Source organism: Cololabis saira, chromosome 5, assembly GCF_033807715.1.
Source record: "Cololabis saira isolate AMF1-May2022 chromosome 5, fColSai1.1, whole genome shotgun sequence".
Lineage (NCBI taxonomy): Eukaryota > Metazoa > Chordata > Actinopteri > Beloniformes > Belonidae > Cololabis > Cololabis saira.
The window spans coordinates 36,202,819-36,268,589 of record NC_084591.1 but is presented as its reverse complement, the minus strand read 5'-3'; the positions used below and the strand labels follow the sequence as shown (position 1 = coordinate 36,268,589).

Here is a 65,771-nt window from a genome sequence, read left to right as displayed (position 1 = left end):
TGTGTGTGTGTGTGTGTGTGTGTGTGTGTGTGTGTGTGTGTGTGTGTGTGTGTGTGTGTGTGTGTGTGTGTGTGTGTGTAAATTATTACAAAGGTTTGTTCCAGAGAGTAAGCTTGACTTGGATTGATTGTTCTACTTTAATAACCCCCTTTAGATGACGGATTGAGGATTCAGCAAGGCTCTAATTTCTTGGTGATTGTGAACTATACAGATTGAGAGCAAAGGTGGTCGTGGAGGGAAACACGCAAAGAGAAAGGCAGTTTCAGAGAAATGCAATTCCACAATATACTGCAGCAATAAATAAATAAATATAAAACAGGGAGAGAAAAAAGGGTATTAAAGATCACAACCTCAAATATCAACTCTGCACAGTGTTGCCGAGTCTTGTTGCTATGGCGATTGCATCCCACTGCAGGTGTGAGTAACAGCAGAGGAAGTCAACTGTGCTTCCCTCTCTTTTGTCTCTTTCTGCTTCTCTGTATCTCGTATGGTCCTCACTGCATGTTTCAGCACATGTGACCTTTTTTCCATCTCATCAGCATTAATAATCATTGTTGGGCTACATGTAACTACTCCCGCACACCGAGCACTTTATAAACTTTCTGTGGTCAGCTTGTGTTCAACGTCAGAGCCGAGGAGATCACAGTAATTGTCATCCAGTCTGAAATCTGTTTCCACAGCATCAGAGCGGTCGTTCAACAGGCGACAGTGGAAGACCTCTGGACTGTGCAAATGTAATTAGCCCTCAGGCAGGGTGTGAACAGTCGAGGCTGAAATAAATAGAAGCAAAGCATCCAAATACTGCCAGGAGATCTCCACTGAACCGAGATGTCATTGCTATTCATTAACACAGTGGGAAGAAATCCAGTCTGAACAGCAGAAAACAGGAAATGGTAAGATGTGATGTGACAGCTTTTAGGATGTGCATAAAAAAACCCTCAAACCTCACTAATCTATTGTAAGCTTCTGTCCTCTGTTCCTTCATTCCTTTGTTTATAGTAAGGAGTTCCTACAATATAAGTGATAACACGACTTAATATTGCCTGTGACTTGCAATTAAGTTTCCTGACATTTAAAATGTAATTCCTTGGAAACTACAGTGTAATTCCATCATATGAATCATTTCTTATAAAATGCTTCCCATGTCTCGTTGGTTCTTAAACTTAGTGTAGGTAACTAACTGCATTGTCTCAAGCTAAGATGAGGTTTAGATTTTAACACCGGTGTTAAATTCCCATGTGGGGGGTAATAAAGTCATGTACCTCTGAAACCCCTGTTGCACTTTCATCAGCATCTGTGTGTTGACCTGCAGTTTCACTTGAGCTGAGTTAATGTGTCCTACAATAGGATCACAGCGAAACCTAAGAGCAGCATCACATCAGCCATGGCTCTTTTCTTGCATGTTTGCTTAGACCTGATACCGATATGCTTGTTTTTTTACTATTAAGTAATTTCTTCGACAAAATGAGACATGTATCATTCCACCACAGCAAATGAATTGCGAATGAAAATAGAACAATACATTCCCTGTAGGTTGCTCTAACTCCGAACTAATCTCAGCGTATTCCACAGCCCCAAAGACGGCTTCCAGTTCAGTAGCGTGCAGAGGGTCCAGCTTCGGCTCTTTGTGTAGGTTACTTCTGGTTTCCAGCCAGTTCAACTGCAAATGAGCCAAAAGTGAGGTTCGGCGAATGTGATAATAGAGGACGGGGTCTGGGAGGACATGTGTTTGAATTGCCATTCAGGTATTAACAGTAACATGTGGAAAGAATTCGAATGGAAAACAAAAGTCAGATTTTTTAGGACCCCACTAGTACTTTCGACATTTTATAAAGATTCAGTGTCTCCACTATGCTGGAGGAACTGTGGGTTGGTCGGTGATCATTCACATGTCTTCTGGGACTGTCCAGTACTGGAAAGGTTTTGGCGAGATGTGAAGGAGGAGATTGATAATATACTGAACATTGTAATTCCTATGGATCCTCTGCTATTTGTACTGGGAGTATTCCCGGACAATGTAACAAATAGGGACAAGAGATATATGCTACGTATACTTTTGATGGTTGCAAGAAAGACTGTAACTGTGAATTGGAAGAAGACACTCCCACCAACAAGAACTCAGTGGAAGATGAGACTGAAACAAATCTATGTTATGGAGCACATGACAGCTAAGCTGCAGATGAGAATGGACTTGTTCCTGCAAAGATGGACACCAGTGAAGGAGTATTTAAACGTATAATCAGTTAAGTGCTATCTTAAAAAATGTGACTGAAAAGCCAAGGATTGTTCGAAAATGTTTTGATTTGTAATTGTCTTTTGAATAAAGTTAAAAAAAAAAAAGAAAAAAAAAGAAAAGTGAGGTTCGGCTGATTGTAACCAAGGGGTTACATCTGATTTTCAAAGCCGATGCCTAGTAAAGGTACATGTATGTTGGTTGGTTATATTCCGTGGTGTAAAACGGCTATCTTCATCTAATATGATTTTTGTCTTTTTAAACAGCAGAACAAACATAATGGACTATCAATAAAACAACAACACAGCCCAAGAGCAGTCACACGTTTCCATCGATCAATGAGTCTGTGTGGCTCCAACATGATAGAACATCCACGCTCTCGCTTGCAAACCTTGCAGGGCCACTGTACAACCATGCTCAGACCTTAATTAGGTATCATCCAATCCAACACTATTCGCCAAACAACAGAAAATTATAGTTAACGTTCTATTAGAAAACCTTAAAAGTGGTTTATTTTTCTTTTCCAGCTTCTTGATTGTGGACATTAATGCATCTGTTAATTTTATGTTATCACATTCTGCAAATCTTTGAAGTTTGAAGCGTTGATGGGATACAACAAACAGTCTTAGACCAACACTTTAAGCTACAGCAAATCATATTTTAATATTTTCATTTAATTGACCCCTAAAAAAAGGACATAAAAAAGGACAAAAATTAAATGCAAATAATAATAATCTACAACTCTATAAAGATATAGTTGGCCTTTTTTTTTAAATCCTCTGATCTTTAATGGCATCATGCATGAAAGCTTAAAAGAAGAAGGATTTTTCTACACACCCTCACACTGGCTTGTCCATTTCTATCAGATTTGGAGTTGCTGTTATGCACTGCAGGCGGCAACTGCTCAGCTTCCTCGTGGATTTGAGTCTAACCGAAGCAGACTGCAAGAGGCTCGTTAAGCCGAGCGCTGCAGCCTCACTGTGAAGGCCACAATCAGGGAGGAAAGCATGCACTCACTGTATGACATAAATAGACTTATAATGCTGGTCATCTACATATACAGCACGAAGTGCAGACGTTGCGATCCATCCTTTTTATTAACGGAAGCTGACAATTTCATGGTTCATGGCTCAACCACTCCGTGTAAGCCTTGGTGAGCCTGAACATTTGAATGAGGACACATAAAAGCTCCCTCAAGTGTCCAAATTTGTTCATAACTGTATTTTGAGGGGAAGATAAATGCTCAAGATATCCACCATGTGCACTGGACGTAAGTAAAGCAGCTTGCTTTTTCCTAAATGTACAGGAAAACAATTGAGTTCACAATAATTCCTCAATGTTGTATGATAAAATCTCAGGTTTTATCAACACATGCTTTGTTCATCTACATCTGCATCTTCAGTGTCATTGTTGTAGCTGGATTCACCAGGTATTTGCCCGTTCACCCACTAATAGGGAACAAATTTGGTATTTATTTCGGAGACAGGTTAGTTCTACCCTCCTGACAGTGTGGTTACAGTAGGTGTTGTGTGTACCTCAGTGGATTCATTGGCAATGGCAGAAAAAAAGATAAATAATATAATAAATACAAATTCTTATCCTTGAAACCTCCACAAAGAGTTAGAGAGAAAAGAAAAGGACAAGTACAGAGGATAAGCACGGTGATTTTTAGGTCAGTGGGGCTACAACAACAGAGATAATAGCGTTTTATTGAGAGCACTCGTCAACCGTTGTTAAACCTTGTCTGGACCCGGTGAGCAAAGTGAGCATAATTTTAAGTGATGGCGCTCCGCCAGGATCAAACCATTAAGACTCATTAGCTTCTATTGATCGCCCTGGTGATAGGCGCTCTGAACTGAGGCAGCAAAGGAAAAGGTCAGCTCATGGATCTTAATTTGACCTCACCAACCTGTCACTGATTGGCAGCAACTGTCATCTTTAAATTTTATTTAACAATGATTGAGTACTGCGGACACGGTGATGATAACAGACCTCGAGGCATCCTTGCAGCTCAGCTTCCTCTATATACTCGCCAGCCTTCATCACACGACTTCTACTATTCCTTCAAGTTGTGAATTCATGATGGATGATTAGTCTGCAGTGCAATTTCTTTTTGTTTCTCGTTCTCGTGTCGTTAGTCCTATGGATTCACTTGATATAGGTCAGTCTTTCATTCATTATGTGTATTTGAAACAATGCAATTTCCCTTCTTAGTTGCTTCTGCCACGATGTCCTGTTCGGATCTGGGCCTTCGCCCCTCAGGAAAGGCATGCATACGCTTGTGTTTCCACCGACGGGCTCCTACTTGTAATCAGCTGACGAGACACAACGTCTACTAACCACTCCAGGATAAAACCATTGGTTTCCATCCAACTAATCGCCAGGTCGTTCAGTGTTGTCGTTGGGTACAGACTTGCTGGGCTTCTCATGGATACTTTAGAAAAATACTCGATCACTGTCTTTGTGTCCCAGGATTCCACCCCCCCTCTCCACATCTCCAGACCTATCACTAAAATGTTCCATAATAATAAATTAATCAAATTAAAAAGAAAGGGATGGGCACCATCGTAGCCATGGAGAGCTTTGTTTACCCTTGCGTATTGCCTGGGCGGTGAGGCAGATCTAAAGGGTGAAGAGAACAGGAAGTACGGGATCTCATTGTCAGTAATGGTCATTGAACAGAGGGAAAACATGAGGATAAGACTTCTTGGAGGAAGGGACCCATTATGTGAGGGGGGAACTTGATCACCTGAACCTCCTGATTTCAGAAGCTAAAGGAGGACATCCTGCTTTTATGTCTTGGTCACATAGCATTAATACATTCATTACATTTACTACTCTGGGAACAGTGTTTGTATCTTACATTGTCTTTCTGAAATTAAAATCAGCTGTTAACATTTTATCTGGGGGGTTTTTGTATTTTTGTTTCTGATCTGCAGAGCACAACATAAAGCCGCTGAATACCAAGACAGAGGTGAGAGGAGCCGACTCATGTGCCTGGAGTGCAGAATTTTACCGTTAGCTTGCACAAGCTGTGAGAAAACAATGAAATAAGAAGTTAGCCCATTCGTTGCCACTAGTAACTTAATTTATATTAATTTCTCATTGAACTCATGAAAAGAATGATCGATAATAATAGTGTTCCTGAAAACAAAATTATTCCAATTTTCTCCAATAGTGAATGTAGGTTTGTTGAGCCGCATTTTGTAATAACGGTGCATCTTGTAATAAACGTCCAAAATGTAATAACTTTGTCATTTCATTTTGTAATAAAGCCGCATTTTGTAATAAACTGCCGCATTTTGTAATAAACTATACCCAACGCATTTTATAATAAATTTTGCCACATTATGTAATAAGTTATTACATTTTGAGAAGATTATTACAAAATGCACTTGCAACTTTTTTATTCTCTAGAAAATGTAATAACATGGTGCATTATGTAATAACAATTCGAAAGCATAGTTTATTTGTTTGTTATTGGCCTATATAATTCTAAACTTCAAATATGTAACTAAAGTTATATTTGTAGTATTATACATAAATTTATTGGGCTACATCGCTCTAAGGGAAATTGCATAAAAAACAACAAAAGTCACTCTTGTATAAATTCATTGTTAAACAAACAACAATAATAGGTATTATTCCTAGAAAATAAAAAAGTTGCAAGTGCATTTTATAATAATCTTCTCAAAATGCAATAACTTATTACATAATGTGACAAAATGTATTACAAAATGGGGCAGTTTATTACAAAATGCGGCTTTATTACAAAATGAAATGAAAAAGTTATTACATTTTGGATGTTTATTACAAAATGCACCGTTATTACAAAATGCAGCTCAACAAGACTACACCGGTAATATACCATTATTTCTTATGATTTGGGTTTTCTATTAGTCCTGGATCAGTATTGTTCTTCTTCTTACTACCTTTTCAAGTTCAAGTTCAAACACTTTAAAAACAACAAAAGCTGACATCGCGCTGGGAAAACAGACATCTCACTCACAAAATTACAACCCATTTAGGGTTTAAGTGTCATTTTGGGTGTACAAACAAACCAACATGCAGTAGAGTCATTTGTTTCAAAGCATAAAAAGCTGAGCGTAATGAAAGAGGTGGTGTTTCTTAGGTTTTCTACCTGGAATTGGTACATGCAACTCTTTATTAGGTACCCTCGGTAAGGGAGTGCTCTAATTTCACCATATTTAAGAAACACTTGAAGATGTGGTTAAGAGGCAACCAAACCTGTGATCATGCATAATTCAGATTGGGCTTGTCTGGGGTATGTAGACATGGGTATGGATATGTGTGTGTAGGTGTATGTATATATATGTGTGTATATGTGTGTGTGTACGTACTGTACATGCGTATGTGTGTATATATATGTGTATATATACATATGTATATATTAAATACAATTAGTAGAGATACGGTAGAGCAATGTGCAATTTGATTATGCACTTTATATTAACGACGGGTTTTGTGCAATATGTATACTCCATTTTGGTTCCTGTGCAATATAATTTATCTCCTCGCACTAAGCACTTTAAAATATAAACACTTTAACATATATCCACTATAACTGTACTCTACTGTTTAGACTCGTTTACACACTGGTCGTTGGTCTCCTGTTTTTATACTTTGTACTGAGTTTCGTGTTGTGTTGTGGTATTATGTGTTTCTGTCTTTGTTTTTTCTGATTCGTTTATGTTCATGTTACCATCAACCTGCCAGGGGACTACAGATGGAAATTAGCCTGAGGCTATAATCTGGCATATTTACATGTAAATGTTCATTAATATGCACTGTCCCATTTTAAATAAATAAATAAAAAAATAAATAAAAAAATCAGGTGCACCGAATAAAGTTGATTTAATGGTGATTTAATGATCTTGGTTGATTCTCTCTCATTGGCCAGTGTGTGAATGTGATGTGTGGGTGGGGCAATATTAACGTACTCTACGTTGAATAATGTAAAAGAAACAAAATCCAGGACCACAGGTTTTTCATGTCGTTCAGAAGCAGAAAGTCTTCTGAGAGAAGATATAATGTCCTATCATGTGGACTTTCAGCTTTGTAACTTTGTAGACTTTTAATGAGTGCAAAAAGTTATATAAATGAGAGGGGGGGGCAAACAAAAAGAGCATGATATAAGCCCTTGAAGGGACTGATAATTCTGCTCAGCTGCTTTTACATTTTCAGGACTCACAAAATGACTAAGCTTTTGTCCGTTCTTTTAAAGACTATTGTGTTTTGAAGTTCAACAGCTCACAATGACTCACTGCTAATACGAGAGAAAAAAAAACACTTGGTGGAGAGCTTCATGGAGCATTTATCAGCTAAAGCGTTAGATAACATACTTACCATAGGAGGAGGTACAGATCAAATCAGAGCTTTCCAGACTTTACTCAGACTCATCAGTACCATCAGTGTCTAATCATGGCGCTTTCTCATCTCTCAGCTCATAGTTTTGTTGCTTAAACCTAAATTAGTATTTTTAATACATGAATTTAAACAAGCCGCCATTAAAGGAAAACAGGGACGGAGTCATTTGAGGTCTTGTTCATGGCTGGGTGAAAAAATGAAGCAGGAGACGAGGATCCTGTACCAGTCTGTTGTGTCTTAATGGGTTGCTGTCAGCTGAGAGCAGATCTCTCACCCAATCCGTCAACCTATGTTGCTAACCAGGGCTATGGCCATAAACTAAGGGTCGTGGTCAGAAGAACAAGATTGCAAGTACAAGCAGCTAAAGTTAGTTTCCACCAATGGCAGGCTGGATCTCCCCCAGAGACGTGCAAGAAGATGAGTCACTTGGGAGGTGTCTGCTCCTCTATGTTGAGAGGAGCCAGCTCAGGTGATTGGGGATCTGGTTAGGAGGCCTCCTAAATGCTCCCTAGAGATGTCTTCAGGCATGTGCAACTGAGAGAAGGCCTCGAGGCAGATCCATGATATGCTAGAGAGATTATATGTCTCGGTATCCTTCTAGTCAAGCTGAAGGAGATGACTGGACAGAGGGAAAAGGAGTTTTAACATGTCTGTTAATACTTTAGTACCTGTTAAAAGGTCTTGAGAAAAAAAAGAAAGCACGATTTTCTTTTAAAAGCAATGAAGTATGAAGCATTCAAGGCATCTGAAGTCTGAACTTGATCATTTCTGTTATCCTCCAACATAAGACGATCTGTCTGCACACCTTGCAGAAAACACAGTGAAACTGGCTTTGACTTTTATGAAATTCAATTACAGACTTGCTGGGAACGCACCCCGTGTAAACCTGTGAGATTGGAGAGAGTTGAGGTCAGGTGGCAGCTCAGGCAGCAGTAACTGCGTACCACAACGGCCTGGGCTGCTGCCAAGAGCAAGGACCCTGCCATCATGCAGTCCACCGGCAGTCCAAGAGCAGCTCATGGTCGCTAATCACAGACGCTGTGCATCCCTCTCTCTTCTTGAGCACTCAGGTCAGCAGAAAGAAATTCCAGTACACGTTGTGTGCAACTTCTTCCATAATTAATGTCTTATTCCTAAAATATAATACTCCAACACTATGCGCTGCTTCGTCTGTGCAGAAGTGGATCTGCAGAAGTGCATGCGTGTGGAGTAAAAAGCAACATATTTTCAGACATTCCCACTGCTTCTTATGTTTAAGGTATGTGCGCTTCATTATGCCAACGTGAACTAAACAATGTTGTGTGGCCATTATTTTATTTACACATCTTTAGACTATGAAAATACATCAAGCAGATTTGAATTAATGGCCGCAGAAAAACACAGAGAGACAGGAAATCTGCATTTTTGTGAGCTCAGACCTCCTGCATGTGAGCGAGACCCACAGGGATCCTCCAGCACTGTTGTGCTGTGACACAGCAGTTGTAAATGGCGGGAGTGTTGGCATAACATTTGGTCTCAACCAGTGTATTTTGCCCCCAAAATGTAACTCTTTGCACTGAATATACGGTATTTGAAGCTAGTGGTCTTTTATCTTCCAGTTTCCACTATCTCCAGCTCCCCCACTTCTAACCTGTGAATGGCAGGCATGTTAACCAGCCTTGATGTAGAAATATAAGACTGAGTTGACAGGGAGCAGCCATGGGAGCAATGCCTGCCAGATTGGAGACCATCAGTGCAACATGCCTCCTTTCTAACTAAAGTCCCCAAAAATATGTTGATCTGTAAAGTGATCAGGCAACGTCTGCTAAGCATGGAGACAAATAGTAAATATATATATATATATATATATATATATATATATATATATATATATATATATATATATATATATATATATATATATATATATATATATATATATATATATATATATATATATATATATATACAAGCCCCTATAACAATATACAAGCCCCTATAACCTATAATAATGACAGTGATGGGAGAGAAAAACTAATAAATAGTCCTAAGAATAATTAAAGCTGCAAGCAGCGATGAACGCCCCTACATTCCTAGGTCAATAATACTATAAAAAGTGCCTTTGCTGTTCACATAAAACTCAACTTATCATCATAAGCATATCAGAAATGACACCATCCATGACTATCTATGTCAAACCATTCAAAAGTTATGGCAGAAAGTAGGAACTATCATATATAGACCAATCAGATGAAGGGGGGGCGCGCTTTTTGGCGTCCATCGTCGCCACGGTAACGCTTTTGATTGAGAAAAGTAATGTGCATCGTCGAAAGGATTTAGACGCACATTTTGATGTATAAAACACCTGGGTTTATGTTACGGTTCGGGCCACATTAACGGCCGAAGAAATGGCATAAATTGTGCCAAAATTACACAATTAATTCAAAATGGCCGACTTCCTGTTGGGTTTTGGCCATGGCACCAGGAGACTTTTCTTTAAGTTGCGACATGATACAGATGAGTACCGATTTTCGTGCATGTACGTCAAACCGTATTGTGGGGCATGAGGCACAAATTTTTCTTGGGGGCGCTGTTGAGCCATTAGGCCACGCCCATTAATGCAAACCATTAAATATCAAATTTGGAAGAAAAACGAGGATAACAAAAAAAAAAAAAAAAACTCCTACAGATACAATAGGGCCTTCGCACTGTCAGTGCTCGGGCCCTAATAATAACAATGATTCCAATGATAATTTGTGACAATAACAACGGTAGTTATTATCATTTTCAGTTACTTCCACCCACTTCCTTCTCACATCAGACCGTATACGAGACAGCCCTGGGGACAGTGGCACCAGCTGTACCCCTCCAACCGGGGAGGATCAGCCCAGGAGGGGCCCGCAGGCACCAGGGCCCCCACCCCCCCAGTTCTGCACCACTGCCAACCAGGGGGCCAGGCAAGACCCAAGAGACAAGCCAACCCATCACAACCCCATCCACGGATAGTTTTTCAACCCATCTGTTTGGCTTTTTCCCCAATGTGTTTCTTTTGGTTTCTATTTCTTTTTCCAGTGACCCCCATCTTCATATTTTTCTGTGGATTCCTGCAAGTGCAGTGTATTAATTAAAAGACTTGGTTGAAACTCTTAACGCCTCAGTCTACTGCGTTTGGGTCCCACTCCACTCACCATACAACAGTGTCTAAACAGTTTTTTCACAAATGGGGGAGGTTTTATGTAACCTTTTATACATTTATTTATTCCGTTTTTTTGCATGTTAGGGTGGAAAAAAGTTGTTTTGTCTGTCTGAAGAAGCTTCTGGTTTCTGTTGTAACGTTACTGCAGAGCAAAGTTCTCTTTGCATTTGAACTTAGTTTAATATCTGACTCCATCCAATCCAGATTGCTTCACACAACATCGTGGTGAAACAAGATTTTAGGATGTTCATTTCGTTTGCTTACAAATGGGATGTGATTGCCACAATAGTCGACTTGTTTGTTCATACTTGACAATAAGCAGAGTGTGTGGGGTGTGCGTTGGTGGGGGGGATTCAGAAAGCTGTTTCTAAAAAAAGGAAAGTGTAGGGTCCAACCCCAAAACCTGAGGTGAACCCGAGTAGCCAACCACAAACAGGCAGGAGACCAAACAATTGAAATAAAGAGCCAGATGGCTGTTTATTAAGGTGAAGGGGAAAAAACTGACTCAGGGGTTGATCCGGAGGGGAAGGCAGAGGAAACGGGGGAGCGATGGTTGGGGGTCCAGGAGACCAGGGTCAGTCCTGAGTTGGCAGCTGGGGGGGGGTCACGGAGATCCACGAGAATGGCTGCGAGGGGAACAGAGGCGTCGAGGAGGGGTCCAGGGAGGCAACGTAGACACAGGAACAAAAAAGCCTTGGGACAAAAAACAAAGAGGGATTAATGTAAGCACGACACAAAGGTTCAAACTCGAGGGCTGAAAAAAGCTAGAGAAAGTTTCTCGAAGGGCCTGATTTAGTTACCGCATGGGTTCAGTACAATCAAGCACTGAGTGAAGGTCCAGGTCTTCTTTTAAGCCTGGGCTGGCGATTAGTGGCAGCTGAGGTAGATGGCTGATCAGCAGCACCTGTGCTGCTGGCTCTCCCAGCCAGAGGAGGAGGACTCCTAACAGGACCCCCCCTCCTACGGGAGACACCGGGCGACCGTCCGATGGCATCCGGGTGGGCTCGATAGAAGTCCTTCAGGAGGGCGGGGTCCGCCAGGTATGAGCGAGGGACCCAGGTGCGGTGCTCGGGGCCGTACCCTACCCAGTCCACCAGGTATTGATAGCCCCGGCCCCGACGACGGACAGCAAGCAGCTCCTTAACATCCCAGACCAGGTCACCCCCTTCCAGGACCCGTGGTGGGGGGGGAAGGGGAACTGGGGCAGAGAGAACGCTGGAGACTACGGGTTTGAGACGTGACACATGAAACACGGGGTGAACCTTGAGTGAAGCTGGAAGGTGGAGGCGTACCGTCATGGGGTTGATGATGCGGTCAATGGCATATGGGCCAACATAGCGGGGTCCCATCTTCCGGGAGGTGGCAGGAAGTGGCAAGTCCTGGGACAACAAGTACACCTGTTGACCCGGCCTGTAGTCTGGTGCTGGCCTCCTCCGTTGATCGGCAGTCCGCCGAGACCGCTCGTTAGCCCGTAGCATGGCCCTCCGTGCAGTCCTCCAGATGCGCTGGCAACGATGGAGATGAGCTTGGGTGGAAGGGACCGCCACCTCTAGCTCCTGGCTTGGGAACAACGGGGGTTGGTAACCCAAGGAGCATTCAAAGGGAGACAGCCCTGTAGCAGAACTTTCCAGGGTGTTGATGGCATACTCCACCCAAGGCAGATACTTGCTCCAGGAAGCGGGGTTGCTGGTGGTAGCGCAACGTAGGGCCGCTTCCACAACCTGGTTAGCTTGCTCCGTCTGTCCATTGGTCTGTGGGTGGTATCCCGAAGAAAGGCTGGCTGTGGCCCCAATTCCACTGCAGAAAGTCCGCCACACCTTAGCAGTGAACTGGGGGCCACGGTCCGAGACAATATCCTGGGGAATCCCGTGGAGGCGTACGACGTGGGTCACCAGGAGTTCTGCGGTCTCAGCAGCTGTGGGGAGTTTGGGCAGGGCAACAAGGTGAACAGCTTTACTGAACCGGTCAACAATGGTGAGGATGGTATTGTTACCTTGGGATGAGGGGAGCCCAGTCACAAAATCCACCCCCACATGAGACCATGGCCGACTGGGGACTGGGAGGGGGCGTAGGAGACCTGCTGGGGGCTGATGAGAGGCCTTACTGCGGGAGCAGACATCGCAGGCAGCTACAAACTCCCTTGTGTCAGCCTCAAGGGAAGGCCACCAGAAGCGCCTGCGGATAAAAGCTGCCGTGCGACGAGCACCGGGGTGGCAGACGAACCGACTGGCATGACCCCACTGAAGTACTTGGGGCCGGACAGCATTCGGTACAAACAGGCGATTACGGGGTCCATTGCCAGGGTCAGGTTGGGTGCGTTGAGCCGTTCTTACCACCGTCTCGATTCCCCAGGTGACGGCACCCACAACCCGGGCTGGGGGGGAGAATGGTGTCCGGGGTAGCAAGGGCCTTGGTGGATTCCTCAGATTCCAGGCGGGAGAGGGCGTCAGCCCTCACATTCTTGGAGCCTGGGCGAAAGGTGAGGGTGAAATTGAAACGACTGAAGAAGAGCGCCCAGCGAGCTTGTCGGGGGTTAAGTCTCTTGGCGGTCCTCACGTAGGTTAGGTTTTTGTGGTCAGACCATACAATAAAAGGTTCCTTTGCCCCCTCCAGCCAATGCCGCCATTCCTCCAGTGCAGCATGAACTGCTAGAAGCTCCCGATTACCCACATCATAGTTCCTCTCTGCTGGGGAGAATCGCCGGGAGAGGTATGCGCATGGGTGGATCTTCTGATCCTCCTCCGACCGCTGGGAGAGAACGGCTCCAATCCCTGTGTCCGACGCATCCACCTCCACAATGAACTGGCGTGAAGGGTCAGGATGGGAGAGCACAGGCGCCTTAGTAAATAGGCCCTTCAGTGTCCTAAACGCTGACTCTGCCTCAGGGGTCCAGCAAAAAGGACGAAGGGTGGAGGTGAGCGCAGTGAGAGGGGCAGCGACCCGACTGAACCCTGGGACAAACCGTCTATAAAAATTAGCAAACCCCAAGAAGCGCCGGAGTTGGGTCTTGTCAGTAGGGGTAGGCCAGTCCTCCACTGCCCGGACCTTCTTGGGGTCAGCACAAACATGACCCTTCTCCACAACATGGCCCAGAAATTCCACTGAGGCGGAGTGGAACACACACTTCTCAGCCTTAACAAACAGGCGATTCTCCAACAGCCTTTGGAGGACGAGGCGGACATGTTGTTGGTGCTCCTCCTCAGTCCTGGAGAACACCAGGATGTCATCCAGGTAGACCACCACGAAAATGTTCAACATATCACGGAGGATGTCGTTCACCAATGCCTGGAAGACAGCTGGGGCATTCGTCAGGCCGAAAGGCATGACGAGATATTCGAAGTGGCCCAGGTGGGTATTGAAAGCCGTCTTCCACTCGTCTCCTTCCCGAATGCGCACTAGGTGGTAGGCGTTGCGGAGGTCCAACTTTGTGAAAACAGAGGCGTGGGTCAGGGGTTCAAACATGGAACTCAAGAGGGGGAGTGGATACCTGTTCTTAACTGTGATGGTGTTTAACTGCCGATAATCTATGCAGGGCCTCAGGCTGCCATCCTTCTTCGCCACAAAGAAGAAGCCTGCGCCTACCGCGGAGGACGATGGCCTTATGATGCCTGAGGCGAGGGACTCGGTGATATAATTGCGCATAGTCTCCTTCTCAGGGACAGAGAGGTTATACAGCCGACCCACCGGAAGAGCTGCCCCAGGAAGGAGATCTATGGAGCAATCATAAGGGCGGTGAGGGGGGAGTGAAAGGGCCTGATGTTTACTAAACACGGAAGCTAGATCGTGATAGGCAGAGGGGACACCAGAAAGGTCTGGAGGAGAGACCGATCGCCGAGGGCTACTGGACGGAGAGCGAGCAGAGCGAAGGCAGTTGGCGTGGCAAGCAACGCTCCAGCCCAAAATCCGTCCAGCTGACCACGAGATGTGGGGATCATGTCTCTCCAACCAGGGCCTACCTAACACCAGGGGAGCAGTGGGAGCGTGTAACACCAAAAAACGTGCAGTCTCCACGTGATTCCCAGAAAGCGTCAATGTGAGAGGAGCAGTGCAGTGCGTAACCTTACCTAGAGAGTGGCCATCTAAGGCTTGGACGGTGCAGGTGGAGTCAAGGGGAACGAGTGGGATACCAGCTTGACGGGCTAGGGAGATGTCTATCAAACACTCGTCCGCCCCTGAATCCACCAGTGCGCTAACCGAGAGTGACTCAGTGCCCCAAGAAAGAGTGGCAGGGAAAAGATGGTTCTTGGGTTGGGGTAGTGTGGTCTTGCTCACCAGGATCCCCTTAGCTAGTGAGCCAGGTATTTTTGGGCAGGCAGGGCAGGCTCTGATGAAGTGCCCCTTCTTCCCACAATAGAGACAGAGTCGACCCCGCATACGCTCTTCTCGTTCCTCAGGCCGGAGGCGTGACCTGGCCACCTTCAGGGGTTCATCAGAGGCTCCTCCGGATGATGGTTTAGGTGAGAGAGGGAATGTGGGGCCCGATGGGTAACTTCCACCATCGGGGTTAAAAGGGGAACAGGCTGTGTATGCTCTGGGTGTAGCCCCTGAGCGTTGAGCATGTTCCTGGCGTCTCTCTCTCAGGCGTGCATCCATCTGCAGAGCAAGGGTGACCAGAGCGTTGAGGGTAGTGGGTGGGTCTCTTCCGACGATCAGATCCTTTATTGCGTCACTCAGACCTCTCCGGTACGCGCTCCGGAGAGCCAGGTCACCCCACCCACTGTCTGCGGCAATCACCCGAAAGTCCAGGGTGTAGTCGGCGACAGAGCGAGTCCCCTGCTGGAGGGTGTGTAGCCGGCTGGCCGCGTCCGCCCCGTCCGCCGGGTGATCAAACACCAGTCTGAACTCTGCAAGGAATCTCTCATAGTCCTTGGAGAGGGACCCATCCTGGCCAACGGCTGCAATGGCCCAGCTGAGGGCTTTGTCCGAGAGGAGGGATATGATCAGGGCGATCCGGGCCTCGTCGGACCCATAACGTGAGGGCTGGTGGGTAAACAGGAGTTGGCACTGACCGAGAAACCCCTTGCACTGGGCAAAATTTCCAGAATAACTCTTGGGACATGGGAGTTTGGGCTCTGTGCTAGGTTCAGGAGGGTTATGAACAGATGAGACCAAGGGGCTGGGCTGAGGGGCTGCAGAAGGGCCGCTAAGCCGGGAGACGACCTCGTTCAGGGAAGCGAGCTGAGCGCCAATGGTCACCAGGGCAGCAGCGTTGGTCTGGGAGGTGGTCTGGAGAGTTGAAACCTCCCCTGTGACCAGGGTGAAGGCCTGGGTGAGCTGGTTGTTAAGGCCTGCTAGCTGGGCATCATGCTCGCGGACTCTGATTTGGAGGGTCTCGGGGTCAGGGAGCTTGGGCATAGTGGCGGGTGGGGCACCCGCCTGTCTGGGTTGGCTAGGGTTCATATTTGGCTTGATTGTTCTGTAGGGTCCAACCCCAAAACCTGAGGTGAACCCGAGTAGCCAACCACAAACAGGCAGGAGACCAAACAATTGAAATAAAGAGCCAGATGGCTGTTTATTAAGGTGAAGGGGAAAAAACTGACTCAGGGGTTGATCCGGAGGGGAAGGCAGAGGAAACGGGGGAGCGATGGTTGGGGGTCCAGGAGACCAGGGTCAGTCCTGAGTTGGCAGCTGGGGGGGGGTCACGGAGATCCACGAGAATGGCTGCGAGGGGAACAGAGGCGTCGAGGAGGGGTCCAGGGAGGCAACGTAGACACAGGAACAAAAAAGCCTTGGGACAAAAAACAAAGAGGGATTAATGTAAGCACGACACAAAGGTTCAAACTCGAGGGCTGAAAAAAGCTAGAGAAAGTTTCTCGAAGGGCCTGATTTAGTTACCGCATGGGTTCAGTACAATCAAGCACTGAGTGAAGGTCCAGGTCTTCTTTTAAGCCTGGGCTGGCGATTAGTGGCAGCTGAGGTAGATGGCTGATCAGCAGCACCTGTGCTGCTGGCTCTCCCAGCCAGAGGAGGAGGACTCCTAACAGAAAGAGTAATTAGCAAATGTCATTTGAGAGAGGTATGGAGAATTAGAAGCCTGGTGTGTCATGTAATTAAGACTGAAGCCTTTTCAAAGGAGGGACAAGGACATTACAGCAGCTGAACACTGACAGCACAGTTGTTGCAAAACTCACCATTTGACACACACCACACGCACACACATGCACAAACACAAAACTTCTCTCAGGCACATTCAGGCAAACATCAGCTTCAAACATATTTGACAGTGTGGCATGGTTGGTGCTGGGTTTGTTTGCTTTTTTCTCATGCACTCTGTAGATGTCATGAATCCAACAAAATAGTTTCACGATATACAGCCTGATGGCTTAGAATGTTAATAAAGTTTACTTTTATTTATATTAAGATTCTATGCATTCGTTATTTTCACTCAGATTTTGAGGATCACTTAAATTTTGTGTATATGACTTGCAAGACTCCAAAACCTTGTTTGCTTGTTTATTTGCTTGTTTGCTCAAAATCTTGGAGGTTTGCTAATACAAATAGTTTCTCATGAATGCATATAACCCTTTTTAACCCCGTTTATGCTTTGATGACATCTGTTGGTTTCCTTAGCTAGATGATAACTATTGCTATTTTTTAGGGCCCGAGCACTGACAGTGCGAAGGCCCTATTGTATCTGTAGGATTTTTTTTTTTCTCGTTTTTCTCGTTTTTATTTTTATTTTTCCGACGAAATGAGGGCCTTTTTGACCCCTAAACGGGCCCCAAAAGTCACCAAATTTTGCACACAAGCCAGGCCTGGCGAAAAATTTTATATTTCATGGTTTGCATTAATGGGCAAATTAATTAAAGGCAAAATGGCTCAACAGCGCCCCCTAGAAAACTTTGCGCCTCAAGCCCCACAATACAGTTTGACGTACATGCACGAAAATCGGTACACACCTGTATCATGTCGCAACTTAAAGAAAAGTCTCTTGGCGCCATGGCCGAAGCCGAACAGGAAGTCAGCCATTTTAAATTAATCGTGTAATTTTGGCGCAATTTGTGCCATTTCTTCGGCCGTTTCTTCGCCTGAACCGTAACATGCACCCAGGTGTGTTATACATCAAAATATGCGTCTCAATCCTGCAACGATGGGCATCACTTTTCTCAGTTAAAAGTGTTACCGTGGCGACGATAGACGCCAAAAAGCGCGCCTCCCCTTCATCTGATTGGTCCATATTTGATAGTTCCTACTTTCTTTAATATTTTAATATTGGCTTTATATTTTTTGGACTCATTTGGAGTTTAATTCTAGTTTTGGATGCCGTCAAAGCTGAATTAAATTAAATTATTAGATTTTTAAAGCACTTTGTAAATTTTTTTTTAAACGCTGTACAAATATAGTTTATTATTTTATTATTATCATTAATACTGTTATTATTATTACTACGATTTGTATTATTATTATTAGTAGTAGTAGTAGTAGTAATAGTAGTAGTAGTAGTAGTAGTGGTAGTATTAGTGTTTTTATTATTATTGCCACTCAGACACATTTTCAACACATCAACACTAGTTTCAAAACCTTTTCCATTGACTTCCATGCCGGGCAGCATGGTGGCTTATTGGTTAGCACTGTTACTTCACAGCGAGAAGGTTTCCACTCCTTTCGACTCCCAGGCCTGGCGGGGTCTTTCTGTGTGGAGTTTGCATGTTCCCCCCGTGCTTGCGTGGGTTCCCTCCGGGTACTGCGGCTTCCTCCCACAGTCCAAAATTATGCATGTGAGGTTAATTGATGATTCTAAATTGCCCGTAGGTGTGAGTGTGCCTGGTTGTCTGTCTGTATATGAGGCCCTACGACAGACCGGTGACCTGTCCAGGGTGTAAGCCCTGCCTCTCGCCTGTAATTAGCTGGGATAGGCTTCAGCAGACCCCTGTGACCCTGCAAAGGATAAAGCGGGTATATAAAAAAGATCAGATTAGATCAGACTTCAATGCCAAAAATCCTTCCATATAACTTCAATTTAAAATATGAATGTGCGGCTTGTTGGACCACGACTTCAAATATTGCAGCTGGTTATCTCTGTTTAGTAAATACTATGCTCAATATCTGCTGTCATTTAATATTATGGATAATGTTGACTTTCAGTCACTCTGTTTAAACATAAAGTATGTGTTTCTCTGTACACACACCATGTTAATAGGTATATATTTTTAAAGTCCAGTTAAATGCAGACTGAAAGAAAATATCTGCAGTCAAGAAATAAAAAATAACAGCCACTTACAAACACAAACTGCACTATAAAAACAAGCTGGAGATCCCCTCTTTATTCCACCTCCATATCCCAGCTGTGCATTTATAATAACATAAAATACCTTGTGAATTGTGCTGTTACAAATCATAGGGCCAAAGAGGTTATCCAGTTCTTTAAGACCCACATTTTATTGATGTATTTATTGGTGGAAAATGGACAATCAGCAGCACATTCTGAGCACAAAGCATGATAAATTAACATGATTCATTAAAACAATTCCCTGATTTATACAGCCTGGAAGGGAAAATCCATAAATAAAGATGCAACAAAGACCACTGTGTCCACATCTGCTGTATCACACAGTAAGTTACCACTGTGTCTGAATAGTGAATACACAAAGATCTTAAAAAAAAGAAGCAAAACCATGGTTGTACTTGGTTGTACACGTACAAAGCTATGCTAATTCTGCCCTGCCCCATAATGATCATTTGATCTCAGTGGGTCTTAATATTGGGCCAATAATATTGTAAAATCTGCATGTATTAATTTAACAAAAAATGAAACCAAAAATAAAAAACCATGTGGGCAATAATAAGTACCCCTGTCATTCAATAATGTGTGGCTCAAGTGTGCAGTCGACAAATGCAGTACCACCCCAGAATTTGATCAGTGTTCTTGAGTGTCTATTTCAGTAAAACAAGATGTTGTGAATCATTATCCAATCCAACTTGTCAGGCTCTAAATTGTGTTTGTTTCAAAAGTGAACCCATACAGGGATTCATGAAATCAGAATTGTGTAAGGGTAGCATGTTTGTGTCAAACTTATAAAAGAGTTGCATGTTATGACGTAATGAAAATTATTGCATCTTCTAAGATTACAAACAAATATTTTCAAGCATTGAGACAGCTTCCCTTTTACACAAATCCCTTTTTGTCAATGAATTTACTGCACTTTAAGGGTCAGAGTTACAAAGACTATAGGAAAGATGTATATATTTCCACATTTAGCAGATCTGTTGTGTTCCCACTTGGCACATATAGTGCACATGAACAATACACACAGTGTTGTCTTTCTTTCACATGTAAGCAAATCTATTCAAAACTGAGAGGCTTTAATTGCTTGTACCTGATACTGGATCAATTTATGACCAATCTAACCTCATTTGGACGATCTTTAACAAGTGATTAACTGAATAAAGGAGGGCCTCATTGAAAAAGAATGTGCAACGCCCAGAGGGATGACAGGACATGTCAGAGAAAGTGAAGATAACAATTGTAATGTAACAGTAAATACATTTCCTTTCTAAAAGGGAGCTGGAGGATCGACAACAGCAGATTAGAGCATGTGCCGTTTAATCAAATTGCAGACTCAAGAGGCATTTTGGTTTTATGCTTGAACAGGACGAGGAGCTCAATCACAAATTCTTCAGAACAATTTCATATGTATCACCTAGCGCAGGACTCAAGGCACCCCAGGACTCAATATTTATCGGATGGCTGAATGCCTCAGTGTCTTCTCGGAAGAGTTTGAAACTCTGCTCACATGTTCAAAGCATTTAAACAGTGTTTCAGCATTGGGCATATAACAACTTTTTCAGATGTTGCTTTGTCCCATTCTTCCTTCAATCGTGTCTCAGGGTGCACAACCCTAAGAACTGTCAAGGATTCAAAGCCGCCCGCTGTAAGCTACTCTTTTAGGCTTTGTGGCTGGAAATACATCCATTCTTCCTAAACGTTTCAATGATTTTCTCATGTATCTGTGGAAAATGTACAGATCCTGAGATGTCTCCTCAGCCTTACATGGATATGGTTATTGTACCCAGTCATATTTACAATCATCTCTTGATATTACCTGTTTGATGTGATTTTTTTCTTTCATTTCTTTACTAGGACTTAATTGCACCTGGCAGCTCCGAAATGCAAAAATGATGTATACTGACGAATGAAATGTAGTTAAAGAGAGAAAAAAAAACCATTAAACATTGAAATTTCTCTTTCACATCCCCTCTGGTAGCCTACTTATTATAAGGCTGGAAAGTCAACTTATGCCGCATCTTGTACAGACGCCCCTCTCCAAGGTCCTGAAATCTGCTTTCCCAAGCAGGCGTCATGTGACTTCACTCAGCTGCCGAGCTCAGCACCAGGCGGACTGCTTTCTGGAGATTTCATGTGAGAAACGGACCTCAAACTCATTTCCCCTCATCTTGCGCATGTGACTGTATTTTTGGGCCGCTTCATCCTTTTTTTCCCCCCTACACAATAGAACAACGAAGACATTCAAAGTGCAAGAGAATGACAAAAGATTTTTAGGATGCTGGACTTGTGTTCCTCTTTTTCTACTTAAACGCGGTGAATGCGTCGGGCAGAGTGGACGAGCTTGCTGGACCGCATTTAGAAAGTCACCATCGAGTGGTTTTGTTTTTCTTTTCTTTTTTTTTTTCGTTTTTGACTCCAGAAAGGATGTAACGACCGATCCGCCTCGTGCGGCAGAAGCATCCTCATCAAGATGCAGAAGGGAATACGACTTAATGATGGTCATGTCACCTATCTGGGGCTTTTGGCAAAGAAGGATGGTACAAGACGGGGATGCTTGAGCAAAAAGAGCTCAGACAACACGAAATGGCATACAAAGTGGTTTGCTTTGTTACAAAATATGCTTTTTTATTTTGAAAACGAGTCCAGTTCTCGACCCTCTGGATTATACCTGTTGGAGGGATGCATATGCGACAGGGCGCCTTCACCGAAACCGTCACTGTCAGCGAAGGAGTGTTTGGAAAAGCAGGTAGGGAGAGAGTGTGAGTGCACTCGCACACATACACACACACACTAACACACACACAACGCGCCAGACTCCGCTCATCGTTTTTTAGATTTAATGCTTCAGCACCATCGAGGTGCAACACTAAGTGTAAAATCAGCTCCTGAGCTAAAAATGCCTCTGAACTCCTCCAGCAAATAAAGGGCTGTTCTCACAGCATGCATATGAGATATGGTGACCTCAAATGCAGTGCAGCAAAAGCAGCACAAGGTTTGAGATTGCTGTATTGGGTGTTATGTAATCCATGCATGCTTTGTTGATGAGGTAACAATATGAGCAGCTATAATGGCATTATGCAGACCTGGCAATAATTAATGCTGTGTGTTTTTTCTAGGCTGCACCAAACCTGTTTCCCGTTTATATTTTTGAAGTATGCGTTTTTGTATTTTTTTTTTTTTAACTGGTTTGCAATTGGTGCTTGAAAGACAAATAGATCATTAACCCATCCACATTGATTGCATTCTGCTTGATTTATATTTAGATTTTAACTCTCAGTCATCATATTTCAGATGTTTTAGGGTGGAGAGTTTTAGAGCCTATGCCCCCTCCAACAAATCATAAAAATAAGAAAGAAAAAAAAGTTTGGGCTTTAAGGTTTCCATCTTGCGGACAAGTTGTACAATTACAGTTGAGCCTACTGAAACTGCAGGGGGCCAGTGATCAGTCAGCTACTTTCTAGATGACCTAAATCAAATGATTCACTCTGAGTGCCATGTTTGGAGGATGCATTTGATTTAGAGATGTTGCCTAGATATTCGCTGCTATTAGAGGTTCGTCAATGATGACCCCATCAAAACCTATTGTAGGAGTAAGCTATAAATAGAAAATCCTTTTAGAATTTTAATTAAAAATATTTTTTTAATTAAAAATATGTATATATATATAAAGATATATTTAAATTAAAGATTGACTTCATCCTGATTGATTTCCATTGGCTAGTTGTTTAATCAGAAAACATGTTAACAGGCTTAATGCTGTTACGTGGAATAAGGAGCCATGGAACATAATGGTCCACTGAGAGCTCTGCTCTCTCCCTGCTCTGCAGGTAGAGCTCCAATCCACACGGAAGCCAAGCTCTTCCTGTGAGCAGCTGCCGTTGTGCTGACTAAGCAGAATGCATCACACTCTCACAAATGCTTTAAACACACCCAGAAATAATTTTGCCAAAAAATGTGTACATTTTTGCCAGCAGTTATTTATTTATTTATTTTTGCAATGGCTTTCTTTGAATGCATTAATGTGTTTATGCTTAAAATCGAGATTGATAGCTCTGCTATCTTGAATATTTGACACTGTATTGTACACCACTGAGAGCTTGAGAGCTCTAAGTGTTTTAAAAAAAAACAAACAATTTTCATGTATTCATTTATGTTTATTTATTTGCATACTCTTTGTATACACAAAGGCAATGATAGTCTGAAAATTATAAGCTTGAACCTAAAGTTTCTGTGGCAACCATTATTTGCATGCTTAAACATAATGCAGTGGGGAGCACCAGGACAACAGGGAGGTGAGAGGCAGTTTGTAGTATCTCTCCTAATAATGTGAGCTGAGCTAAATTTGTTCCCTGCGGTACCTTTGAGCGGTCAGAATCCAATTATATAAAACACAGCCTGCTTTAATGACAATACTTCAACCAGTAATCTAAGAAGCTGTCTATATAGTGCACAGTAAATTAAAAGATATAAGTAATATGTGTGAGTACATTAAGACACATTAGCAATTGATTTTAATACAAGATTGAACTGAACTGAAATTAATTGAATTTGAACAGTGATGCTGTTAATGGGAAGACTGACACTAAAATTAAGGATACATATTGCAAATGTTTAAATCTCCATGGAAGACAGTGATGTATAGTTTGCTTGTATATTTCAGAAATGTCCATAAACAATAGAAAATAATAACACAAAGAACATAATAACTAAGCTGTTAGTCAGACAGTTGCAATTACACAAAGAAAGTGAGTTATTTCCAGCTTTCAAACAATCAAACAAAATATGCTTAACCTCCATTGCAAAAATCACACATAATGAGGGCATCAACATGAGGCAATTTATTATTCTGTATCCATCTCAGGAATGTTTCTTTAAGGATGCTTGAAATAGCCATGAAGCTGAAAGCAGACAATGTGCTTAATATTGCTTCATGCCAGGCAGTTACAGTGCTCATAGGGAAATCATGAGGGAAAACTTCAACAGCAAGCTTGTCTCTGTGCCAAATATAGATTTTCTTTGACGGTAGGATGAATACCAAATGAATGTGAAGCTGGAAGAGCAGTAAGCCATGAATAATGACCCGTTGCAGGTTCATAGGTACCTGTTGAACATCTGCAGGACAGTGATTGTTCTCACTCAACACTTTTGGAGTAGACAAGCAAGCATGTGCTTGCTTTTTTTGAAATCGTAATTATTTTGAGTTGACCATAGTTGACCATATCTATCCTTCTACAAAAATGCCTCTGTAAACATGAAAAAAAATCTCCATCGAAATAGATGCATTGTTTCAGTCATGCATGATTAATCAATAATATTAAGTAAATAAAATGCATGCAACAAGATTTTACCTATGTTTGTAGTCGCATTTGTGCATTTTTCTGTGGAGAAAAGTAGATTTGTAAGCATATTCATAGAGCACACAGTTTGAGATGATTTTACTTTGTGTTCCCACATCATTATATTACAGATGGAAATTACATGTATGATAATTCCTGCTCTGAAAGGAGATGAAGAGGATGGATGGATGTATATCATACTTTCTGTTTCACTGTCCAGTTTATTTGTGAGCTTCAGCTATCAATTACTCTTTTAAAGATTAAAATGTGCTGTTAATAGTCCAACAACATAAACTTCTCATTTTGTTTTACATAATCAAATAACTAAATTACCCAATATCTTGTCAGATGTCAAAGTGCTTTACAAATAAACTTGGCTTACCTTGTCCTTTCTGTCCCATTATTCATCTATCCGTTCTCAAATCTGACTGCGGTTCCTCTAAATAAAACCATATAAAATGTATTTTGATTAAGCTCCCGCTCCAGAAGCTACAGTAGTAACATGCTGCTTGTGCACTGCTACTTCAACATTTACAAATAAATACATATTAAAATGCATGAATCAGAAGGACAAAAGGTGCACATTTACTTTCATTGTATAACTATACGATATGTAGCTGCCTATACCTAAGTACTTCAAACTAAGCAGGATTTTTATCTGTAAGACTTTACTTGAGTATTTATACATGGGTTACTTTAGTTCTATTTACTGTTTATGGTTTCACACAATTTTTCCGATGTTTTATGTAACAGATCTAGATTCAGAGTCATGGTGGGGATCTGGAGTCCCATCTTCTGTCTGACAAGAGCCAGGTTTTAAGTCCATCGCAGGTCTTCCAATCTGAGATGGACAGATCACAGAGTCCATCACAGGGCCACACAGAGATAAAAGCAACAAACAATCATGCTTAACCAAGCATGAAGCTCTTGCTGGTACAGACCATTTAGAAGTTTTTTGTCATAAATAGACCCATGTTTGACTCCTGATATACTTCTCCTGCAACAGGAATATTGAATGCATTAGTTCATACAAAAGAGCAGTAGTTTTTCCAAAACAGCCACGATTAGCTCGCTATACATAAGAAAAAGCCCAAAACAGATGTGAGTATTGTTCACATTGACCATAGTTGCTAGGTAACAGGTATAGCAGAGTTATTTACTTGGCCGTGGCTCCAGCCTCCATGTCTTTATGGCATTTCCTCCTGGGAACCAGAAACATCCTAGGATCTAAGCTGGGGGAGGGTTTCCTCAGTGTCCTCCATCAGCTGCAGTGGTGGGCGAGGAGAATGTGGCTTCCCCAGGCTCTGTGTGGTTTTAAATCACCCGCTTAATGTTTGCAGCAACAAGGCAGTGGAACAAACACAAAAGCAAAAGCAGTGAGGAAACCCCAGTCAGGCTGCTATTAGATTTATCTAGAAGATGTCCAACAATAAACCCTCTCCTCTGTCTCTAGGACACATATGGCCATGTGGAAAAGAATACATCCTCAGTACAAACTTGATGAAGACCTGAACAAAAAGTACAGCCTCAGAGTTACAAAAACACATAATATATTGCATGGTTTCTTTGTTTATTTAACTACACTAAGACTAAATAGAGAAGCAGTGTGTAAAATCTAACTGCAACCCACTGGAGCTTGTAGAACCACCTGCACCGGCGATAATTTCAATGAATAGAATTTTGGCCCACTTTTCTGGACAATTTATTTCAGTTCATTGAGGTTTGCCAAAATGTGTTTGCTAAAGCATGTGGTCCCACCCAACCACTTCAGGCTGACGTGAGGCTTTTAAAGCCCTTCAGCATCTTGACTGACTTCTTTATTTTTCCTGTCACTTTCATGTTTGAGATCACTTCCTGGTTGCTGGACCACAGTATAGACAAGGTTTAGTTTATGGACCAATCACACTAGAATACTTTGGTGTACAGAGGAGTTTGTGGTCAAATCAGTGACGATGTACAACATGCAGGTCTTGTGGCAGCTAAACAGCCCTAATACATCATCCATCTACGGCAGGGCTTCTCCTTTGATAGGAGTTGTTTGGTCATTCAGTTGCTGGACATTATGGTCAAACTGCATACTTTAGTTTTGTCTGTCCAAGGGACGCTGTTTCAGAAACTTGTGGGTTCATCAGATGCAACTTTGCATACTGAGCTGAGCTGCCAGATTCATTAATGAGTGAAAACAGGGTTTTCCTTTGAACTTTTAAACTAAAAACAACTTATTCAGTCTTTTCTAACTGAATCCAAGGTAATACATCTGCAGTATTTGTTAAATATAAGGTTGTATGAAGGGATGTGCAATTTCTGCTTTACTTCTTGCATATAATGTTGTACAGTATGTCGTGGGGTTTAACAACTTTGGAGTTGTACAACTTTGTAAAATGTGGTATGTCATTTGGGGGTTGTTACATGTTCTATGTAAAGGACTTGTAGACCTCATTGTCATCTCTCGTTACATGTTCTGCATGTTATGTTTATATCCTCTTCTTAAATGAGTGACCAAGTGATGTAACAAGAATTTTAGCATCAACTGACAATAAAGTGATATTGCATTGTACCGTATTGTATTGTATAGCTCTGTATTGTTATTGCATCGCATCATATCGCATTGTATCCCATCATTATATCGTATCACATCATATCTGTACTGTCATAAACTTTAATATTTAACCTGCTAACTTAGGGGAATAGATTGGACAGTCTATATAGCGCTTGGCTGTTGTCCAACAGCTTTGAGCAATGCCCAGTCAGATCTTGGGGTAAACTAGGACCTCCAATCCTGAGAATATTGGCTCTGTTTTAAATGTTTTCAGCTTGACAATGGTCTCTTATACTTTAGGTTGATGGACTCCACTTTGTTTAAAATGTCTTATAACATTTCTCGGACTGATGGGCAGCAACAATTGCTTCTAAGGTCATTACTGATGTCTATCCTCCTTGGCATTGCATTAACGCATATTAAAATGGTACAGACCAGCAAACTCACTAAACTTATGCTGGCATAGTGGTTGTCCTGCTTGCTTATGATCAATTCAATTCATCTGATTGTTCTGGTCAAACCTTAATTCCTTTGGCAGCAGTAAAGATGTGATGACGATGATGATGATGATGATGATGATGATGATGATGATGATGATGATGATGATGATGATGATGATGATGATGATGATGATGATGATGATGATGATGATGATGATGATCTAGTCAGGTCATGAACTGCCCTGTTGTTTCAACCTGAAACTTATCAACGTTGCCCTCCTCTTTGTTTTAGTATTATTTCACAATCAACTTCACCCATGAAAATCAGAAGTCACTCGAGCTGCGCACAGAAGATGTTAAAGACTCCGATGAATGGGTGGCTGCAATATCACATGCCAGGTAAAGGCACACATCACTGTAATGTGCAGACACAGCAATGAGACACTGAATTTGTCAGTAAGAAATGTTTGATTTGTGTGCTCAGTCTCTCAGCGGTGTTGCTATGGTTTCAAAAGTGGGGTTGAAATATGATGAACACACTTGATGGCTTTAATGTGAGATGAAGCTGCATGTTCTGATGTCAAATGTGTTACTCGTGTACTACTCAAGCCAAAATACAGAGCCATGTGTGTTTTGTGCATGTGCTTTCATGTGTTACAGTTACAGAAACTTGGCTACTGAGCATGAGACTCTCATGCAGAAGTATCTTCATCTGCTTCAGATCGTGGAGACAGAGAAAACAGTTGCTAAGCAACTTCGACAACAGATAGAAGATGGGGAAATAGAGATTGAAAGGCTGAAGTCAGAGGTAAAGCTCTCTCATTTTTTTTCATGCTCAAAACCTTCATGACATGTAATTTTACAAATGTATTTCAGAATGTTTTAACCTCCTTTTGTAGATCTGTGCAGTTTGCCATAAAAAGCAAACCTCTGCCACATACTTTAAATTCTGAGGAAACTGTTAAATGGACTGCTAAAACCCTCTCAGTAAACACACAATACAATGGCTCATGGTTTTTTTCTGATAAAAATGACGCTGAGTCATCCATCCATTTGGTTTCATGGGTCCACTTTCCCAGTTCATTTTGTACACCTGTACCTGTTCCCTGAAATCCTCCAAGAAATGGTGGTATGGGGTCCCATTACCAGCAACAAAAGAAAAGCTTTAGGCTTTAGGCAGCTGCCACCACCAGGAACGGTTTAGAAACAGCTATGGCGTCCACTGCTTCAGTCTCTGCTCTTGTCGTACTATTCTATTGAAATTCTCTCTGTGTCTCTGGTTACGGTGAGTTTAGGCGAATAAAAAAAACAGATTTTTCTTCATAATTCAACAGTGGTATTTAGATGAGTTTATCAATAACATTTAACCAAGAAGGATGCCATTAATGTCTGCGCCGTCATGTTGTCAGAAGCTACTACAAAACGTGTCACAGTAAAGTTCACAGATCACAATTTCTTAACGTTCCTGGACATTGCCGTTCGATTTTTTAAAAGCATTTTTTTGTTGGTTGTTTTTGGTGCAGTATGTTCTATGGCCAGCTTCAAACTAACATAATCTAGATGGATCAAAATCCACTCATTTCAGGGGTGTCAGGGAAAAAAAGAAAAATCTGATGTTGCATTAAAATGATAATAATCAGGCTTTTTAAAGTAACCCAAAACACTGTTTTTCTGTGCATTGCATATCATACACAGTTACTTTATTTTTACTCGGTTCCCCCTCCATTACATAAATAGAAGCGTTTCAAACTGCTGTTTTAGCTCCAAAAACCTATTTCACAATTACGTATCTTGTGTATTTACATAATATATAAAGAGTGTAAAAGGCAGAGAAGCAAGTGTGGCCTGCCAGTAGGAATCTGTATATAGACTACGCATTACTCTGGCTGAAGTGAGTCCGATGATGGTAGTCCTTTTACTTGTTAAAACAACTGCTACCTTTCAGACTCATACAACAATATACAATGATTACAGAATTTTCCACATATAAGCAAATGCAGCTACACACTATATTAGTCAAAGCTTATTTAAATAGACTTCTTGGCACTTCCTCTTGCATTACACTCTCATTCCTTTCCAAAATTGATCCATGTCCCTTCCCCGCCTAAACCTGCCAAGCGCCAAAAATAAAGTGTGTTGATTAGTTTGCCTCATATGTGAAAACTAATGTGAAAGGACAGAAATGGAAGCAAAGGCCATCACAGACAGTTGTGCTCACTTTAGAAGTCCTCACAGAAACAGAAGCAAATGTAAGGCTTATTATCGTGCTTGTATTCCTCCTACAGTATATTGCATTACTTCCATGAAATACAACAACAATTTCTATGGCCTCTGTGGCCTCTGTGGCTACAGAGTAAAATTTATCTCAGATTTTAACAGTTCAAGGCAACGATCTGATTCTTTCACACCATCACACATACAGGACAGTTGGCCAAAGACAGACATATTTCGGTTAAAAAAAATGAATAAACAGTGTTGTGAACTACCAGTGAAGTGAACACAGCTTAGTCAGGCTCCTGCTTGAGTCTTGGCAGTGGTCATAGGTCCTGTCCTGCTGACTCAGTCACTGTTTACATGCCACTACAGCGAGTGAGAGGAAGAGAAATGTGTAAGTGATGATTGGTGTTTCATGTGGTCGCCTGACAGATCTCTGGGCTGCTCAAAGACAACGAGAAGATCCACGCCAGCCCAGCAGCCGCCCCTACTGACGATGACTCAGAAATCAAGAAGATCAAAAAGGTAAGGGGCCTGATCTGCACCCGTTGCTCCGTTTCATATGTTGCGACACGCTGACAGATGGCTCGGTGTGCTGCAGGTCCAGAGCTTTCTGCGAGGCTGGATTTGCAGGAGGAAGTGGAAGACTATCATCCAGGATTACATCCGGTCGCCTCATGCAGAGAGCATGAGGAAGAGGAACCAAGTGGTGTTCAGCATGTTGGATTCAGAGGCAGAGTATGTCGCGCAGCTTCATGTTTTGGTGAACAACTTCCTGAGGCCACTACGCATGGCTGCCAGCTCCAAGAAGCCCCCCATCACCCACGATGATGTCAGCAGCATATTCCTCAACAGGTTGGCTCATTTGGTCCCGCTGAGAACCTGATTCCTCTAGAAGAACATTATCCCTTAAACTCTAACTGTTTGTAAAATGTTAACGTTGCACTCTAGTGCACAATGTTGATGATAAAGGTCTGAGTAGATGCAGTTTAATTTTAGGAGCCAGTTTGACAACAAAGATGCAAAAATCAGCCATGTTGACTATTCGTGTTTAAGGGGACTTATTTTTTCAAGACTGACTATTTTAGTTCTGCTGCACACCTTTGTCTAGTTCAGACTGCATAAAAATCAATTATTTCAATGAAAAGTCATACCTATAATCTGATAACATCAAGTTCTAAACAAAAATCTGGACCATATGTCATGAGTAACTTGTTAAAAACAACTTCTAATGATAAGATCTTTGAGGTGCATTTTATTAAAAATCAGTAGTGATGAGATCATTTTAAGATCTTTTAAAACAGTCCTCGATTTAACACAATTACTATGTATAATCCATGTATCAAAATAAGCTTTCCTAAATGCAGCAGAAAGATGAAACATGTTATTGGACATTTCTGAGGAGAAGAAATTTATAAAAAAGACCACGCTGATAAATTGAACCCTACTAGACGTATTTTTATCATTGTCAATAACTCAATCCCAGGCATGACCTCTTGTTATAAGACCCGGCCTGAATCATTACTGAATATGGGCTTAGAGCTGCAAACTGAAAAGTGTAGACAGATGAATAATAAAGACACTCGTATTTAAGTACAGAAATACAGATAATTCACTGATGTTTAAACAAAATGCCTCTCTTCATTTTCATGTAGCTAAAATCTTCGCTAAAATTAGCTAAAATTAGCTGTTAAATGATAATAAAAAGATGGGACCCTACATGTACTTGCTTTCAAATATATGCCAAATATGCCAAAAAAAAAATCAAACTTTTTGTTTTTATTTGATCTTTTTTTTATTTATTTAATCTCTGAAATTACAAGATTTAAGAAGATTGACGAAAATCGTTTTCACTAATTATCTTAAAATATGTTTCTCAATTTCAGTGAAACTATCATGTTCCTACATCAGATATTCTACCAGGGTCTGAAGGCCAGGATTGCCAGTTGGCCAACTTTAGTGCTGGGTAAGAGTCCTTTTTGGTCCGGTTTTTGTTCCACTGTCATGTTTATGTTTTGTTTTTGTTTTGTTTTTTCACGTGAAAAACATATAAAGCTGATGAATTACATCGTGGATGAAGTATTGATTTCTCTACAGCTGACCTCTTTGACATCTTACTACCCATGCTGAACATCTACCAAGAGTTTGTGAGGAACCACCAATACAGCCTGCAGATCCTGGCTCACTGCAAGCAGAACCGGGACTTTGATAAGATACTGAAGCAGTATGAGGCCAAGCCTGACTGTGAGGAGAGGACTCTAGAGACCTTCCTCACCTACCCCATGTTCCAGGTTAGCTCCTTCATCAACCTGATTTAAGACAGCTTTTGCTGCAGCGGTCATTCCCAGCTTTGGCTGTCGGCTACGCAGCCTTCCGGTTTGTTATTGGATTTTCAAAGATGAACAAGTTGTTCAATGTCTATAATTTAAATAAAAACAATAGTTCCATCAGGGTAAGTTAAAGCAGCAACTTTATCATAATTATATTTTTTATTTATTTAGATGTTTCGCATGTTATCAGTTGAACACAGAAAGGGGCAAACAAGAAAGAATGGGATACATTTCCCAAAGTCAAGAAGCAGTTCCAGTGTAGGACAGTTGGACCCTCGCGAGACTGCAGAATAAAGGATCGATCGGGTCTTGCTCCAAACTATGACTTCGTGGCCAGACTCGTCAGCATCCCGTAATTACATGTAATTACTGCCTATGACTATGGGCGTGTTTAAGAAAGTTTAAGAAAGTCACTGGAGACAATAAAAAGCAAATGCTTTAAAAAAAAGTGTGAAAAAGTGTTTCTGCATCCATACTTTGTCTTTATGAGTTACTCAGCATAAACTGATTGGATGCAGGGGCGTCAATTGGGTATGGCAAGGTATGGCAGCCGCCACACCTTGGCTTCAAGGGAAAATGTACATGTTTGTTTTTTAAATACATTTATGGAATTACTCTGTCTATTTGTATTGATTATTCTATTACTTAATACATATAGAATAACTACAAATGCAAATCAGAACAACATGATCGATTTCACTAGGTATTATACACTGCAAAAACTCAAAATCTTAACAAGAATATTTGTTCTATTTCTAGTTAAAATGGCAAATTTTTAGTCAAATCTCATTACATTTAAGACAAGACTCAAAAACAACCTTTTTCACCTGTTTCAAGTAGATTTTCACTTAAAATAAGTGGAAAAATCTGCCAGTGGAACAAGATTTTTTTGCTTGTAATGAGAAGATAAATTTTGTCCCACTGGCAGATTTTTCTACTTATTTCAAGTGAAAACTTACTTGAAACAGGTGAAAATGGTCAAATAACAAGTTATTTTTCTGGTGATTACTCTTGTTTTAAGTGTAATGAGATTTTTTGACTAAAAATGAGACATTTTAACTAGAAATAAGACAAATATTCCTGGTAAGATTTTGAGTTTTTGCAGTGAGCGAGACTGCATTTGAAAAAGTTCCAATTTTCTTGACCACACAGATTAGCTACATAGACTTCTGTGATGAGTATTTGCTGGACGTGTTGATTGATACTCTAGTTAAGTTCTGTGACTCGTAACCTTGCCATACCTTAGCTTCCACTGAATTGACGCCACTGATTGGATGAGATTTAATTTACAGCACAAAATAAATTTCACAACACAATAAAATATGAAAATGAGATGGAACGTGATCTACGTTTTTAACAATAGCTCTGTTGTAATAAGGCACACAGTTTCATGTAGTCCACCTTGTCTGAGCTTCGGCTGTTGTTGTTATTCATTTTCAGTTGAATATTTAACAATGAGTTTGGATTGGGGTTGTATGCCTCACTTTGATGGCCCTGTTTGTGTTTGTGTACATTGTGTTTAATTAGATTCCCCGCTACATCCTTACTCTCCACGAGCTTCTGGCCCACACGCCTCATGAACATATCGAGAGGAACAGCCTGGACTATGCCAAATCTAAGCTGGAGGAGCTTTCCAGGTATTCATCCCACGCAAAACCCACCTGGTATCTTAAATAATCATGACATCACTTTCCATGAAATGAAATCAAGGATATCAGACACAAAGTGAAGCACGGGAAACGTTAGTTTCTGTCGTTGTATATACCCATCCCGCTCATTCATGTGAATCGAGATACAGCTACACAGGCCGAAATAAAAGGCCAAAATTTAAATTTCTGATTTTTGTTTTTTCTTAGAATAATGCACGACGAGGTGAGCGAGACCGAGAACATCAGGAAGAACTTAGCCATAGAGCGCATGATCATCGAGGGCTGTGAAGTCCTCCTCGACACCAGCCAGACGTTTGTGAGACAAGGTAACTCTTACCCCCAAGTGTTGAGCTGTGCATCACAACAGACGGGAATCTGCCGTCCCGCCGCATCGCCTGTCTGACAGCCTGATTTCACGGGCGGTAAATGGGGTTCTGTTCGCTGCTTTCTGGGGAGGAGCATGCATTACTCACAAGAATATTCAAATGTACAGTAATTAGACTGTTCAGGGGCAAACTGGGGATGAATCTGGAACTGTAAATGTCAGATGTTGCCAAAAGGCCTTGATGGGTGAGGAGGGAGTGAACAGGGATGGTAGCTCATTTAATCTCTACCATTTCACATGCCTGTACAAACACCACATATGTTTATTTTGTTTCTCTGCTGTTTTAATTTTCCACTTGTGCTTGCCTCTTTTTCATTTGAATATACTTCGCTTCCTCACTCTATTTGCACACAGTCATTTACTTCTTATTTACAGGGTCTCTGATCCAGGTGCCAATGAGCGAGAAAGGCAAGATCACCCGAGGGCGACTGGGCTCTCTTTCTCTAAAGAAGGAGGGAGAGAGGCAGTGCTTTCTCTTCTCCAAGCATTTAATCATCTGCACCAGGGGTTCCGGAGGAAAGCTTCATCTCACCAAGGTGGGCCTGCAGAGCTGAGTTGGTTAAGGAGCTGCCCGCCTTACAGTACCTTGAATATCGGAGCTGAAATGAACACATCAATTAAAGAAGACAAAAGAGTTAGAGAGAGGCAGTAACAACTGGAAGTAAATGTGTGCTTGTGTTTAGAAGTCACAATTGAGAATGTTTGCCTTTGCAAAGAACAGACTTTATTGTAATCTTAAACACTGATCAGACTTTTTCAGACAGATACTTTCACTATGAGTTAGGTGATGAACTTTATCACGCAAGTACATTGACTATCATGCAAGAATGTATTATAGTGAACTAGAAAAGGCTGTTGTGAAGTATGCTGCATGTTGTTTCCAGAACGGTGTCGTCTCGCTCATAGACTGCACTCTCATGGAGGACCCTGAGGGGACGGATGATGAGTGTGAGAATTTAATTCATATTCTGGCTTGCAGCAAAATGCATTGTATGCACCATGTATAATGTTTGATTAGTACAGTGTTTTTTCATTTATGTATCTAAAATGTGTTAGTATCTGAAACACATGAAAGTTGCTTCCCCACAGGCATTCAGTGGCATCAAAATAAAATAATAGCCAAAGGAGCACCAACAAGTTCCTTTTCAGTTCATGTCCTACCTAATTTTTCACAAACATTGGCCTTTAAAAGCTAACAGATAGCATTGAAAAGCCAGGCTTCACATTAGAAGATTAAAAGATTAATTTATTTCTAACTGAAGTTTATATATATATATATATATATATATATATATATATATATATATATATATATATATATATATATATATATATATATATATATATATATATATATATATATATATATATATATATATATATATATATATATATACATATATATATATATATATTAAATTAAATTATATATTATAATATATAATTTAATGCAATGTCATCCCCTAAAAAAATGTCTGTCATGTCTTGGCTGTATATCTTCTGAAGCCTGTTTGTGCTCACCTCAAAGCTAAATCAGACAAGACTGGCCAGGACATGGAGCACCTGGACTTCAAGATTGTTGTGGAGCCAAAAGACAGCCAGTCGTTCACAGTCATCCTGGTGGCTTCCTCCAGGCAGGAGAAGTCTGCATGGACCAGTGACATCAGCCAGGCATGTCAACACACATAAGAATCTCCAGCAGTCAGACGAGATCTGAGGATGTCGGCCGAAAGCCTTCACATTGCAGTACTCACTAACGTATCCTCTGTCTTATCTGTTTACTTCACCCTCTGTGTCCTGCAGTGCATAGATAATATCCGCTGCAATGGCCTGATGATGAACGCCTTTGAAGACAATTCCAAAGTCACAGTGCCACAGATGATCAAGTAAGTTATGTTTTATCCACGTGTCATGCTGAGTAGCCTCCCCTGGTTTATAAGCTTTGTCTATTTGTTAACAGGTCAGATTCAAGTCTGTACTGCGATGATGTTGATATCCGCTTCAGTAAGATGATGAACTCCTGCAAGGTGCTGCAGATCCGTTATGCAAGTGTTGAGCGCCTGCTGGAAAGGCTGACTGATCTCCGTTTCCTTTCAATCGACTTCCTCAACACTTTCCTGCACTCTTATCGTGTGTTCACCACTGCTAATGTGGTGCTTGATAAACTCATCACAATCTACAAAAAGCCCATCAGCGCCATCCCCGCTCGGTGAGTCGAAATATATTTGGACAGACTTTAAACTTATAATGTAGCTGACAGTGGACAAGAAAAACACAGCACATCAGACTGATTTATAAGAATGTGAACCTTTGTCATACTTTTTGTCTTTAAAGCTTAACTGCAACCACATAAATTATCTAAAATCTATTTTTAAACAGATAAAAAGTTATGAGAACAGAATAATGTGTGACGGCCCTGGGGTTTCATCCTCTGCCTTCTATCACGTAAGAAAAAACAACATTATGTCCCACAGTTTTTCTCTGCAGGAAAGAAAATGTTTTGTTTTGTGGAACATATCTCATTAGTTACTATGGCTGTTACTATTCCTGTATTCATATTTACCAGAAGCTTTCTTCAGTCAAACCCACTAAACTGCAACTTCCCTCACTTGTGGGGTCCCTAAGGGGTCCTTACTTGGTCTGTTTCACTCCATATGCATCTATTGGGATCATTGTTTTTAGTAAATAGTATTTCATATCACTGTTATGCAGATGATACTCATATTTATCAGCCCCTAAAATGCAGCAGCACAACATTAAGGCCTATTGGGTTAATTTACTGAAATTAACTCCATGGCCTGCATTTTCCTCAATCTAAATGAGGATAAAACAGAGGTTGTGCTAAATTTGTTACCATCCTCAGAGAGGTGTTTTTTGTGTAGTTGTTAGAACCAGTTTTTTCAGCTCTTGGATTATTTCGGAAGTCACACCATTTCTCTCTTTTTCCAATTTTAAGAAGGTAATCCATGCATTTGTTTCATCTCTGCTCTGATGTGAGTCCATCCTTGATCTCTTTCTATCACATCATACCTGCCACAGCTTCTCTCCATTGGCTCCCTGTTTATTTTAGAATTGATTTTAAGATTATTTTGTGGTTTTTAAAACTTCACATGGGTTAGTTCCTCTCTGATCTTCTCGAAGTGCATTAGTATGTTCGTTTTTCATGAACGTTTTCAATAACTGCAGTTTTAGAGTGTGAAAAATCGTGAAAAGTTTAAGAAATTTGAAAAGGTGTTTGGAGTTTAAGTATACTGTAAAACTGTCAGAAGAAGAAGAAGAAGAAGAAGATAAACCTTTATTCCTCCATCCATCAGAAGAAGAAAAACCTTCATTTTTCCCACAGATAGATAGATAGATAGATAGATAGATAGATAGATAGATAGATAGATAGATAGATAGATAGATAGATAGATAGATAGATAGATAGATAGATAGATAGATAGATAGATAGATAGATAGATAGATAGATAGATAGATAGATAGATAGATAGATAGATAGATAGATAGATAGATAGATAGATAGATAGATAGATAGATAGATAGATAGATAGATAGATAGATAGATAGATAGATAGATAGATAGATAGATAGATAGATAGATAGATAGATAGATAGATAGTTAATCTGTATTTATCAGTAAATTGGTTTATGTAACTCACTTGTATAAATCTGATCAGGACTTATAATGCAGAGGCCACAACAATCCTAAGCGTTATTGTGCATGCATGTGTGCAAATTATTGCGAGTTAGGTCCAATCCTTATTTTGCCGAGCGATTCAGCTGTGATCTGACACTCTATGGCAACCAACCTCAGTGCTGCAGGACCCCACCCTCCTTTCCCTCTTCTTTCTCCTTGTCTGCGAAAGATCCATAGTGTGAAATATTGACGGTGTGTTGCATGGGGACCGAACATGCGGCATCGCACGCCTAGGGTAAGGACCCAACTGCGGAGTTCAGCTCAGGATGAGCTCTCTGCGTCCACACCCTGCAGTATGCTCTTGCGTGGTGCTTTTCATGTCACTGTGAGACACCTACACTTGGCTGCTTGTGTCAGCAGTCGCCATGCGCACTATCACTCGCCGAGCTATTTATGGGAACCCATGAGGTCGGCAGGAGGGTGGCTGGAAGTGGGAGAGGTTTACTGAAACGCTGCAGTCTGTATCCTGCTCTAAAACATTGGGACGTGGTTGCAAAATGACTTTTCCTTGCTGGGTTTACTTGCTTTGCATTCATTATTCAGCAGGCGTTATTTTTGTCTGCTGTGCTCTTTCTTAATGCATTAAGTGTACTTTCCAAATGTCAGAGAAACACAATCCTTTGCCCTGCCATCAAATGTATATATCCACTCTCGATGCAGGTCCCTGGAGTTATTCTTTGCCAGCAGTCAGAACAGTAAATTCCTTTATGGAGAGACTCCCAGCTCCCCCAGGGTGAACAGAAAGTTCTCCTCCCCTCCACCTCTTGCTATTGCCAAGAACTCATCCCCCAATCGCCGCCGCAAGCTTTCCCTCAATATCCCCATCATCACTGGGGGCAAAGCCCTTGACCTGGCTGCCCTCAGCTGCTCCTCAAATGGCTATGCAAGCATGTATTCGTCCATGTCCCCATTCAGCAAGACCACCTTGGACATCAACAAACTGTACGTGTCTAGCCCGATCACGAGCAAAATCTCTGACGAGGGAGAGGATAAGAAGGACAAAGCAGAGGACACGTCAGTGTGCAAACAAGGTGGGTCAGCTGCAGGCTTTCCACACAAACACTTCCAAGTTAGAACTGTTGTAATCACCTCTTGAATGACCTCACGGCTTTACGTTTCCCCCGAGATACAGATCTCTCTGTTCGAGAAGAAAGCGACAATGACCAAAACCAGAGCGACGATGGAGACCAAGAGGCGTCTCCCACCAAGTCTCCAACCACACCAAAAAGCGTCAAAGGCAAAAACTCCTCAGGTACAATGTGTCCCAAACTCGTAGAGTTATATAATCACTAAGGCCACCAAATAGAGTTTTATCAAGCACTCCACAGTATTTTATTGATTTTTGAGTTTGCAATGGGGTGTATTTTACTTTAAATAGGTGGTAAACTATTTGTTTGCCTGCTTACTTGGCCGAAGGTTGCTATCGCCAATGTGTTATCCTAAAATGAAACAACAACAAATAAAAGAAACAATGAAACCTAAGCAGCATCATTTTGTATTATAGAAATAATTATGTAGGGAATGCCAAACCTTAGCTTTGGTTGGTGTTAGGGAAACTTGTGTCATAGCAACTACATCAAGAGCCTGTTTTCCCTGCTGCCCCCAGTAATGAGGCTGTTTTACTGGAGCCAAGATTTTCTTGGCCTTCTAAATCTTTCAACAAAAACTGCACAATAGGTTTTAAAAGCACAGCCTGTTCAGGAAGAGACTGTGTTCAGAACGATGTGAAAATGTGCAGCAAGGAGATAAATTAATATCTGCTGATGATCTGTCTGTGTTCCCAAGATTCAAAAATAGTAGAGCGCAGAGAATCTGTTGATTCCTCTGTTATGCTGATATTTGGTGGCTATATTTAGCCGCAACCATCTTGAATATCAAAGCCTCTTGCAGAGAAGAGTCTGGAGGGCAACTGTTGTGTTGGCTTTTAGTGCTCTCTAGTGGAGGTTTGTGCAAGATTAAGTAACCCATCCTGCAGTATATGTATGTTTTACAATATGTTATACATGCATTAAATAGTAACACATCACTTGTTATGCTCATTTGGCTTAATTTTTTTTTAAATTGTGCTTTCCTGTAGAGTTTTCCCTGTTTTCATATAACAACGGCACAGTCATGTCCTCGTGCCGAGAGCTTGACAGCAACCGCAGCGCTCTGTCTGCAGCCTCCGCCTTTGCCATCGCCACAGCTGGAGCCAACGAGGGCACACCTACCAAGGAAAAATATCGACGGATGTCCCTTAGCACAGGTACGCTCACCTGTCCATTATTTCATCGGAACTAAAGTAGTAAGCAGAACTAAATATTTCTATTCATTTATCATGACAGTGGTGCCAGGAATTGCAAACTGTTGGCAGTTTTTTTTTTCAATTTGCATCTTCAGAAGGCTGTTTTTGTTCATTTCAAGTCATGTGACCTTTTTATCAGGTTTTCCAACAGATCAAAGAAATGGAGACAAAGAGTTTGTGATCAGACGAGCTGCAACCAACAGAGTCTTAAATGTGTTGAGACACTGGGTGTCCAAACACTCTCCGGTAAGCACACAGTTCAGGGCTCATTTAGATGTACCGGATGTTAGATGCACTGCTATGAACACTGTTAACTTTTCCTGTAAACAACACAGAGACAACTTCTTAGGGGCAACATTTGGAAGATATTTTCTAACACTCAAATAGATTTTTAAAGGATATAAGCTAAAGATACTGTAATAACGCTAAGGGAACACAACTAATATTGGTGAAGAGATTGTTGTATAGGCGACTTGTGACCAACATCTTTGAGACTTTTGCCGTCTTAATTAAGTAAACTGTGTTTTATGTGCTTCTCCAGGACTTTGAGAGTAACAATGAACTTAAAACGAAAGTCATTGTCTTCCTTGAGGAAGTGATGCATGACCCTGAGCTTCTGACCCAGGAGAGGAAGGCTGCAGCCAACATCATCAGGTACTGTTGTGTGCCATCTGGGAGTAGGCCATGTTTTACTGAGATTTGTAGTTACATGAAGTACCCAAGCAGGAATTAGACCTTCTACTTGAATTTGATGCAGATCTGTAAGTGTAGATCTTCACATGGTAGCCCTGATGTGCAAAACAGAACAAATAAAACGTAATGAAACGTGACAATGTTTCAAGGTAAGTAAATGTAACACATGTTATCATGATTAGAATATACAATTAAAAAACTGTTTATTTTTCTTATAAATTGTTTAATCTGGAATTTTTTGGCATGTTTTATTAATTCTTTTGTATTATTTGCTTGGAAACTGTATTTTATGCTAACGTTTTTGTTCTTGCATTTTCTTAATAGTCAGTTTCAGCTATTGCATAAGAATATGTAGATGATTAACTGCTTTATTTGAATTTTAAAATTCAATCAAGGCATTTTATTTACATTAAGGACATTTTTTAAATTACTGTATATTATTGTTTTGAGAGAAAAGTAAATATAAATTGACTATTTTCTTCCCGGATGTCTGAAAATCAACATCAACCATATCGAGCTCATATTGGTTGACCTTTAGTTTACATCAAAGGGCTACTTTAATTTTATGACACATTGTATTTATCATATCACAATGTCTCGGATGTTTCTTGTTGGATATTTTCCTCGGAAATTTTCATTAAAAGTCATTTTGGTCAAATTTTTTTTGCATGGAACAAGTACATCCCCTCTAATCAATATACTCTCTCTCTTCCATTCTACAATGGAACAAACTAAGTATTTGCACACATTTGTGACACACCATTACTTTAACCATATTGTATCTCGTTTAGAAGTAAAGAGGTGTTGGTTGTTAAAACTAAACTACTGCTGTTGATTGGTCTTTCTGTCTGTCAGGACTTTAACTCAAGAAGATCACGGTGACAACCAGATCGCCATAGAAGATGTGACACAACTGGTGAGTGAAGTCAGGAGCCGCTGTTTGTCGCCCTCCTTCCTCACCGATCCTGACACAGGAGGCACTCTGTAGCTTACTCATTAGGGAGCTCTGAGTTCATGCATGATAGAGAAAACTATCTTAAGGGAAGTGCATAGTGGGTATTTTTTGTCTTTCTTTTTTCACAAAAGTCAATGCCTTAAGAAAATGTAGTTATTTTATATTTTACAGTCTTAATAAACAGAGACCCCTTGCACACTGTTTATGTCCACAGAAATACTGCCTTCTAGGAGAATTCATACGACATCAAGTTGGGACCATTTGAGGTGAAAACATGCAAACCTCGAAAATTTGCTAAAGAGAAAACCCAACATATAAAAATATATCTCGAATCATAATTCAGATCTATATTTGAGACATAGTCCCCGCACTCAGGGACTTGGTGTCATTATACTTTGCAGTTGCATTCATCCACAATTTCATTTTCTTTAAATGGTCCTAATATGCTATTCATGAACTCTTAAGATAATTTTCTTTTGAAACACAAAGCTCAAATGTTGTTTCCTGACTTTCCATGTTGCATCACGAGTTCTATTTGCAACTTTACAATACTGTAGTGGATGTAGATACAGTCAAAAGTTTTAGAGCTCACCAATTTTTGCTTTTTAACATTTTTTTATTGGAATTAAAGCTGCTCAAGTTCAATTCAAGCTTCAATGGGTACAACATTACATTCTGAACCATTACTTGTTAAAAAAAAAGGTAAGTTTACACAAAAGTGAATAAATAATATAAATGTCCAAAGTGAACACCCCTGTGTGACATCCTCTGTCAACCATGGAGGAAGAGCCGTGATGTCCGTGCGAGGTCCGAGGCTGTTTTGCTGAATCCAGGATCAGTGAATTGTACAAAGTTAGCGGTCCCCTGAACCAAAATGACTACCAAGGCATGCTGAAGCCTGGGGCATACTAAAACTTTTGACCAGTAGGGTCGTGTGTCCACCTCCGTACTCAACACTAAGACATCACACTGTTAAATCAGTGCTCTATATGTATTAAAAATGAAACATCTATAAGAATTCTTGAACCATTTGCCATCATCAGACTAAGTCTGAGGGTTCCAGTGAAACGCAGCTGGGCTTAGTTCCGTTCTTGACGACATTCAACTTCTCATCCTCCTCAGTTTTTCCTGTCGGGGTGAAGTGCAGAGCACTGATGGGATTGTCTAAGGGACAGAAATTACACAGTGAGGTTACCAGTCTGGAAAGAGAAAACAAATGTTTTAGAGAGCGACATTAGACTGGAAAAACATCTCTGAATAGAGACCCAGGCCGGCGTCTGTCCGGTCCTGTATTTTTCCCACTTGAACGTCATGAGATTAGGGTTTGAAAATGACTCTAACAAAAAGAACCACATGTTACAGGTTGGAGGCGGGAAGGCCGATTCCTTTGAGAACCACTCTGCGATGGAAATTGCGGAGCAGCTCACTTTGCTGGATCACCTGGTCTTCAAGGTCATCCCATATGAGTGAGTGTCGTCACACCTCCGCTGAAAGGAACTGCGCTAAAGGAGAGTGCGCAGATCAAATTATTTTTCAGTGCTTCTCTGTCTTGATTTCTTTAGGGAATTCTTTGGTCAGGGCTGGATGAAGAACGACAAAAATGAGAAGACACCGTACATCATGACAACAACAAAGCACTTCAATGATGTAAATAACACAAGTCAACTCATTGTATTTACTTTCTAACATAATTCAATCTTACCTACTTGGATTTGTTTTTCTTGTTTCTGTAAGATGAGCAACTTGATTGCCACAGAGATCCTGCGGTGTGAAGACATGGTCACTCGGGTGGCAGTCCTGGAGAAGTGGGTGGCTGTGGCCGACATCTGTCGCTGCTTGCACAACTACAATGCAGTGCTAGAGATCACCTCCTCTCTCAACCGCAGCTCCGTTTTCCGCCTCAAGAAAACCTGGCTCAAGGTTTCCAAGCAGGTACCCATCCCTCCGCATTTCATATCGTAAATATCGCTTCTTCTCCAAGTGCGTAATATGGTCATAAGATGTGCTCATGATAACTATCTTTTTTATTTGTAGACAAAAGCTTTGATTGACAAGCTCCAAAAGCTGGTGTCATCAGAGGGGAGGTTCAAAAACCTGAGGGAGGCTTTGAAGAAGTGAGTTCAGTTCAAGGGCACACCTCACAACTTAAGCAACGTACTTTAGTAAACATACAAATGGGTGATGAGTGTTTATTGTTGCCCCTCCCCTCAGCTGTGACCCCCCCTGTGTGCCCTACTTGGGGATGTACCTCACTGATCTGGCTTTCATTGAGGAGGGAACACCAAACTACACAGAAGACAACTTGGTTAACTTCTCCAAGATGAGGATGGTGAGATGTCTGTTGGTTACTTGTGTGGGAAAACTGCATGTCGGATTCAGAAGGTAACCTCCTGTTTATCCTTTTATCCCCCCTCAGATTTCTCACATCATCAGAGAGATCAGGCAGTTCCAACAAACAGCATATAAGATTGAGTTGCAACCAAAGGTAAATGATTGAAGCATGATGCTGGGACTGAAGACCAGCAGTACTGGCTCATGACCCAGAAAAATAAATAGATGCAAAGTCAGAGTGCTCTTTATGTTTCACAGGTATCTACAGGTGGTCTGAGCTCATGATACTGAAGGACATGTTTGGTTTAAGGACATGCGACATGGTGGCATTGTTGTTAGCATTGTCGTGACCTTTTATAGTTGCTCGTCCTGACCACAGTTGGACCAAAGAAATGTGAAAAAGTTTTTAAAAAAATATATATTTTCATATATTACTTTTATTTGTGAAATTTGAAGGAGTTTTCCTAGTCATGCCTCTTAAAGTTGTTAAAATGAAAAGGGATGGGTAAAATGTCTTGTTATCGTATCAGCTCTAATGTTAAAACTGCCAGAAGAGGGAGTGAATAATGTAGAATATCTCATTACAATGCCATCCATGCTGTTTGAGCTCTGCTACAGCCTCATTTTGTTTTGGTGTGACCCAGAAGTGTCAACGTGATTGGCAGGTTGAAAAAAGAGTGTTTAGGAAAACACTTTTATTTCTTTTTTTTTTGACTACTCAACCATGTCCTTGAAGTTAATGTATTGGAAATAAGAAAAATGGGGGAAAGCATATGAGCAACTTTGACAAGGGGCCAAATTATGAGGGTTAAATGACAGACTTTAAGCACCCTCAGATCCTGTAGGGTGTTATTGTTATGGCGTTATTACTGCCCAGCAAATGGGATCAAAGGGCGTCAAGGACATAGGTTCGAAAACGCCACTGTGCTTGGAGAGCAAATGCTGGTCGATGATGTCACATCCCCCAGAGGTCAACTTTAAAGCTGGTTATGATGAAAAGATGTCAAAAACACAGCATGCAACTAAAGCTTGCTGCTCCTGAAGCCCATAGTCACATAGTCACATCCTCAAAAGTAATATTTGGCTGTCAAGAGTTGTTTGCTTTTTTTTTTAAATGTAAAATATTATGAAGAATTTAATGAAAATCCCTTAATCATTTGCTTTAATTTGACATGTTACAGGTAGCCCAGTATCTTCTGGACAAGAGCTTTGTTCTGGATGAAGAAAGCATGTATGAAGCATCACTCACAATTGAGCCTAAAGTGCCCAACTGATGGGAAAGGTGGTCCTCCACACTCTTTTTCCCCTGAAAATATCCCTCACAAGATAACATACCCATTGACATTTGTATATCTGTACATGTTTAAGATATTTGCTCTTCTGTACAGTAGATGTTTAAGGTTGTTTGATGATGAAGCATTTTACTGTTTTTTTATTGTTGCCATGACAACATCTGCAGAAAGGAATAATAGAGGTCACTCTAGTTGCATGCAACTGTGTCCTATTAGTGACCAATGACATTATTTTAAATGATGTAATACTGTCTAATTTGCACTTTCTGAGCACTTGTGCTGCTGTTCTCTTGGCTTGAGTTATATTGATCGTTTGAATTCTCTGCAACCAATGTAGCATTGTATAAATTATCTGCATAAAATCAGGTAAAAGAGCACAGACTAAGTAGGCCAGCTGTATTTTAAAAGAGGGAACAATGATCATTGGGAATGACAGCGAGGTGTCTCTGCGTTTCCCAAACCAAATGAAAAGGGATGCGTTCTTTCATTTCTGATCACCCAACTGTTTTACACCAGTTTTACTTTTTTATTATGACAATAATGTTTACTGTGAAGTAGCCAAAATGGGAAAGAATGCAAAGCATCATATCGATTTGTGTTTTTATTGGCTTGTGTTGTTCTAAAGCTGTCCACCTGCTCCACCTCTGCGCCACTGATGGAGATGGAGGTGTCAATCTTTGTCCCTTTTCTTGTAAAATAATAAATGAGCTCTCCGGGTTTGATGACACTGGGAAAGGTTTTGTTGAGCACCACACTGCATGATTTGTTAATTTTGCTCTCAAAACGAAATAACTTCCTAATCCAAAATAAGATAGTGTCAGCGATATATGTTCGGGTATGCAGCGATGCAGCCTGGCCAGCCAGGCCCATTCTCTCTCGTGAAATGGGTCCCCTCCCATTCACAGCTGTGTCCAACGGCACAGAATGCACCAAAGTAATCACAACAGGGAAGGACGGGCTTTGATGCCTCTCCAGTCACATTCATAGGCAGCTTGTTCTGTGTCCCTTGGTGCCGGTACCTGGAAATCAAAGCCGAATCCAGAGGAACCAGGCTAAGTCTTTGTACCGAAGAGGAGATGGAACAGGGTGGCTGGCTGGGCGGAGGGAACAGGAGAGGAGTTATCATTTTGGCTCGGAGGGCTCCAGTAGTGTTAAGCACCAATGTGACATGCCTGAAGTGTGTTTGTGAGAGTCCAATAATGTGGTACTTAATTGATTTAAATCTAAAAAAAAAAGGCACATTAAATGAAATATGAAAGCCTTTTTAGCTTTTGTTCCTTTTCTTTCTCTGTTTTTACATCAACCAATAACTGAGCTACTGCCCAGTTAGGATGCTAAACCTGTGACCTGAGGTAAAGCTTTTCATTCACCTAAACGTGACAAATCTTGAAGTGTATTTGAAATGAATATTATTAATTGTATTGCCTGTTGACACATGAGGTGCCTAAAATTCCCGTATACAATTATTTTCAAATCATAAAACCAGCGGACAATTTACAGTGAAAAAGAAGCATTGATTCTTACAAACAGGTATGATTTAAGGTGCCAGATCCACCATCTGAATTATTTGTTCCACTTTGAGTACACCGCCACAATGAAATGAGTTTCACTGAGCTTGAATTTCTTGTTTGTTTGTTTTTTAACTCATAAAAAAAAATTACAAGATGCGGTTTTGAGTATTGTACCTTCAGGTTTGGGTTCTGGAAAATAAAAGGTTGTTGCTCTTCTGTAATTAAACGACAATCTGTCCTTTTTGCTGTTCCAGTGATCGTGGAACGTGACTGTATATCATTCTGTTATATGCATTGCTGTTTAAAACTACGATAAAATGTATGTGAATGCCCTCTGCCTGCAGCATTCAAACACTATTTTTGTAGTAGTATCAGAGAGAGTGACCCGCTCTTTATATGAACATGGGAGCATATTTTGTACTTTGTTGTCACTTCACTTCACTGAGATGTGCTGTGCAATTTGTACATGCAACATGGCATATTTCTCAGCGTGAAACAGTGTAATCCTTTCAAAAACAAGTTGTATCTCAAGCTTAACACAAAATGCTACAACAGTGTGGTCTTGACACCATGATTTAGACGTAGGACGCAACTTCAAAGTGTTTTGCATTTATACTGTAATCCTGTCTATAATCATTTCTGTTAGCAGGAATATAGTTATGTAGTGCTTATTCTGTGAATATTTGTATGTATTTTTACTATGTATGTACAGTACACTTTTGAAGCTCATGTGGTAGGCATGCAACACCTTCACAGACAGACTAATTCTACTTATACTGTATACACTTATACATGCACTCTTATAAGGTATTTAAACAAATAAACATTTTGCTGTTAGCAATACCCAGTGGTATGAAAATTATCTTTCAACCCTCATGTTTCCACAGCTTAACAAGTATTCCCAGTTTTGTAATAATAATTCAAAAAGCAAGAGAAGAGCAAAGACATGAAGATGAAAATAAGTCTACAAAAATATGTTTCCCAATTAACATTTGTTAATAAATCTCTTTTATCTCAGGGGCATTTTGTCTCAAGTGTTTTTGTAGACCTGTCAGTTGACATCTTGCTCATTAAAAGGGATTAAATGAGATATAATCTGAAATTGTTCAGAACAAAAAAAGCACCAAAAAGCAGTGCTCTGTCCTAAAAACACACTGCAGAGCAGCCAACAGCTTATAAATAATAAATGCGAGTTTGTAAAAATGATTGCAGAAATTTCATGTAGTGGCTATTTGTCTCCTTCAACTAATTCAAACAGCCACTGAGAGGCACCAGGTAAGTGTTTCTAACGCAGATCAGATAGGAACCACAGGATGGAATGAGGTGAATGTCCAGACAGGCAGCGATGGTTTGTGGCATTTAATAAACCTCTTTTGAAACAATACAGCAAGATGTTGAAATGTTGGCTCTAATTCTGTCCTCAGGCTGATGCTGAAGCTGTCTGAAGCTGGTAAAAACCACACACCTTCCCCGGTGCCCACTGACTTCCAACTGTGCTCTAATCAATTAAATAACATCAGCTGTGCCTAAATTGCCCACCACCCTTCAAAATAAAAGCATATAGCTACAACTCAAATAGACTGAAACAATAAGACTGACTGAACTATGTAAAACAAACACAAAGACATTGAAAATACAACATAGCAAAAACACCTAACTGAATAGCTCCCACATTTAAAGTATGAATAAACTAAATGTACCTTTTTCACATTTTTTTTTCTTAAGCTTTTTAAAAAGTGTTACGTTGGAATATATATATTCCAAGCCATTACTAAACTCAAGACACAACTAAAATAAAATAAAAAGGTTTCTCGGTACAGGGAAAACCAATAAATGCCTAGTACAGGGGTAACATTTACAACCACAGGTTTTTGTACAAACTCAATTCTTGAAAAGTTGGAAATGTATAAAAAACTTTAACAAAAGCTTATATCGGTAAATTGTTAACATGTTCCAACTATCATTCAACAGACACAACTAGATAGGAAATGATTTTCAGTGTCTCCTCTGACATGTTCGTTGTATTTAGCAAATGTAAACAAATCGAGGATTTCTTGTCAGCAAAACACTAAAAAGAAAAAAAAACAAAGGAACATTTTCAGGACATTCAAGAAACACTGTACTAGAGTCCACAATAAGATGAAATGGTAACATGTGACCTATGGTTTGGTCTTAAAGAAATAGGAATGATCATTTTATCACTATGTAATCACTGCTCAACCACATTTCAATAAACTCTAACACACACACACACACACACACACACACACACACCTACACACACACACACACACACACACACACACACACACACACACACACACGCACACACACGCACACACACACACACACACACACACACACACACACACACACAGACACACACACACACACACACACACACACACGCACACACACACACACACACACACACACACACACACCGTACAAACAGAATTAGTGATAGACAATTAGTCTATGACAAAGCCTGTTTATTTTGCCATAACGTTCTTTACTGATGCAGTAAATAAAATAATATAACTCAGAAGGTCAAGATAGGAACAGTTTGTACCTTAACACTGATTTGTATCTAATATTACTTTGTTAAAGAAAATGTATGGTTGCAATATAAACTGAGCCAGAAACCAGCAACACTTAGTATCCTCAGTTAATGTACATTAAAGGAAGGATGATGTGCTCTGATTCCTTATTTTTTGGGCCCAAATGGGGCCCAGATAAGACACCACCCAGAAGTTTTGCGAGCAGCTCACACAGGGCCAACATGGAACCCATGGACAATCCCCTTTGGGAGACATTTTTCAGCCCATTTATGTTTCATCAGGGCCCTACCTACAAATATTGACAGGCAGTTTGCACAGTGAGGGTTGGGGAGAACATTACATTTAATTAATTAAATAACATCATAAACTGACCCCTTACTATTGACAGTTTTATTTTTATTTTTTTATTTTTTTTTTTTATATTTTTATCCCGGTTTTTTCCCCATTTTATCACCCAGTGCTCCTACCTAACAGTCCTGTGCATTGCCATCCTCTACCAACCCCGGGAGGGCCCTGCACTGAGCTCAGGTCTCCTCCTTAACCTGAGGAGTGAGCAGGCCGCATCTTTTCACCAGACAGGGTGGGGTTTCTCCGGCCGAACGTAGCGCGTGGAAGGATCACGTTATTCCGGCCGGATCCTCCCCACCCCATCTGGCGCCCCGGTTGGCCAGAGGGGGCATGTATAGCCCAGGACTGTATGCATGGAACACGGGGAGAACATGCAAACTCCACACAGAAAGATCCTTTCACCAACCCCACCCAGGGTGTGGGCACTGAAGTCATGGAGGAACTAACACGCACTTCAGCGCCCACAGCATCCCCGGCGGGAATCGAACCCAGGACCTTCTTGCTGTGAGACGGCTGCACTACCTGCTGCGCCACCGTGCCCCCTCTATTGACAGTTTTAACCAAAAATTATTCAACTTAATCCTGGCTTTCCTAAAATCCACAATAATCTCCTTTGTCTTTATTAATGCTTCCGTGTAGCACCGACTCACATATACGTTTATTCTTGTTACCCCAGATGCCAGTGCAAGTTGGTTTATAACGCTGCCAGAGCTGAGTCTCTTTTTGTTTAATTCCTTTATGTAGCTCAGACACCGGAGCAGTGAAAATATTTTATGTAAACTGGCACAGACACGTGCTTTTACTGGCAGTGCACTCAATATGAAGAAGATCCATTCAAGATTCAAGATTCAAGACAACTTTATTTATCCCTTGAAGGGCAAGGGCTCGCGCCCAAACACACACAACAGATTCAATAGAAACACAGAGAGAAAGTTGGCAGCTGTGTGCAAAAATCAGCAATTTGTTGCATTAAAAAGTGCTGATACCAATAAATTCATTAATTAAAAACAGTCTATACAAACACCGGATTCCTAGAAGGTACACAGTACCTAAATGCACATACCAAACAAATTCATAAGGATAAATTTAATAGCCGGACAGCAGAGGGGATAAAAGACTTGGAAAAGCGATTACCCTTACAAACAGGTTGGGCATAACGACGTCCTGAAGGCAGCAGTGAAAATTATTTTCTAAGACATGCCCAGAAGCACCCAGAATACTATGAGACTTCCTCAAAACCTGTTGTTCCCATAGGGAGCCTAGGTCTCTCTGCTTGAGTCCAATAATCTTGGAAAAGATAGATTTTCACCACACTGTTAAGACTGTTTCTGTCCCTGACTGACAGGTTGTTGAACCAACAAATACAAGAACAAGTTAAAAGGCTTTCAATGAAGGACTGATAAAAACGACAGAGAATCACTGGACACACAGAAAAAGAATTCAACATACGAAGGAGATCCCCTTCAGAAATACTGTACTTAGAGGGAAATATAATAGTACCATGTAGGAATGGGTGATATTTTACCGTTCACGATAAACCGCCAAAAAAATTCCCCACGGTAAGAATTTGTCATCTCGCGGTAAAAACGATAAATTCCCGTTGATTATGTTTTTGTGTAAAGCTGATTTATGATTCTGTGTTAAATCCACGCACAACGTACGGGAAGGAAGGAAGGAAGGAAGGAAGGAAGGAAGGAAGGAAGGAAGGAAGGAAGGAAGGAAGGAAGGAAGGAAGGATATGAGCCTGAAAGAAAGAAAGAAAGAAAGAAAGAAAGAAAGAAAGAAAGAAAGAAAGAAAGAAAGAAAGAAAGAAAGAAAGAAAGAAAGAAAGAAAGAAAGAAAGAAAGAAAGAAAGAAAGAAAGAAAGAAATGAGCAAGAAAGAAAGAAAGAAAGAAAGAAAGAAAGAAAGAAAGAAAGAAAGACACATTTGTTGTAACAAACATGGCGGATCTGAGAGCGAGGAGCTTGAGTCATTCCAGTTTTGTAGTACAGGTGTAACTCATTTAATTGGTTTTTATCAATTCAATGTAATTGGTGTAGTTTAGTAGTATTTAGTATCTTTTAGAGCAGTGTTTTGGGGGCTCCAAAGACTGAATGTGGTGATAGATTTATAGTTACAAAGGTGGAGTTGAATTGTTTTGGTTTTTTTTATCGTCATTTGTATCGTTATCGGGATAAATGCCAGAAATTATCGTGATACATTTTTTACTCCATACCGCCCATCCCTAGTACCATGTGGAACAATCACATTTGTTTTGTTCCACCTTGATAACATTTCGGGGGAGGTGTACAGTACATCAGAGGTTATGTCACCGATTCAACACCTCTATCCCTCATAAATCCTCTGGAGGGCGCACTTCGTATTTCACTTTTTTTTTTATTCAGTGTTGTGAAGGAACTTTTTTTCTCCTGCATCTGTGTTTCACCTGAACCACATGTGTTTTCCTGAAGTCTCCTGTTGCAGGCTGTGAGCGGCTGCAGGATTAGCGTCTCCTCGTGACCGACTCAGACTCAGCTTTCACTTCACCTTCAGCCGCTCAGTCGCTCCCGACTCTCACAAGTGAACATGGAGATCCTTTTACTTCTGTTTGCTTTGCCGTTTCTAACTTCTGCCTTTTATTTGAAAAAACAAGGTAAGCTATAAACTGTTTTGAACAACTAATATTTGAGACTTTGTTTGCACAGTTTCACTTTCATTCTAGTTCGTGGCATATCTTCATTGTTTTTATTGTTGCATAACATGTAGACATATTTTAATTACATAAATCATTTTTTTCAGACGTGAATCACTTCAAGTTATGGATGACACAGGTATTTCCACCTTAAATGGCATAAATATGTAACTAATGTCTACTGTACGCTGAAGTTTTATTGCGCTGATATTTACTTTGAGCTGCATAACTGTAGTTATAAAATATAATTATTAATTTAAAAACACTTTGGAACAAAGTTAACGGTAGCCTCTTGTGTGAGCAGCACAACAAAGCTTACAACATGCAGGAGTACAACTTGAGACTTCAGATATTCACGGAGAACATGAGGAGGATCGACAAACACAATCAGGGAAATCACTCGTTCACAAGTAAGAACTCTTTGTCCCGAGTCATTATTCTTTTCGATGGCTTATAAAATAATGCCAGTTTGCTTTCATCTCTGTCTCTGCAGTGGCACTGAACAAGTATTCAGACATGACATTTCGTGAGTTTCGAGAGTCCTTCCTCCTGTCGGAACCGCAGGTAAATCCCGTCTGTTCACCAGCTGCATACTGTACATGCGCGCTTTTCTGACTGCGGGGATTTTGTCTTTTTTAAACCGGAAATTCTTGCAAAACAGAAAAGGCTGGAACAGGGAGAAAAAAAATCATGCATTTACTTTAAATCGATTTTTACAAACTTATAAACTCAAGATATTTCATATTTTGCTTGTCAAATTCATTTTATTTCTGAAATCTGTTGCAGGGCTGCAGGCATTGTAACATGTTACAAACAATGTTGGCTCAGGTGGCAATTTAAGGCTAGTAATCTGCCTGAAAAAATTACTTTCCTTTAAAAAGTAGGACAAAAAGAACATAAAAAAACGGAAACACTTTATTTCTGGGTGTCCTCAATACCGACATGTTTTTAAGTGTTGTGTGAACAAATGTCATTACAAAGTGACCAAAGCTTTACAACTTACAACTTTTTTAAAGAATGTCTTGCATGTTTGAAATGCAAAAAATTGTGCGTATTAACATATTTGTGTATGTTTCGGTTTTTGGTACCGTACCAGCTTTGACGTAGATTTAAATTTTGCAGAACTGCTCTGCTACCAGGGGAAACTACCTCAGCAGCAACGGACCACATCCCGACTCCATCGACTGGAGGAAGAAGGGAAATTATTTAACACCAGTGAAGAATCAGGCAAGGGTCAACTCAAACATCCACGTCTTGCACGTCATTATTTTGTTGATCTCAAAGGTCATGTACCATTGTTGCAGGATCAAAGGTAATCGTATAATATGTCCAAGCTGGACATGCAGCATGCAAAACCAAGAAAATACTCTTACAATCCAACACTGTGGCGATTCTAGCAGATGGGGAAAAGTGATCTTGTCTTAGAAAATGATTTAACTCCTCTGCTTTATTTACTGCATCAAACATAAACTGAATCGAAACTGTGATAAGTTAAGACCTGGCTGCATTCCTGGCATTGTTACAGTTATAGTTCCACCTGTGTTTTTCACATGTAGCCGTGTCAAGATGTCTGACTTGCCCACTGTGATGACATGACCTATTGTTAAAGGTTACAGAGTGGCTACAAAATGTTTTTGTTGGTTAAAGGGCAACATTAGAGGGATGTTTGGTGCCTGCTGCTAGAGCTGTCACTGATCTACCAGACACCTGGCGGTCAGGTAGGCAGAACCCAGGTTTAGATTGCTCCCTGCCTTCTGAATTGAAAACATTGAATGTGCAAGGACGAATCAGTTTAGTTTGTCTCTAAAAGTACAGGAGACACAGGCACAAGATGTATGCACATACACACACACACACAGGCTGCCAGTTAATAACCAGAAAGTGCAGAAGTGAAGCGCCTGAACATAAGCAGTGCTTGGAATTTGATCAAGGTTTCTAAATTTTCATTTTTCATGCTCCTGTTCACATACAACCTTATTTTTCACTGAGTTTCACAAAATAGTCTAAACATTTCAGTTGCTTTTATACTGTTATTTCTCTTTTTTCAATACCACAGGGAGCTTGCGGTAGTTGCTGGACGTTTTCCACTACTGGCTGTCTGGAGTCCGTCACAGCTATCGCCACTGGGAAGCTTGTGCCACTGGTGATGAACTGTCAAGTCCTTATCAACGCTGCTGCTCTTGTTTACATGACTGTTTACTTTAACCTTGACCTTCTTCTTGTATTCCCCAGTCGGAACAACAGCTAGTAGACTGCGCCCAAGACTTCAATAACCATGGATGTAATGGGTGAGAGCTAAACATGTTTCCATCAGCTCCTTTATCACCACTTCTGTGTAGTTGTGTCGCTCAGATTTTTACAACACCGTCATAATTTACCCTCCAGCGGTCTTCCCAGTCAGGCATTTGAGTACATCATGTACAACAAGGGGCTGATGACGGAGAAGGACTACCCGTACACGGCTGTGGTAACTGATCAGCTGGCCTACACTAAATCACACTAAACTAACAATTAACTCACATTCAAATCGATTTTGACTTCTTATTTTTGTTCTTTTAGGAAGGTACGTGTGTGTATAAACCTTCACTGGCTGCTGCTTTTGTGAAGAATGTGGTAAACATAACAGTGGTGAGTGACCATCTGTGTCTTTCTTCAAGAAAAAAGCTCTCCCTGAAGTGAGTGAGCGAGTAATTAAGCTGCTGCCTCCCTCTTAGTACGATGAGATGGGGATGGTCGACGCCGTCGCCACTCGTAATCCTGTCAGCTTGGCATTCCAGGTGACCGCAGACTTCATGCATTACAGCAAGGGCGTGTACGCCAGGTGAGAGCAAGTCATGAAAATATCTTCACGTCTGTTTGGTTTTACATGTGCAAGGCAGGAATATGCATAGAGGTTCAGGTGCAGATATGGTCACAAGATTTGACACAAACAGATAAATGTGGCACAGTCATTTCCTTTTTTACAGCAGGTTATGACCACGCAGCAGGAAATGATTTATACCTTTTACTGTGTGAAAGTAAAAAAGGGGTTTTTCCCAAGTGTTTGTTTTTCAGTGACATTGTCTATGAAATCAAAAGTTTTATTATAATAGGGTGCTTTTTTAGGAGGTTCATTTTACTTGGAATATGACCAATACTTTACGTACAGTATATCCAATCTGTGTATTTATATTTATTATTGTTCATGTTTTATTTTTAAATTCAACTGACTGAGAATGTTTCTTATGCTCATTTCTAACGTATTAGTTGGTTTGTAGTTTCCATTACACTTCAAAGACCCATCTGCTCACTGTTCTTTATTATAATTTTATGGGTTTTAAAAAAAAACAAACAGACCTTTTCTTTCAGTGGAGCTGTTATAATTAGAATTAAGTTCCTCATTCTTACAACAGTCATGTGTATGAAGTCAGACGTGACTTGCTGTTCTTCTTGTACTCAGCACTAAATGCCACAACACTACAGACACGGTGAACCACGCTGTGCTTGCTGTCGGCTACGGCGAGGACAGCGGTATCCCTTACTGGATAGTAAAGAACTCCTGGGGACCCAGTTGGGGCATTGATGGGTACTTTGTTGTTTGTTGTTTTTTTTATATTCAAACATACTGTATGAACAAAATATTTCTGAAAACATGCAAACCACAGAAAGTTAAAGACAATGTTCTCCTCTCACAGATACTTCCACATCGAACGTGGGAGCAACATGTGCGGACTTGCTGCCTGCTCATCTTTCCCAGTCGTGTGATTTTGATTTGAATTTTTTTATCATGACGTACACACCCAGGTGTTTTTCAAAGACATAATGAAATGTATTCCTTGTTTATTTGTTGTTGTTTTTTTTACATATGTACAGTGAGCCTCACTCATGAAGTCTGAACAGATTTGCAAGTCAAGTTAAGTTTATTTCTGTAGCACAGTTATAACAACCTCAGTTGACCAAAGTGCCGCAAAATAAAAACCTAAAAACAGAGCAAACAACAATGTTTTCTAAAATTGTAGGGACAGCAATCCTCAAATTAAATAATACAACTTTTTTTTTTTTTAAATCTCGTGACAACTCACTGAAATCACTGTAAACCTACTCTGGATTCAGGATTGGAGCAAATAGCTGGGATTTGATGAGAGGAACGTGTGTTTGTTCATCTCTGTAATTACAGTTTGACTCACTTATTAGAATAAACCCCCCACCCAGGGACCACCATGTAAGGAGATGATGGTTACTATGTAAAGGCTAATTCTCATCCTGGATCTACATCTGTGGACATGCTGCATGTAAAAGAAAAAAGAAAGGGGAAGAGAGCTCAGATACAGCACTAGAGGTCATTTTAATCAAACTGCAGTAAAGAGAAGATATGTTGTTTCGCTCTGTTTCAGGGACCAAGAAGGCTCTGGCCTGACATGACTAAAGCAGTTAATAGGGAAGTGAAAGAATGGGACTGCAAGAAATAGTTTGGTAAGAATAACATGTGTATTCAGTTCCTTAATTGTAATTTCTTAACAATTTTCAGAAACATTTATTTTCCTGAATTTTTTAAATAAATGAAAGTCATTCTCGCTTCAGATTCAGAAACGTCTCTTAAAGATATCTGCATGTTAAAACAAAGTGGACAATATATGGCATCAATGTTGTAAAGTCTGATAATGACAAGCATTATATTTATCCACTCATAATTTACACAATCTGTAGTCAGAAGCACGATTGGATTTTATTCAAACCTACAAGAACTCTAGAACTTAAAACATTTTCTTGAATCCTGAAATGATTAACTTTCTCTTTGAGGACAACCAAACTGCTTACGTTTCATGAATGAGGCCCACTGGCTTTCGCAGAAGGGATTCAGTTTTAAATACTCATGTGATAGATCAAGTCATATCACTACGGATTCAGAGTAACTGAAAGTATCAATTAAGTGCAAAATCATTGTGATTTTATTCATAAATAAAAGATACTAAATTTGCTTGATTGAGTTTGTTATACAGTTGGTGATGTGCCCTATTGATAGAAAATAAACGTATCAACATTTATAGTAATATTGATAATAGTAAAAACATTTGGACATTACTCCAATAGTTTTAGGAATCTGAAAATTATTGTGTCTACCTTCTAAGACAAAAATTAATGTAGAAACTTCTTTCAAAATGAAACCCTCAAGGTCAACACAGCTACACAGAAGGCAGTTCTTCAGTTCACTACAGCAGAACCAAACACAAACCTTTTAAAATCTACGACTAGAAATAGTAACAGAAATGTCTTTATTAGGCTACTGACAAAATAAAATAAAGTGATATCTGCGCTAAATCAGTTGGCCATTTACTGACCATATAGAGAAAAATAATGTTAAGAACAAAATAACTATCGGCTAACATCTGGATTTCCTCTGTGAGTTCCCTCTGAACTAAGCGCAGACTTTTCACTGCTCATCTATTAAGATTGGCCTAATTATACAGTAATGCATCAACTTTACCAGAATGAGAGACATTGTAGGGAATCTTACAAAGACAATATAGTTAATCAGTAAATGTGGAAAGTGTACTTCACAAAGTACCAGTAATCAGTGCTAACTATCACAATCTTCTCTGATTTTTGGTTATAGGTTTAACTCAGTCTCTGTTCTTGTCATACCACAATCAAATCATCTATATCAAACCCCATCCTCTCACAGCTTGCTTCAGTTTGACTGTGTTTATCTGCATTTGACCATGTTGTTAAATAAAATGTCTCGTAAATCGAATTATAAATAACACAGAAACAAACTCTTCTGTAAGATTTTATTTTACATTTTGAGCATATCAACACATTGGTGAAATCAGTACCCCAATGACGGATTGGATAGCATTTATTGTGGAAGGTTAATAAGTGAAGCACAGAGGCTTTCAAGAGTTTCAGTTTTCATCACTAGATGTCTCCAAATCGGCGACCAATTCTGTCCCTATAAGACTCATTAAAATAAATAGCCTAAACTGTCCTTAAACCCATTAGCTGAAAAAGGACGCTCACTGTACATTAAATAGGCAAATGACAGCTCTTATTAACATATAGGCCTACAATTTTTTTTTAAGTGAAAAGTCTAGCAGTATGTATGGAGGATTTTTTGTGCCAAAATTAAATAAATAAATACATCATTAATTAATTAAAATGGGAATGAAATATATCATTAATTAATTAAATGTGTCATTAATTAATTAAAATTAGAATGAAATATGTCATTAATTAATTAAAATACAATTAATTTTAAGTAAAAATATATATTTATTATTTCAGCATTTAATTAATTAATGACACATTTAATTAATGATTTCGTGTTGCGTGTGAATCATGAAATGTAAAACTGCATTTAATTAATTAATGACACATTTAATCAATGATTTCGTGTTGCTGAATCATGAAATGTAAATGTAAAACTGTCAGTTTCACTCGTCAAACTCAGTGGGCGGATTCCACCTCATTGGTTCCCCTGCACATCAAGTCAAGGCAAATCGAATCCACATAATGGATTGTTGCAGGGCTTCGGGACACATTCCGATAAACTAGGCGGCGCTATTCACCTCTACGTTGGTTTGGATACTCTACTCCAAAATGTTTACTCAACTCCAAAATTTTTACTCTACTCCAAAATGTTATTGGCAACCACTGAAACCTCGGTCCTCTAACCACAAATGTTGAAACAGCAAGGTGTACAAAATGTCAAAATCCTGCCCAGAGCTGTTGAGAGAAGCAGAGTTTAATTGAAGAAGCTCTGAGCAGAACTCCTCCAGCGGCTCAGCAGATACCTGCTGCTGCATCACGCAACTCTCTACAACACGCAACTCACAGCTGTCATGTTTAGACAGGCTTCCTCTTCTACCTCCAGTTTAGGACCAAAGCAGTGGATTCCACTAGATTTGCGTTAGGCCCGCCCACTGAGTTTGACGAGGGAAATGTGCAAGCTGATCTACTAACAGCGTGCAAAGAGGACTGCGCCTCTCAAATGACCAAAATAGCACACGCTGTTCATTTAGTACTTTTGCCCTGATGAATAATCAATATGGGGCGTACCCGCCAGAAAGCGCTAAATACTGGGAGGGGAAAATGCAAATAGGTCCATTTACCACACGCAATGAGATTTACCAAGCCTAAAAGTAATTGCGGGTATTGTGATTGCGTCTGTATTTAATATGTTCGAAAGGAAGGTGCTAATCTGCCCAGCATTACGCACCGATGGCTCTGTCAATGTCCTCATAAACTGGCCGCTTTTGAGGCTCTGCAGGGATGCTTGTTGGTGCCTGATTTGAGGACTGGGGTGGGGATGGCTCAATTCGTGGTGAGGATTCTCCACATGCAAAAGGAGAAATATTTTATTTGAATGTTAAATCGAGTATTATTCAGCAAAAGGTTGCAACAGGAGGCACATTCATTTTTTTATTTGTGATAATAAATAAATCACGTGTTATTGAACGTGAAATCATCCTTCGTAAATTACATTTAATTAAAACCTGTGCTTATTAATCACAAAACACAGGTTAAACATCATGACCAAATCCGCTCCGACCCGGTGTGTCAGTATCAGCACAGACAGACTGCAGCTTCGCCTGAATTATGGTTCCGCGTTAAATCGACGGCGTAGCCGACAGCGTAGGGTCGCGGTGCGGTGTGCGTCGCTGCGTACCCTACGCCGTCGGTTCTGCGTTGGTGTGACGCGGAACCATAAATCAGCCGGGAGCAAGGGGTTGGGGGAGCTGGGTTGATGTTGATCCGCGAACCAAAATGATTCTAGATAAGACTAGCTGTTAATATCCCTAAAATATATCAGCACGATAACTCCTATCGGACATGACTGTGGGGTGGAGTTTGGACAGGATCGCGGGGCACCACCAAATCTACACGTCATCAGTTGTGTGCCTTGTCTTCATCAGGTGTTTCGGCCTCTTAACACAATACACCCTCTTCCAAGGTTGGCCTGCCACAGGCTGATCAGACCTGGGTGTGTGTCATATGGTGGCACCCCGTGGTCATCAGCCAGCCCACGTTGCATCCCTCCGTTTCAGCCACAGCCAGTGACTGCTCCGTTCGGCTGCTTTGGCAAGTTCTTTTATTGCCTTCCGCTGGGCCTGTCCTCTGATCCCAACTTCCTTCAGGAGCCGTGTGGTGGACCTGGCTACAAAGCCTCGGCAGCCAACCTCCACTGGCCACACCTTTACGTTCCATCCCCGCGCCTCAGCATCAGCTGCTAGGTTAGCATAACGCAGCCTTTTTCTTTCGAATGCTTCGTCGATGTTATCCTCCCACGGGACAGTCAGCTCCACAATGAAGACACGCCGGCAGGACTTGGACCAGAGGACCAAATCTGGGCGCAAGTTGGTTGCTGCGATTTCTGGCGGGAAAGTGAGCCTCTGGCTGAGGTCTACCCGCATTTCCCAATCCCAGGCTGTGTCCAGTGGGCCTGAGTTTGGAGGTGATGGCTTGGTTCTCCGTTTCTCCCCTTCTCGGACGAATGTTGTCTTCCGTGGGAGGGTGGTCTGGGTTTTGAAAGGCATGGCGTTGATGGTGACCCTCTTGTCCTCAAGTTCGGCAGCCAAGCACTTCAACACTTGGTTATGGCGCCAGGTGTATCTTCCTTGAGTCAGGCTGGTCTTGCAACCCACCAGGATGTGTTTGAGGGTTGCTGTGGCTGCACACTGCAGGCAGGCTGGGTCCTCTCCATACCAGAGATGTAGGTTGGTTGGAGAGGGCAGGACATCATAAGTGGCTCTGATGATGAAGCTGAGCCTTTTAGCCTCCATGCTCCACATCTCATTCCACGTGATTTTCCTCCTCTCCACACCCTCCCACCTCATCCAGCGTCCTTGCTGGGCTTGGGAGACTGCCTTGGCACACCTGGCTGCCTCCTCCTGGTTGCGCACCTCCTCAACCACCATGTGTCGCCGTTCAGACGGAGTAGCCTTTTGCCAAGCGGGTGTTGTTGCTTCCAGGCCAAGACCCCCTCTGCCATGTTGGACTCGTCCCACTATATCCCGGTGTCTGAGGGTGGTCTTTGCCACTGCTACTGCTGCAGATGGTTTCCATTTCCTCCCTGTTGCCAGGTTTGGAGCCGCATCTCTGACGCATGGGTCCCGGGATTCTGTAAGAGTCATTTCCACCCTTGTTTTGGCACATTTGTACTCCTCCACCAGGCTTGAGATTGGAAGGGAGAGCGCTCCATTGCCATACAGGCCTATGCTGGAAAGGCATCTCGGCAGTCCAAGCCACTTCCTCACTTGGGCATTCACCAGTCTCTCAAGCCGATTGACATGAGATAAGGTGACCTCATAGATGGAAATTGGCCACATGAGGCGAGGTAGCAGCCCAAACTGAAAGCACCATAGCTTCAATTTTCCAGGGAGAGCAGTGTTGTTAATCTGCTTGAGGCCGCTGATTGTATCCTGCCTGAGTTGTTCCACCTGCTCAGAGTCTTTAAGTTCTGCGTTATACCATCGGCCAAGGCTTTTGATAGGCTTCTCCAGAACTGTTGGGATTGGCTGGTCGTCAACATGGAACCTCGCATTGGTGAGCTTACCTTTGACAATGGAGATGCTACGGGATTTGCTGGGTTTAATCTCCATTCGTGCCCATTTGATTGTTAAGGAGCATCAAACTCACTCTTATCTACGCGGAAATAATGCTAAAATATAAAGAAGGCTTCCCAAAGTGTGATCTATGGTGAAATAGGAAAATTAAGATGTGCAACTCTTCTAAAGGTGAGACATGCATTTAATTGACTTCATGGCGCCAGCCTTGGCGTTTATTATTACGCAAATGTGGAATGTTTGGGTCTGTCTAATTTCGTCAATTTGGAGATTCACCGTTCACATTTTTATGTGTATGCGTTGTATGAGAGAGAGATGGAGAGGGCGAAGGAGGGAGAGACGTGGCCTGTACGTCGTTGTTTTTTGTTTTTTTGCAGTTTGGGTGCACAATACACTTGTGTGTGTGTGTATTAAAAAGAGATTTTGCAGTATGTAGTGTAATTGAAACTGGTTTGCTGTGATCGTTGATGGCAAACTCATATTAAGCATTTACATCATATTGCGTTCTTGAACGGCAGTTTGTGCCCCCCCGCTGGTTATTATGTGCCCCCCAATTATATCTGTTCTGCCGCCGACTCTGCCAACTCGTCAAATTTCATTTTGCTCTTGCGACTATCCTGCTTTCCATCCAGACTCTCCATGGCGCAAACGTAAGACACGCAACACCTCATTTAAATACTGCAGTTTGCACCTGTTATCAATTGCGCAAGCATTCTTAGTTGATCACCCGCAAAACACACAACAACAGCACGTGCAAACTTTTTCAGTGCACACGCAATTTAGTACTCTTTATTTAGGATCTTAGTAAATCAGGCCCTAAATGTTGAAATAGCAGTAGGCCTAATACCATATTCATTGATGAAATGACATAAGGGATGGAAAGGAGGGATGGCAGTTTTACAGGGGGGATGATTTGGACCGTTTTTATTTCAGGGTGGGATAATTTTGACCGTTTTTATTTCAGGGGGGGATGCCACCCCCCCTCATCTCCCCTCAACTCGAGTACTGCAAACTATCATCTATTTCCGAACACCATCACCTGGTCCTCTTTGTCAGTCTACTCTAACATATTTTATTAATATATTTTTCTATCCCTGATGGGATTCTTTTGATCTGCCTGCGATGTAGCGGAATGTGGGCGGAGCTAAAGACTTAGAACTCTGGGCGTGCTATTACGCAGCTATGATGTCATACGGTATGACATCATAGCTGCGTCATAGCACACCCGGAGTTCTAAGCCTTTAGCTCCGCCCACATTCCGCTACATCGCATACGGTCTTTGATGTTTCGAGATCATTCCATTTCTGCAAACCGTCAGACAACCTCTGTTCACAATCCTTTCAGAGACTTAACATTATTTTAAAAACCAGAAGCTATTACAAAGCTCAAAGCACAATGTTTGTTGCTAAAACTTTCAACGGTCGACAGATTTCAGGATCTGCACAAACGGAAAAGGAACAGGAGAGAAATGAGGAGGAAACAGACGATCGGCCAAACAGCGTTTCCACTCACCAAACTGGAGAAATAAGCAATGAGTTGTCACATGGCCAAGACCCAAAGATCAGATACAAGTTTCTGAAAGCAGCAAAACATGCTGCAACAGACTTGGGCAAACACTTGAATGGTCAAGTCAAACATCTGGACATGAAGCGCCAGACTCAAACAACCTTGGAGGAAAAATGTTTGAAGAAGCAAGAGAAGCTGGAGAACTTGCTCAGAAACAACAAGACTCTCGAACAACAAATTGTGGCTATAAATTTGAGTTTAAGAAATGAGACAGAACTAGAAGAAGAATACAACAGGATGAAAATGGAGCATAAAACCCTGACCCAGATTAATGATAAGATCCAAAGTCAACTTTTGAAATCCCAACAATCACTTTTAAAACAACAACATCTGGAAGAAAAGTCAAAGAGAAAACGGCAAGAGAACCAGTCTCTTCGCATGAACAACGTCATCCTTGAGCAACAGCTTTGGGGATTGAACGAAAAGCTTTTGGTGGAAGAAAAGATGCGGTACCAGTATTCAGAAATGGAAGCCCAAAGAGAGGCAATGCTGGATTACAACCGCATTCTCCAATGTAAAGTACAGGAGCTGAAAGACCAGTACGACAGTGCCAAAGAATCGATTGACAATTATAATATGAACAAGCTTCACTTGGATGCGCTTGAAATGGAGAGAAATGAACTTACAGCACAATTCAATGAGCTAGACAATGAGCTCCGACAAATCAAAGCCATGAAAAGCCAGTGTCCCGAGATGCAGTCGGCTTCAGAGGCTGCTAAAAACGACAACTCTGGGCTTGCCAGAAAAATTCAGGATCTTCAGACAGAATTCTTGAATTTCAAAAATGTGAAGGAAGAGCATGATGCAGCATTAAAAGGTCCACAGGTTTCAGGATCTGCACAAACGGACAAGGAACAGGAGAGAAATGAGGAGGAAACAGACAATACACAACAGCCAAACAGCGTTTCCACTCAAACGGAAGAAACAAGCAATGAGTTGTCACATGACCAAGACCCAAAGATCAGATACAACTTTCTGAAAGCAGAAAAACATGCTGCAACAGACTTGCGCAAACACTTGAAAGGTCAAGTCAAACATCTGAACATGAAGTGCCAGACTCAAACAACCTTGGAGGAAAAATGTTTGAAGAAGCAAGAGAAGCTGGAGAACTTGGTCAGAAACAACAAGGCTCTCGAACAACAAATTGTGGCTATAAATTTGAGTTTAAGAGATGAGACAGAACTAGAAGAAGAATACAACAGGAGGAAAATGGAGCATAAAACCCTGACCCAGATTAATGATAAGATCCAAAGTCAACTTTTGAAATCCCAACAATCACTTTTAAAACAACAACATCTGGAAGAAAAGTCAAAGAGAAAACGGCAAGAGAACCAGTCTCTTCGCATGAACAACGGCATCCTTGAGCAACAGCTTCTGGGATTGAACAAAAAGCTTCTGGTGGAAGAAAAGATGCGCTACCAGTATTCAGAAATGGAAGCCCAAAGAGAGGCAATGCTGGATTACAACCGCATTCTCCAATGTAAAGTACAGGAGCTGAAAGACCAGTACGACAGTGCCAAAGAATCGATTGACAATTATAATATGAACAAGCTTCACTTGGATGCGCTTGAAATGGAGAGAAATGAACTTACAGCACAATTCAACAAGCTAGACAATGAGCTCCGACAAATCAAAGCCATGAAAAGCCAGTGTCCCGAGATGCAGTCGGCTTCAGAGGCTGCTAAAAACGACAACTCTGGGCTTGCCAGAAAAATTCAGGATCTTCAGACAGAATTCTTGAATTTCAAAAATGTGAAGGAAGAGCATGATGCAGCATTAAAAGAACGGTCAGCCCGCGGACAAGATGTTTGTCACCTGAATGGCAACATCAAGAAAAGAAAGTGGAAACAAAACAAAAGCAAGAAGATCAGCCTTCTCCACAAGACCAGACAAGTCAAGGACTTTGTTCAGTTCATAGAGAACAATATGAACATTTATTCCTACGAAACTGAGGTCGCAGAGTGGGCTGCATGATCGAGAGGATTGCTCTGTTTCCAGCCAGGAGGTTCCTGCTCTTCCTGGCTGGACATGCAAAAGCTGGTGCAAAAGTTTTTTTTGGCGGTTATATGTAAATTGTATATCTTGTTTATTTTGCCCTTTTTCAAATAAAAAGAATAACTGATGTTAAATGAAATCTAATTTTTGACTTATATTAAACCTAATTTTGTACATACATACATCACTCAGGATCAGAGTTATTATGGTTAACAACGAATAAGACTGAAACAGTGAGAAAATAATCCAAAACAACTAAAATTAACAATCCAAAACCAGCTGAACCGAAATTGTATTGAAAAGTAATGAAAAGAAGCTAAAACTGGCTTTACAATTTCATGTCTTTATCTGGAGAACATCCAGGTCGTCAAAGTGATCATTCAAATTCATTTGAATAATTAGGTGGA

General features: G+C 41.0%; 3 protein-coding genes across 4 annotated transcripts; all 3 read left to right on the top strand.

Moving 5' to 3' along the window:
- Nucleotides 1–21,124: 21,124 nt before the first annotated feature.
- On the top strand, nucleotides 21,125–47,659 carry rasgrf1 (Ras protein specific guanine nucleotide releasing factor 1). Of its 2 annotated transcripts, none has more exons than XM_061721873.1 (27): nucleotides 21,125–21,769; nucleotides 27,631–27,737; nucleotides 27,999–28,146; nucleotides 29,985–30,077; nucleotides 30,154–30,407; nucleotides 31,439–31,518; nucleotides 31,650–31,843; nucleotides 33,410–33,519; nucleotides 33,739–33,857; nucleotides 34,292–34,452; nucleotides 34,801–34,864; nucleotides 35,445–35,587; nucleotides 35,720–35,802; nucleotides 35,877–36,125; nucleotides 38,274–38,644; nucleotides 38,746–38,865; nucleotides 39,691–39,858; nucleotides 40,037–40,143; nucleotides 40,439–40,551; nucleotides 41,446–41,506; nucleotides 42,908–43,011; nucleotides 43,108–43,192; nucleotides 43,280–43,477; nucleotides 43,580–43,659; nucleotides 43,757–43,874; nucleotides 43,962–44,030; nucleotides 45,058–47,659. In XM_061721873.1, the coding sequence occupies exons 1-27, from the start codon at nucleotides 21,494–21,496 to the stop codon at nucleotides 45,148–45,150; spliced, it is 3,768 nt and encodes a 1,255-aa protein (XP_061577857.1). In that variant the 5' UTR covers nucleotides 21,125–21,493; the 3' UTR covers nucleotides 45,151–47,659. The 2 variants fall into 2 exon arrangements, with proteins under 2 accessions (XP_061577857.1, XP_061577856.1); XM_061721872.1 differs by having other exon boundaries at nucleotides 34,801–34,906.
- A 4,331-nt stretch (nucleotides 47,660–51,990) lies between these two features.
- ctsh (cathepsin H) lies at nucleotides 51,991–57,218 on the top strand. Its single transcript, XM_061721871.1, has 12 exons — nucleotides 51,991–52,222; nucleotides 52,369–52,400; nucleotides 52,566–52,671; nucleotides 52,755–52,825; nucleotides 53,384–53,488; nucleotides 54,318–54,404; nucleotides 54,494–54,549; nucleotides 54,647–54,728; nucleotides 54,821–54,889; nucleotides 54,976–55,082; nucleotides 55,701–55,826; nucleotides 55,936–57,218. The coding sequence occupies exons 1-12, from the start codon at nucleotides 52,156–52,158 to the stop codon at nucleotides 56,003–56,005; spliced, it is 978 nt and encodes a 325-aa protein (XP_061577855.1). The 5' UTR covers nucleotides 51,991–52,155; the 3' UTR covers nucleotides 56,006–57,218.
- Nucleotides 57,219–63,160: 5,942 nt separating this feature from the next.
- On the top strand, nucleotides 63,161–65,424 carry LOC133444756 (early endosome antigen 1-like). Its single transcript, XM_061722645.1, has one exon. It carries the CDS (start codon nucleotides 63,199–63,201, stop codon nucleotides 65,341–65,343), a length of 2,145 nt encoding a protein of 714 aa, XP_061578629.1. The 5' UTR covers nucleotides 63,161–63,198; the 3' UTR covers nucleotides 65,344–65,424.
- The last annotated feature ends 347 nt before the right edge of the window (nucleotides 65,425–65,771 follow it).

Coding starts and splice junctions, on each gene's coding strand:
- rasgrf1 (XM_061721872.1), top strand. CDS start 21,494: ATGCAGAAGGGAATACGACTTAATGATGGTCATGTCACCTATCTGGGG. Junction 38,866..39,690: donor CAAAGGCAAAAACTCCTCAG/GTACAATGTGTC, acceptor GCTTTCCTGTAG/AGTTTTCCCTGTTTTCATAT. Junction 43,478..43,579: donor GGCTCAAGGTTTCCAAGCAG/GTACCCATCCCT, acceptor TTTTATTTGTAG/ACAAAAGCTTTGATTGACAA.
- ctsh (XM_061721871.1), top strand. CDS start 52,156: ATGGAGATCCTTTTACTTCTGTTTGCTTTGCCGTTTCTAACTTCTGCC. Junction 52,826..53,383: donor TCCTCCTGTCGGAACCGCAG/GTAAATCCCGTC, acceptor TAAATTTTGCAG/AACTGCTCTGCTACCAGGGG. Junction 55,827..55,935: donor CCCAGTTGGGGCATTGATGG/GTACTTTGTTGT, acceptor CTCCTCTCACAG/ATACTTCCACATCGAACGTG.
- LOC133444756 (XM_061722645.1), top strand. CDS start 63,199: ATGTTTGTTGCTAAAACTTTCAACGGTCGACAGATTTCAGGATCTGCA.